This window comes from Sinohyriopsis cumingii, chromosome 16 (assembly GCF_028554795.1).
Source record: "Sinohyriopsis cumingii isolate HCF-2022 chromosome 16, ASM2855479v2, whole genome shotgun sequence".
Taxonomy (NCBI): domain Eukaryota; kingdom Metazoa; phylum Mollusca; class Bivalvia; order Unionida; family Unionidae; genus Sinohyriopsis; species Sinohyriopsis cumingii.
Genome location: NC_142976.1, coordinates 53,939,913 through 54,012,001, shown reverse-complemented (window position 1 = coordinate 54,012,001; position 72,089 = coordinate 53,939,913). Strand labels below are relative to the sequence as shown.

Sequence of the window (72,089 nt, the reverse complement as noted above, 5' to 3'; positions counted from 1 at the left end):
AATTTTATTTAGAAACAGAAAAACAATACCAGAAGACGTTTCATATTTTGTTGAAGTTGACCTCGATTATACATGATTTACATAACGATTATCCGTTTTGTGCTGAATCAATGATAATAGACTATAGTTTGTTATCTCGAAAACAACAAGCAATGGTATCATCTAAACAAAATTATATGGTGAATAAACTAGTACCAAATTTGCTTAACAAGCGAAATTATGTTTTGCATTATAAAGTTCTTAAACAAGCAATAAATGCTGGTCTTGTGCTGAGAAAAGTTAATCGTGTGCTAAAATTTAGTGATTCGCCGTGGATGAGATATTTCATTAACTCAAACACTTCAAGAAGATCTATAGCGAAAACTGATTTTGAAAAAAATTCTTTAAGCTTATGAATAACTCTGTCTTTGGAAAAGCAATAGAAAATATTAGAAAGCGGGTAAATATTGAGCTAGTTAATGATATCAAACGCCGAAACAATCTTGTGTCAGACGACGAACTAGCACCATGAAAACATTTCATGAGAATCTTGTCGCGATATAATGAAGAAAAACAAATTAGAAACTGAATAAGCCGATTTATGTTGGAGCTGCTGTATTAGATTTATCAAAATGTCTCATGTACGATTTTCATTATAAGTTTTTGTAAGAAGCAGTGGCCGTCAAATAGATTATTATTTACCAATACTGACTCCCTTGTTAATGAAATAGAATATGATGATACATATCAAGATATTTACAGTAACCGACATCTGTTCTTTCAGATTATCCGCGCGAAAGTAAATTTCAGGATGATACAAATTATAAGGTTATTGGCCACTTTAAGAATGAGATAAATTCTCTAACTATAAAATGCTTTATCGGAACGCGCAGTAAAATGTATTCTGTATTGTTTGACAATAATAAAGTAACAAAAAAAGCAAAAGTTTTGCCTCGTGATTTTGTTTAAAAAGTTATCGGATTCGAGGATTTCAAATATGCGCTTGATGGAGGTATTAATTTTATAAGAGCAAATCATCATAAACTTGAAACAGATGTTATAATAAAATGCGGTTTAAGTAATTTTGATGACAAACGTGATTGTGAAAATGGAATAGATACGTTTGCATTTGGTCATTATCTCGAGGTAAAAGCAACGCGTTTTTCGCAAAAGTTTGATAAAGATTTACCTGACATTATCTTTTCCGACTAGTGTATAACTATTTTCTTTAAATACATTTTTATCTAAACTTTATAAATAATGTTTAAAAATTTAGTTGTATCAGGTGGAAGCAGCAGTAGAATTAAATAATTAACAGTCAACGGTAAACCGTTAACAGTTGAAATTAATAATGAAATTTCATGTATTTGTTTCGAAATATTTGATAAACTAAAACTTTCGCTCATTCAATCAGACGAAAGTAAATATTTTAATTATATTGAGCAATTGAGTGACGAGTTAATGTCACGATACAATAACTTTCATGATCCGAGTAGCCAACAAAAATATAACACACGAGTTAATGTCACGATACAATAACTTTCATGATCCGAGTAGCCAACAAAAATATAACAAACTCCCTTTTGATCTTGATAAGTCAAAATTATTAGCTGTAGGTAGTAAGTGTCCTCTGGGTAAAACAGCAATGAAAGATATTATTTGAATGTCATCGTAAGGTAAGTGGACGAATAAAGTTTTCTTTATGTAATCGCGATAATGAGATATTTCTTATATATACAGCTGACATTTTAACAGTGAAGAATTATTATAAATTTCAGTTGTAGGCAAAAATTAGTATTTCATCAAATCAAATACAAAAATCACTTTAAGAAAGAATAGTATCTTTAAGGTTTTGACTCAAATATGACACATTTCTCATTTTGAGACAACAATCTAAGATAGAAACGTGGAAGATGTGATGTTTTCTTATCTAGGGATAACGAAAGAAAGTGATTTTTATTTAATTTGATGATGACTAGGTTCATGAGCCAAAAATCTCCTTTTTTTACCTGCTACTGCGGTTTCGTACTTTTTTCCATCTTTGATAATAAACCTTTATGATTTTTAAATAATTTATCACGTGTCCTTTATCATGGAGCAATGAAGCCTCATAGTGTTGCTGCACCATAAAATCCAAAAGTAACCAATTGATAAGTTTGGTATTTTAAAAAAAAAAATAGGCGAGAAGGCTAGACTCTTGGACAAAACAGTGACCAAAAAAGAAAGAAAAGTATCTGTATTTGTAAAACAATGCAGAACAAAAATGTAAAAAGTCTCAATAATTAAAAAATAAAGACATTATTCCCTCTATGGGAGTATTGCTCTGATACGGAGTAACCAGAATTTCCTGGAATTCAAATAAAACTATTTCTTCTTTTTAACTAGAGAGTGTTTAAACCATATGCGATATTATCCAAACACTACATTTCAAATTAGCTGCTATAGTGGACATAGTTGATGTCTGACTGGCACCATTTTGATTTGGACCAGGAATGGCTTAGCCGTCATTAAGATCTTTTATTACACAGCTTTTGGTGAAAATATGACCTTCCACTCAGAGGAAGCAGTATGAGCAGGAGTTTCAAGAGAGGCGTTGTGGCAGCCATATTGGAAGTATAACTAGCATTATTATCATTCAGGACAACTAAATACGACACGAAGTCTTTTGGTGAGACCCCATGTTAATATAGATATCCTTTTGGGAGGAGTAGAGATACTATTTTAAGTATGGCCAACTATACAGAGTCGGTTGCAATATTTTATTTTAGGACCAACTAGACAAAACCAGCAGAACGCACTCGATGAATCTCACATGTCAATTGAGTTTCCGTTTAAGAGTAACAATAGCAAGCTTTTCAAGATGGCCAATATGGTGGCTATATTAAGCGTCTGGTCACCACCATTTAATTATAGGACCAACAAGACATCATAAGTCTTTTGATGAAAATAATATGTTGATATGATTTTACGTTTTGGACATTAGATGGCACCATAGCCCATTTCATACCGAATTTAACCGAGTTGCTCCGTAATTATCCGAATAATCTCCCGAGTTACTTTATACTCCAGCCAATCAAACGCAGGTGGGTACATGTACATAATAAAATGGCGTCCATTGTTGTTTAGAAATATTTCAGAAATAAAATTAATTAAATTATTGAAATTTATATGTAAATTATCCACAGACTTTCAAAAACAAATCTGATAAACTCATATGAAACGCATTTTATTTTAGTGACGTTTCCGATGCACAGAAATAGTTTGAACAACTTGCTCTTTGATTGTCAGAATTAAATTTACTTCAACACCGTTTCCTTACTTACATGTACATATCCAGATGTAAACAGCTCAAAGCTACTCTCTCGTATGGGTTTGAAATCCGTCCTGGTTTCCAGAAAATAAGACAGGATAGTTCCAATATTAAATTTTGTCAATATCTGCGGCAGCATCGCTGTTGAATATGCATTTTTCAACTCGATAAACAATGGTGAGTAGTTACAGAAGTTGATGCTGATGCTGAAGCGTTAGCCATATTTTGCCCACCACCTATTAAGGTCAGCTGACCACCCGCCACGTGATCAAAAATCCGAGCAAATTACGAAGTTCACCGAAATCTGCATGAAATGGGCTATTTCCATTTGGATCAACTAGACATCATGAGAAGTCTTCTGATGATAGCACAAGGTTGATATGTCCAGCCTTCTAGAAGTGTTGATGACAAGATTTTTAAGATGACCATAATGGAAATCAGATTGGCACCATTTATATTTAGGACTAACTAGATATCACTGAAACTATTTCAGTGAGAACCATATGAAAGTATGACCATTTTCATTCGAGCGTAGTAATAACAAGATTTTGAAGTTGGCCACTAGTGGTTACACTCGATGGCTGGGCATCACCAATTTCATTTATGACCAATTAGACATACGGATGAATAAAAAGCCTTTCAAGAAAAAAAAACAATGTTGATACGATTTTAATTTAGAAGGTATGGTGATAAGATTAACAATATGGTTGCTTGGTCAGTAATACTAGAAGTGCAATTTGCAACATTTTCAGTTAGGACCAATTATACATCATAATTAGTCTCCTGATGTAAATGTCAATATGATTTTACTTCCAAGAGCTGTAGCGATAACAAAACCATATTCAACATCAGATCAGCTCCATTTTCACTAAGGACCAACTCGATATAGCAATCCAAGAGCTGTAGCGATAACAAAACCATATTGAACATCAGCTCAGCTCCATTGTCACTAAGGACCAACTCGATATAGCAAGAAGTTTTATACGGCTGGTTGTAGCATCCTTCATATTGCAATTACATAACAGATTGTACGACCACACAAGCAAAAATGCCTACAAAAGTAGTCAGATCCAAAAGTTAGCCAAAATCAATGGGCCATGAATTATACGTGAACGACTCAATGGTTTAATATTCCAAATGATACATCTAACTATAAAGTTAATCTACAAGCAATAATGTCTCAGAAAAATGGCTTCCCTCTTAAGATGAACACAAAAGTTATTTAAATTAGTTGACTGTGAACAATTGGCCATTTTTACTGATAGTTGCAGTACTTGTGGTGCAATTGCATACCAAGTTATATGACTCACAGGCATTAGTCCCGACAAAAACAAATCTCTGAATTTGTGTCTCTTGCATACCATGGTGTGGTAATGTAAGTTCACAATAATAAAACTTTAGTATCGCATCTGTAAACTTGCCCGGCAGATATCAAAGGCAACCAGGTTCCACTGTCCTATCTAAAAAGGTATTAGACAAAAAAATCGTTATTACCATGAAGAGTTCCAATGGGGTACAAAACGCATCTGCCAGTAATGGCACAATTCTTTAAGATCAATGTTTTAGTTTTGAGAAGTTTTCGGTTCACTGGGGTTCTGGTAGATGTGAAGAAAAACTTCGTTTTCTAAGTGCGTATGTGACAAGAGAGAGAGAGAGAGAGAGAGAGAGAGACAGACAGACAGACAGACAGACAACAGACAGACAGACAGACAGAGGGAGAATATTATTACAATAGCATCAGTGTCTGTGTTTGAAAGCGTGCACTAAAGTAAGAAAGCTGTTAAGTTTTAATTGAATTTAAATACAAGTTTTTATTTACGAATTAGTTGAACAAAACACATTCCTTCAGAAAATTACATAAATAAAATATATTTGTCATAGATACTTTCCACTTTACCACAAGTCCATTAGAATTATGATTAATGCTCTACAATGTTGAGTTCTCTCTTTCTCTAATCTATGCCATTGTACTAGCTAATATGGTGATCAATGTTTAGCCGGAAGGAGATGATGGTGGTAACACATTTCTGAAGAATAAAAGCCATTAGAATGCTCACACACGTTGATACAAATGAAAGCTGAATTGCTGTTCTCAAATCAAACTTAATTATTTAAACAAAACAAAACAATATTTGGAATTTGAACTTCACAAATAAACGCCTTAACAATAACTCCACGTTGTTCAAAAGCAGGGGCGCCTACGCAGTTTTGACATTGGAGCGGCAACGGACAAGGTGTGGGTGCGAGAGTGGGTTTCCCACTTCTGCTGGTGGGGAGGTCCGGATGTCCCCCCACCCCGCGGAAATTATTTTGTAATTTTGTAAAATTAAAACAGGCAATGGAGCAGCTTAGAGCATATATATATATATATATATATATATATATATATATATATATATATATATATATATATATATATATAACCCAGGTTCCATTGCTTGATCTCAGACAGTTCCGAAAGTATATAGTGGAAAGAGCCTGGTTTTGCAATATCCGAAATATTATGGGAGTCCTGGTTTTCAGAGACCGGGTTTGGTACCCCTCCCGCAATAATGAAATATCAAAAATCAAAGTGTTTATTTAAGGTTAAGAACAACGGTGGTACAATAAAGGGTGCGGTACCGATCCTGCCTGATGGGTAACGATTACATTTCCCAAAGGTCGAGCCCTACTGAAAAGATAATGATATCACATTACGATGTTTTGAGTCTAAATTCCCATATGTCAGATAGATTCAAACCTTATTGTAGATAACTATTTCTTTAAAAAATTTCTATTTTTATCTATATCCATGCAATCAAAATAAATTGCTCTATGATTCTGACACGCTTCATATAAATAAACACCTTCATAGGATGAATGCAGCGTGAACATGTGTCACTGCCCCAGAACATAGGATTAATTAAATACGGCTATATCAGCAGAAACATTAACAGCATGTGTTGCGTCACGTACATCGAGCGTTATTTTTTAACAGATAAAATGAGACGGTTGACTGTGCGTTCCAGAAATTTGCTTTTACCTCCACTCATGCTGATTAGCAGAAGAACGAACGTATCCAAATATGTAAACTTTCATGATAGTTTGCTTATATGAAAGAAAAGAAACGTGTATACTTAATCTGAGCAATTATTTCCAAAAGTGTTGTTATAGTTTAAAGATGGGGCCTATGGCTAACAGCTAGCTTACTAAATCATATCATCCTTCATTATAACGATATTACTCAGGCAAATATACCCAGTTTATAACTATTCGATAATGGTATTTCCACAAAAAGTTGTTTATTATTATTATTATTATTATTATAATTACTATTAACCGCTCCGGTGTCGTAGTGGCTAGAGTGTGTTCGCATCGGATGCTGGAGGTCGTGGGTTGGATCCATGGCCGAGTCATACCAAAGACTTACAAAAATGGTAGTTGTTGTTGTTGTAGGGTTTAACGCCATTTTTCAGCACACGATAGGGTATACATGGCGGCCAGTATTAATGGTGGAGGAAGAACCCAGAAAGAACCACCGACCCACGAGAAGCTACTGGCAAGATTTCTCACATACCCACATTAGCCGAATCTGAGACTCGAACCAACGCAGACAGAGGTGAGATGGCAGTGATCCGTAACGGAGAACGCTTTAGACCACTCGGCCACCCGGAACCCCCCAAAAATGGTACTAACAGCTGTCTCGCTTGGCGCTCAGCGTTAAGAGGTTAGTGTTAGAACTGATCGGCCTGGTGTCAGGATAATGCGACATGATACCCAAGAGTAGTAAAGTGGGGCACATTAGGGACAATGGGACTTAGCATTAAAAAGACCCCTGGGTCAGATTAGGGACAATGGAAATTTAACATGGAGAAAAATCGTGGGTCACTCTAGCGACAAGGGAAATTAACATGGGAATAAATCGTGGGTCAATATACGTACAAGGGGAATTTAACATGGGGAATAGATCGTGGGACTGTCTAGGGACAATGGGAAATTTAACATGGGGAATAGATCGTGGGACTGTCTAGGGACAATGGGAAATTTAACATTACGGAAACCCCTGGGGGATATAGCCTCAAGGGAATTTAACATATGGAAATTGAACATGGTGGATCTGTATAGCGTCAAGGGGAATTGAACATGGTGGGACTATCTAGGGACAATGATGGTAGAGGGTCAAACACAACAGAGACAGAAACATACATACACTAGTACAAGCGTGGGATTTATATATAAAGCATTACCAAGACCTGAAATCTTCCTGGGGTGTTCAAAAATTTGCATAATTGTAATGATGCTATAAATAGCTATAATCAAGGAAATGCTCAACGACAAAATGGATGTGACTAAAAGTAACGTTAAAATGACGAAATTGTCCCAGAATTTAAAGGAAAATAAACATATCCCCGAAAATTAAGTTACAATGGTTTAGACTAAAATGGATAAAATTAGTAACTACTTACAATATCAACTTCTGTGACGATCGTGGATAAATACCTATGTATCTATAATCAGCTGAAATTCCTATGAAATCCCACTTTCTATTTATAGCTCCAACTTGTGGGTTTTTCCTTTGGAAAATCCCATTATCTTTTTATAGCCTCAGCTTGAGTGACGTTCCTGTTTATGAATTCTAGTATATATGTATAGCTATAAAATGTGGAAATCCCCAAGTCGATATTTATAGTCTCAAAATTTCCAGCGTCAGTGACGTCACTGTACTGAACACTAGGGGGATAAATGGCAACAGTGTTGCAAGTGGCTGACCTGAATACGTGCTACTGTAGGTAGGTACGTAGAGTGTATCTGATAGGGATAAAGTGAGTTTTATAGGGACAAACAGAGACCAATACACACACACACACACACACACACACACACACACACACACACACAACATACGCGCGCAGACTCACACACACACACACACACACACACACACAGAGGGAAGAGGAAAAAACAAACCCCAAAATATACTATCCACACTCGGGAGGAAGAAAAAAAAACAACCAAATATACGATCTACACAACGTACGCGAACAAACACACACACACACACACAAACACACAACATACGCGCGCAGACTCACACACACACACACACACACACACACACACACAGGGAAGAGGAAAAAACAAACCCCAACTATACTATCCACACTCGGGAGGAAGAAAAAAAACAACCAAATATACGATCTACACAACGTACGCGAACAAACACACACACACACACACAAAACATACGCGCGCAGACTCACACACACACACACACACACACAGAGGGAAGAGGAAAAAACAAACCCCAAATATACTATCAACACAGAAGGGAGATAATACAAACCCCAAATACACTATCCACACAAACGTACGCGAACGCATACAAACCCGAAATATACTATCAACACAGAAGGGAGATAATACAAACCCCAAATAAACTATCCACACAAACGTACGCGAACGCATACAAACCCAAAATATACTATCCACACAACGTCGCTAACGCATACAAACTCCAAATATGCTATCCACACTCAGGAGGAAGAAGAAAAAACAACCAAATATACGATCTACACAACGTACGCGAACACACACACACAAACACACACAGAGGGAAGAGGAAAAACAAACCCCAAATATACTATCAACACAGAAGGGAGATAATACAAACCCCAAATAAACTATCCACACAAACGTACGCGAACGCATACAAACCCCAAATACACTATCAACACAGAAGGGAGATAATACAAACCCAAAATAAACTCTCCACACAAACGTACGCGAACGCATACAAACCCCAAATACACTATCAACACAGAAGGGAGATAATACAAACCCCAAATAAACTATCCACACAAACGTACGCGAACGCATACAAACCCCAAATATACTATTCACACAACGTCGCTAACGCATACAAACCGCAAATATACTATCCACACTCGGGAGGAAGAAGAAGAAAAACAACCAAATATGCGATCTACACAACGTACGCGAACACACACACACACACACACACGCACACCACAGAGGGAAGAAGAAGAAAACCATTATACACTATCCACACGCAGTGAAGAAATAACCCTTTATATATATACTATCAACAGAGAGTGAAGAAAATAACCCATTATATTTCATCAACACAGAGTGAAGAAGAAAAAGTTTTTTGAAAGCACCTAAGCCCTCACCTGCAATGACCAACTCTGCCAAACACCTACACCCCACCCCCACTCCCAACACTACAAAACCCATTTAACCCGTTATTTTATGGCATCAGTGTGTGATTTAGGAAACATCAAGACACAAAATGATGGATGAATAGACTGACTATTGTTTACCGACTTGCATGCCTAAAGAGCGTGCGTGAAGGAAAACATCCTTCCATTTCAATTCTAACTAAAACATGATCCAGAGGGATAGAGAGAGGTGAAAGAGCACAACATCATTAAGTGTGAGTAAAAACAAAACACGCCATCCTTATTATACAATGTCAAGACCAAGAGGCACTTACGTTTTCTTTCTGGTCTATTCTCTTTTAGAAGGTAGTATGAAATTTCACATCAGGGCCAACGCATCGGCTCACATTGTCAATTTTTCCATTTCCATGTCTTTACTGGCACAAGTTCTTCATCATCTTCAATTTCTTCTTCTTCTGAATCCCTCTTCTCTGTTTCGTCTTGTTTTTGTTTCTTCTCTTTTCTCGTAGGGCACTCTGAATTCCAGTGTCCTTTCTCCTGACAACGATATTAGGTATCTTGACTTTTGTCTCTCTTTCTTAGACGAAACAGGTATTCTGGAGACAAATACCCATTTACCTTTGCAGATATAGCAAACTTCATTAGCACTTACACACTTTCGTATGACTCTCATCAAATCAACGATCAAAAGAGTAAGTTTTGTTGCCACTTTCGCATGTGAATTATGCTTTCGTATGACTTTTAGCAAATATTTGACCAGCAGGTCGATCTGTGCTGACTCTTCCATCTTCTTGATCGTTTGAGAGCGGAATGAATACTCTGACGCTAAGACACTCTCCTTATATACAGGGACCTGCTGCGTATGAAACCTAGTCAAATGTAATTTTGCAATAAGATGAAACGATTTCATTGAGGAAGTAAAAAGCAATGATGTACCGTATCGCCTCACACAAAACCTGAAGTGTTAGTTCAAATCCGTGTCAGCGATTTCGAAGACGACATAACTGAGCTTTAATCAATGCTCTCCAATTATGCCACAAAACCACGAGTCCTCATTCACGCCAAAAGAAATTTCGTTCGGTCCATAAAAAATAGTATCATATCTGAGAAACGCAAAAAGGAACTTCCAGAAAACTGAGAAAGACGGCTTACACCTACAACGTAAATGTATGAGTTCAAGTAGTGCGTAAAACTTAGTCAAATTAAATTTTTATAGTCAAGACGAAACGATCTCTTTTCGAAGAAGAAAGCAGACACCAAGCGACAATGGCGATCCGTGTCACACAACACTTTTCAAAATGTATATTATCAGAGGTTTGTTCTAGCGATCTGCACGGTTAAATTAAATGTTGATGTATTTTGCAATAAGACGGACACAATTTCCATGGGATCGCCCATGGTACGAATGTTCGTGCATTAGTTTAATTTTTAAAAATATTTTTTTATATAAATCGCCTATAGGATAGACCCAGTAAAGCATGGCCATTCTCGTCACTGTCTGAATAGCTACTCAAGTCAATTCGAAGCGAACGCGGTAAGAAAATAAGTATAGCCAATGAAATGGCTTACAACGGGTGATGCATTGTTTTGTTCTAGGACTGTGTGGCATAATAATCCCTATGTTCTTGCGTTGTTACCATTACAGTGCAGACAGACTGAAATGTGAACTTACAAGCCCTCTTTGTGTGTGTTGTACCATTTCCTCTTACCACATCGAAATACTGAGCGTCACAGTATTGGTTCGCGTTTTCAAACTGACCATTTTTTTTATATCTCACTTAAACATTTCGACATAAACACTCACACTCACATCGGTAGAGTCAGAACAGACGTGTTACAGTATTGAGGGGCATGTTATCTTTTCGTTTTCAAACTAATAAATTTGGGGCTTGTATGAAGTAAAGAACCGAAAGTACAGTGAAACTCAAAGATGATGACCCAATCTGTCTGTCTATTGATGCGTGTATTTACTTAAGAAGAAATATGACCTCTAAAACACAAAGAGATACGGCAAGCATGATTAGATCAAACACAACGATGTTTTCCTTCACGTCCGTGTAATTTAGAGTTTCAATCGTCTTTGAAGACAAACTTGGTCTCCTTTTGTAGGACTTGAAATAATAAAAGAAACTGAAAAATCTTAAGCACTTTGCTATAGATAATTTCATCAACAGACTAAACAACATAAATACCGTTACAACAATAGAAAGCCTTAAATCTTCTATCAAAAAGAAATGCATGAAAAAAATTAAAGATTAACGATAACTAACCAATGAAACCGAATTTAACAAAGGCAATGACATGTGAAGAAATGCCTCTCACTTTGGAAAGGTAGGCGAATGTACTCTGTCATGCACCATCAACTTGAAAAAAATTATAAACAGAGAGAAACCTGAATTCAAAATTCAGTTGTTTCTTTTTCTTCAAAATTGTTTCGTTTGTTTTTTCTTTTTTTTTGGAACAAATCTAAGCACTAATATAGAGTGGAAAAGGGAAAATGCACATACAAGCTTTGATATTTCTGAAAAAATGAGGGGATATTCCTAACGTTCATAACCACCTATATATGCTTGGACTTGTCTGTGACTTATCCACAAAACAAAATGTACATATTTCTGGTCAAGCTGCAAGTGTGTGCGTGTTTTTGAAAATGGTAAAAATTGGATATACAATTTTCTCGTGACACTTATAAAGTGAAGAGTCTGTGCAAGTGTCAAAAGCCAAAGTCATATAAGTTTTGTATTTTGTACGGCTTGTAAAGATTTCCACTTTAGAAAATGTGAAGTATCACAAGTTATTATCACAAACAGAAGTGGAACATAGGGGCTTGCAAGAAAGAAAATAACCCAGACAGTTGGTGTCATCAAGAGTGCTAGAGACGGTACCCGAACTTGCTTGCTTGCTTACTTGAATTAAAGTGATTTTCGCTCTAATGGAGCATGTATCACTGGTTTAATAACGCACCGCGTGATTTTTAATTACTCCTAGGGAAGGAAAGAGAGCCTCATCCCCCCCAGGCTTTTATGTACTCACAGACTACTTTTAAATTTAGCCAATCAGGTGTAGGACTAACTAGTCCTTAACAACCTGACTGAAAGGCTTTAAACATGAGTGGGAATTGTCTCACCACACACTCATTTTTCTGTCCGAGCGTGGTAAAGGAGGAAAAAGGTGCTCAGCAAGACAGCCATGGATGTTAAGTACTCACCAAAACGCTAGCCCGTACTTATTTCAAATCAAGTCGTGTCACCAAAAAAGACGACGTGTACGACATCAAAGGCATTGTCAAACGCAGAATGCCTCAGTGCTAACTGGCTAGGTCTGCATTTCTTGCTCCCGCTGCTGTTGCGTATATTTCTTCCCTCCACACCGAGTTCTGGACCTAATTCTTTAAATTTCGTTGTACCCGAACTTACATTATCCATATTATCACCAACAAAAAAAAACAAAAAAAAAAAAAAACGCACAGACCTAAAAGAAACACTCACTCACTTTTTACAGAACATTACTATTTTTAAAATTTTGATAAGCGATGGAAACGAACAACTTAGAGTCACACTTTCTAACCAAGATAAAGAAATCATGTGCTGATAGACTCACTTCTGTATTTTTTCTTCTAAATGACTAACATATCATAGGCAATGGAATGTTATTTCTTTTCGAGAGTATGGGGTAGCCCTAAAAATTTTTTGGGGAACTTGAAGCTATGGCGATCGCGATCGCTTATATGACTTATATGACTTTGGCTTCTGACACTTGCACAGACTCTTCACTTTATAAGTGTCACGAGAAAATTGTATATCCCATTTTTACCATTTTCAAAAACACGCACACACTTGCAGCTTGACCAGAAATATGTACATCTTGTTTTGTGGATAAGTCACAGACAAGTCCAAGCATATATAGGTGGTTATGAACGTTAGGAATATCCCCTCATTTTTTCAGAAATATCAAAGCTTGTATGTGCATTTTCCCTTTTCCACTCTATGTTAGTGCTTAGATTTGTTCCACAAAAAAGAAAAAAGAAACGAAACAATTTTGAAGAAAAAGAAACAACTGAATTTTGAATTCAGGTTTCTCTCTGTTTATAATTTTTTTCAAGTTGATGGTGCATGACAGAGTACATTCGCCTACCTTTCCAAAGTGAGAAGCATTTCTTCACATGTCATTGCCTTTGTTAAATTCGGTTTCATTGGTTAGTTATCGTTAATCTTTAATTTTTTCATGCATTTCTTTTTGATAGAAGATTTAAGGCTTTCTATTGTTGTAACGGTATTTATGTTGTTTAGTCTGTTGATGAAATTATCTATAGCAAAGTGCTTAAGATTTTTCAGTTTCTTTTATTATTTCAAGTCCTACAAAAGGAGACCAAGTTTGTCTTCAAAGACGATTGAAACTCTAAATTACACGGGCGTGAAGGAAAACATCGTTGTGTTTGATCTAATCATGCTTGCCGTATCTCTTTGTGTTTTAGAGGTCATATTTCTTCTTAAGTAAATACACGCATCAATAGACAGACAGATTGGGTCATCATCTTTGAGTTTCACTGTACTTTCGGTTCTTTACTTCATACAAGCCCCAAATTTATTAGTTTGAAAACGAAAAGATAACATGCCCCTCAATACTGTAACACGTCTGTTCTGACTCTACCGATGTGAGTGTGAGTGTTTATGTCGAAATGTTTAAGTGAGATATAAAAAAATTGGTCAGTTTGAAAACGCGAACCAATACTGTGACGCTCAGTATTTTGATGTGGTAAGAGGAAATGGTACAACACACACAAAGAGGGATTTTAAGTTCACATTTCAGTCTGTCTGCACTGTAATGGTAACAACGCAAGAACATAGGGATTATTATGCCACACGGTCCTAGAACAAAACAATGCATCACCCGTTGTAAGCCATTTCATTGGCTATACTTATTTTCTTACCGCGTTCGCTTCGAATTGGCTTGAGTAGTTATTCAGACAGTGACGAGAATGGCCATGCTTTACTGGGTCTATCCTATAGGCGATTTATATAAAAAAATATTTTTAAAAATTAAACTAATGCACGAACATTCGTACCATGGGCGATCCCATGGAAATTGTGTCCGTCTTATTGCAAAATACATCAACATTTAATTTAACCGTGCAGATCGCTAGAACAAACCTCTGATAATATACATTTTGAAAAGTGTTGTGTGACACGGATCGCCATTGTCGCTTGGTGTCTGCTTTCTTCTTCGAAAAGAGATCGTTTCGTCTTGACTATAAAAATTTAATTTGACTAAGTTTTACGCACTACTTGAACTCATACATTTACGTTGTAGGTGTAAGCCGTCTTTCTCAGTTTTCTGGAAGTTCCTTTTTGCGTTTCTCAGATATGATACTATTTTTTATGGACCGAACGAAATTTCTTTTGGCGTGAATGAGGACTCGTGGTTTTGTGGCATAATTGGAGAGCATTGATTAAAGCTCAGTTATGTCGTCTTCGAAATCGCTGACACGGATTTGAACTAACACTTCAGGTTTTGTGTGAGGCGATACGGTACATCATTGCTTTTTACTTCCTCAATGAAATCGTTTCATCTTATTGCAAAATTACATTTGACTAGGTTTCATACGCAGCAGGTCCCTGTATATAAGGAGAGTGTCTTAGCGTCAGAGTATTCATTCCGCTCTCAAACGATCAAGAAGATGGAAGAGTCAGCACAGATCGACCTGCTGGTCAAATATTTGCTAAAAGTCATACGAAAGCATAATTCACATGCGAAAGTGGCAACAAAACTTACTCTTTTGATCGTTGATTTGATGAGAGTCATACGAAAGTGTGTAAGTGCTAATGAAGTTTGCTATATCTGCAAAGGTAAATGGGTATTTGTCTCCAGAATACCTGTTTCGTCTAAGAAAGAGAGACAAAAGTCAAGATACCTAATATCGTTGTCAGGAGAAAGGACACTGGAATTCAGAGTGCCCTACGAGAAAAGAGAAGAAACAAAAACAAGACGAAACAGAGAAGAGGGATTCAGAAGAAGAAGAAATTGAAGATGATGAAGAACTTGTGCCAGTAAAGACATGGAAATGGAAAAATTGACAATGTGAGCCGATGCGTTGGCCCTGATGTGAAATTTCATACTACCTTCTAAAAGAGAATAGACCAGAAAGAAAACGTAAGTGCCTCTTGGTCTTGACATTGTATAATAAGGATGGCGTGTTTTGTTTTTACTCACACTTAATGATGTTGTGCTCTTTCACCTCTCTCTATCCCTCTGGATCATGTTTTAGTTAGAATTGAAATGGAAGGATGTTTTCCTTCACGCACGCTCTTTAGGCATGCAAGTCGGTAAACAATAGTCAGTCTATTCATCCATCATTTTGTGTCTTGATGTTTCCTAAATCACACACTGATGCCATAAAATAACGGGTTAAATGGGTTTTGTAGTGTTGGGAGTGGGGGTGGGGTGTAGGTGTTTGGCAGAGTTGGTCATTGCAGGTGAGGGCTTAGGTGCTTTCAAAAAACTTTTTCTTCTTCACTCTGTGTTGATAGTATATTTCGGGTTTGTATGCGTTCGCGTACGTTTGTGTGGATAGTTTATTTGGGGTTTGTATTATCTCCCTTCTGTATTGATAGTATATTTGGGGTTTGTTTTTTCCTGTTCCCTCTGTGTGTATATATGTGTGTGTGTGTGTGTGTTCGCGTACGTTGTGTAGATCGTATATTTGGTTGTTTTTTTCTTCTTCCTCCCGAGTGTGGATAGCATATTTGGGGTTTGTATTCGTTCGCGTACGTTTGTGTGGATAGTTTATTTGGGGTTTGTATTATCTCCCTTCTGTGTTGATAGTATATTTGGGGTTTGTATGCGTTCGCGTACGTTTACGTGGATAGTTTATTTGGGGTTTGTATTATCTCCCTTCTGTGTTGATAGTATATTTGGGATTTGTTTTTTCCTCTTCCCTCTGTGTGTGTGTGTGTGTGTGTGTGTGTGTGTGTGTGTGTATGTTCGCGTACGTTGTGTAGATCGTATATTTGGTTGTTTTTTCTTCTTCCTCCCGAGTGTGGATAGCATATTTGGGGTTTGTATGCGTTAGCGACGTTGTGTGAATAGTATATTTGGGGTTTGTATGCGTTCACGTACGTTTGTGTGGATAGTTTATTTGGGGTTTGTTTTATCTCCCTTCTGTGTTGATAGTATATTTGGGGTTTGTATGTGTTCGCGTACGTATGTGTGGATAGTTTATTTAGGGTTTGTATTATCTCCCTTCTGTATTGATAGTATATTTGGGGTTTGTTTTTTCCTCTTCCCTCTGTGTGTGTGTATGTGTGTGTGTGTGTGTGTGTTCGCGTACGTTGTGTAGATCGTATATTTGGTTGTTTTTTTCTTCTTCCTCCCGAGTGTGAATAGCATATTTGGGGTTTGTATGCGTTCGCGTACGTTTGTGTGGATAGTTTATTTGGGGTTTGTATTATCTCCCTTCTGTATTGATAGTATATTTGGGGTTTGTTTTTTCCTCTTCCCTCTGTGTGTGCGTGTGTGTGTGTGTGTGTGTGTGTGTGTATGTCTGCGCGCGCACGTTGTGTGTGTGTGTTTGTGTGTGTGTGTGTGTGTGTGTGTATTGGTCTCTGTTTGTCCCTATAAAAACTTACTTTATCCCTATCAGATACACTCTACCTACCTACCTACAGTAGCGCGTATTCAGGTCAGCCACTTGCAACACTGTTGTCATTTATCCCCCTAGTGTTCAGTACAGTGACGTCACTGACGCTGGAAATTTTGAGACTATAAATATCGACTTGGGGATTTCCACATTTTATAGCTATACATATATACTAGAATTCATAAACAGGAACGTCACTCAAGCTGAGGCTATAAAAAGATAGTGGGATTTTCCAAAGGAAAAACCCACAAGTTGGAGCTATAAATGGAAAGTGGGATTTCATAGGAATTTCAGCTGATTATAGATACATAGGTATTTATCCACGATCGTCACAGAAGTTGATATTGTAAGTAGTTACTAATTTTATCCATTTTAGTCTAAACCATTGTAACTTAATTTTCGGGGATATGTTTATTTTCCTTTAAATTCTGGGACAATTTCGTCATTTTAACGTTACTTTTAGTCACATCCGTTTTGTCGTTGAGCATTTCCTTGATTATAGCTATTTATAGCATCATTACAATTATGCAAATTTTTGAACACCCCAGCAAGATTTCAGGTCTTCGTAATGCTTTATATATAAGTCCAACGCTTGTACTAGTGTATGTATGTTTCTGTCTCTGTTGTGTTTGACCCTCTACCATCATTGTCCCTAGATAGTCCCACCATGTTCAATTCCCCTTGACGCTATACAGATCCACCATGTTCAATTTCCATATGTTAAATTCCCTTGAGGCTATATCCCCCAGGGGTTTCCCTAATGTTAAATTTCCCATTGTCCCTAGACAGTCCCACGATCTATTCCCCATGTTAAATTCCCATTGTCCCTAGACAGACCCACACTATAGTCCCCTGTTCCATTCCCCTTGTCCCCAGACAAGCCCAAACTCTATTCCTCATGTTAATTTCCCTTGTCCCTAGACAAGCCCAAACTCTATGTTAAATTCCCATTGTCCCTAGAGTGACCCACGATTTTTCCCCATGTTAAATTTCCATTGTCCCTAATCTGACCCAGGGGTCTTTTTAATGCTAAGTCCCATTGTCCCTAATGTGCCCCACTTTACTACTCCCAAGTGCTAGACATCACCATAAACTGCCACACTGCAGACATCGTAGCGATATGACTGAAAAATTATTAAAGCTACGTAAAAAAAAGTCCAAATTACACACACACTATTAGTAGTAGTAGTAGTAGTAGTTGTTGTTGTTGTAGTTGTAGTAGTATTTGAGATAAGTCAACCGGTGAATTAATCGTTTCGCGAGATGCCCATCTGTGGTTTCACGTGTGCGTTAGGTCTTATTTGTGTGTTTGGAGAGGGAAGTAGAGGAAGAAATAAAAAAAGAGAGAAGAATATAAATAAGTACATTTTCATCTTGTGCTCGCACGAGCGAGAGCGTGTGTGTGTGTGTGTGTTTACACGACAACATTATAAGATCGTATTGTGTGACTTGCTTACATACCAACGTTGAGATGACTGTAGTAAATTATATGTTACGGGGAGTAGGAGCAGGGGCAGTGGTTGCCGCTTCAATATTTCGTCAAGATAAAAAATCTATGCTTAAAATCTACTATTTATCTGGTAGGAATAAACAGAAAATATGCATAAATATGACATGTCATGTGTCACCTTGGCGATGATGGTCAATATTGGAAAACGGCCAGTACTACGGGACATGTTAAACAAAGCATGACCAGTTATTGTATAATTGGAAGTGATTAACACACGCGAATAGATAACACTGACCGCCGATAGGTAAGGGGCCATCTATTTAGTACGTACTCGAAAATCCGGTAAAGATTGACCCCCCTCCCTTTTTACACCGCCCACACCTGCATACGTACGTATTAGACAAATTATTATCGAGGTTTCACCCCACCCCTTTTCCTATGCGTACGTATATTATGAATAGACACCCCACCCGCCGCAAGCGTATGCATTCGTGCTACCCCCCCCCCCACTTCTCTTTCCATGCGTACGTTCTAAATGGACGGCCCCTAAGATGAGTAAAACATCATTGTTCTGGTAAACGGGCGAACACCTGCTCTTTGCTTTCCAGTAACAAATGAACAGAAAACATGCATAAATATGACATGTTATGTGTCACCTTGGCGATGATGGTCAATATTGGAAAACGGCCAGTACTGGGGGGCGTGTTAAACAAAGCATGACCAGTTATTGCATAATTGGAAGTGATTAACACACGCGAATAGACAACACTGACCGTCGATAGGTTAAGGGGCCATCCATTCAGTTCGTACTCGAAAATCCGGTAAAGATTAACCCCACTCCCTTTTTACACCACCAACACATGCATACGTACGTATTAGACAAATTATTATCGAGGTTTCACCCCACCCCTTTTCCTATGCGTACGTACATTATAAGTAGACCCCTCTCATGCAAGCGTATGCATTCGGGTTAACCGCCCCCCTCCCCCTTCTCTCTCCATGCGTACGTTCTAAATAGACGGCCCATAAGATAAATAAAACATCATTGTTCTGGTAAACGGGCGAACACCTGCTCTTTGCTTTCGAGTAAAAAAGAAAGCACGCGCGCGGGCGCGTGTGTGTGTGTGTGTGTGTTTTGAATTTTTAACGTAGCTTTAAACATTTATCAGTTATATCCCACCATGTCGGCAGTGTGGCAGTTTGAAATGTCAGAGTAATGTGTAATATTGAAGGAACATAGCTCTAATACTGCATAAAAAGTTGTTATGGGTTCGCATGAGGATATTTGTCACACAAGTTAAAATAAAATTTTCTTTCATGCAAGCATCTATAACAAGAAAAGTGGCAGATGGTCCGTCTTTCCTTGCAGGGAGAAGAACACATTCCCACATCAGAGAATGTACAAATAAAAGCCTTATCTATCGGCTTGGGAACAAGCATGGTATGAGACGGACGAAATAGCTCCTGAAGAATAATCCCTGGAGAATTAGTTGAAACCTGGCGCCTGAAGAATTGACATCAGCTTAAGGATTTATGAAGATCTTTTGATCCTGACATGACCTACGTATAATAGGAAATCGTGCTTTCTATGGCAGGTTATGCTTTACACAATATGCTGTAAATATTATACTTTACACAATATGCTGTAAATATTATACTTTACAGAATATGATGTAAATATTATACTTCACACAATATGCTGTAAATATTATACTTTACACAGCATGCTGTAAGTATTATACTTTACACAATATGCTGTAAATATCATACTTTACACAATATGCTGTAAACATTATACTTTACACAATATGATGTAAATATTATACTTTACACAATATGTTGTAAGTATTATACTTTACACAATATGCTGTAAGTATTATACTTTACACAATATGCTGTAAATATTATACTTTACACAGCATGCTGTAAGTATTATACTTTACACAATATGCTGTAAATATCATACTTTACACAATATGCTGTAAACATTATACTTTACACAATATGATGTAAATATTATACTTTACACAATATGTTGTAAGTATTATACTTTACACAATATGCTGTAAGTATTATACTTTACACAACATGCTGTAAGTATTATACTTTACACAATATGCTGTAAGTATTATACTTTACACAACATGCTGTAAGTATTATACTTTACACAATATGCTGTAAGTATTATACTTTACACAACATGCTGTAAGTATTATACTTTACACAATATGCTGTAAATATTATACTTTACACAATATGCTGTAAACATTATACTTTACACAATATGCTGTAAGTATTATACTTTACACAACATGCTGTAAGTATTATACTTTACACAATATGCTGTAAATATTATACTTTACACAATATGCTGTAAACATTATACTTTACACAATATGCTGTAAGTATTATACTTTACACAACATGCTGTAAGTATTATACTTTACACAATATGCTGTAAACATTATACTTTACACAATATGTTGTAAATATTATACTTTACACAACATGCTGTAAGTATTATACTTTACACAATATGATGTAAATATTATACTTTACACAATATGCTGTAAATAACGGCAGCTGAAAACAAAGTATTACATAGTATCAGCAATCACTGAAAACTTTGTATTGTGAGTATTTCTGATCCGGTTGCCCACATTGTTTATGGAGCAGAAATCAACTAGCATTTTAGAAAATCTTAATAAAAGCATTATTGTATGATGTAATAAAGAGGTCATATGTGTATTTATAAGAAAACAAAGAAAAGTCACTTGTGTTCATTAATATCCAGATTCTTAAACACAAGAAAGTGGCAATGGTTATGTGAGCCCATAGGGGAAGATGCCAGTATACTGTCCAAGGGGAAAAAGCCAGTATACTATCCAAGGGGAAGAAGCCAGTGTACTGTCCAAAGGGAAGATGCCAGTATACTGTCCAAGGGGAAGAAGCCATGATACTATCTAAGGGGAAGAAACTAGTATACTGTCCAAAAGGAAGAAGCCAGTATACTGTCCAAGGGGAAAAAGCCAGTATACTGTCCAAGGGGAAGAAGCCAGTATACTGTCCAAAGGGAAGAAGCCAGTATACTGTCCAAAGGGAAGAAGCCAGTGTACTGTCCAAGGGGAAGAAGCCAGTATACTGTCCGAAGGGAAGAAGCCAGTGTACTGTCCAAGGAGGAGAAGCCAGTGTTCTGTCCAAGAGGAAGAAGCCAGTGTACTGTCCAAGGGGAAGAAGCCAGTGTACTGTCCAAAAACATCAGGCTATTTGTCATATATCTACACGGCATGAGGGAATTATAAAGATCTCAGTCCAGAACCCAACCTACCATGCTGTCACCATGCCTATAGGAATCATGTCTATTGTCACCCATTAGATCAACCTTATCTTCAAGGACTGGAATATCCCTTCTATACATGCTGGATATGGCAGGGACAGTCCTATTCAGGATTAGATGTTGAAAATCCTGAAAATGTATTCCAATTTAATATGCTATTTCTAAATTGTAAAAGAATATAAATATAAACAAAAATAGAAATATGCACTTATTCAAATTTTCTTCATGTTAAGTCACCAGTGTCCACTTTAAAATAAACATGGATCAATATGGGATTCAAATTGCAGTTATTATTTGGAATACTCTCTACTTTTGGACTTGTGATAGAACATTTTGGAATATCTGTGATTTAATTGACAATACTGTAATTTATTTCTACATTTTCACTTTCTATGTTAAGCAAATAAATTATTTGTTGAATTTTACAAAACTCGTTGGCTTTTTGCTTAATTTAAGCCCATAGAGTCATAACAGTACTCTTTGGGAATTTCACAGATTCCTGCATTTAGACCAAATAAGAAACTCTGATTGCAAATGAAGATATTTACACAACAAATAAGCCTCTCGTTGTATTATCATCAGCTTAATTCAAGACCTACATAGAAATCTGGTAATTAAAAGAATCTACTAGATGAGGATCAGTTGTTGAAAAACAGTCCCCATCATTTGCAACTGTTGGTTTGAATGATTGTATGATAATTTTATAATTCATGTACAGGGGTTGCAAAGAAATAACCAAATCATATGTCTCGTTTTGGTCTCTGTAAAAGTGCTTGAAACTTCTCACGTTAAATATGCTCTTTCGCATATTATGAATAACCCAATACAAGACATAACAAATTCCACACAAACGTTGATATATTCATTACTGACAAAAGTTATATGCAATGCTGTCTCTCACAACACCCTATATTTTAGGTCTGGGGCAACCTACATTTTCCAGACATGATATGCCTAGTGCTGGATGATAACAACTACACTGCCTTGGACCTAGCTCCAAAACATATAAGATCAGGTTGGGGTGTAACTGCAAAATCTGTAGAAAAGAATCACTCTGCCTCTCTGTCTCCACACTTTGGTATGGTCTGTAACGTATGTGGTACAAAAAGCTTCATAGCTCAAATCACACCACCGTGGAAATTCCAACGTCCAAAACGTCATATTAATTACATCAGGTATCAATCATTGCAGCTCCATCTTGGCAATAGATGCCCTAAAGGTTATAAATGATGTATTGTAAAATAAGTTACCACAGTTGTGTAATTTCGCATGTAAATGTATACATTAATTTGCTTTTATCTTTACAGAGGTAAAGTTTCACTTTCATATGCAGCTGTTACATGTGTGCAATGTGCGGCTGTGTACTGTGGCTCATATATCTTCAAGTTACTCAATACCTTTTGTGATATTGTGAACATGAAGGACACACGGTACTAATGATATGGAAAAATGGGAACCAGCCTGGAAATGGGTGAACATAAAATAAAATAGCGTATATATGGGTTTGGCTGACCAGGATTGGTTTATAAAGTAAATTATGCTTCAGGAAAAAGAATCTTTTGAGAGATTATCCTAGTTGTAAGTGAAAAAATAGAGACATTGTTTTGTTGATAGAATTTCGGTCCTTTAACAGTCTTGAGTTTGGAACATTCATTACTAAAATTAACACATGACTCTTCGGTGCGGAATTGAAAGTACATGTTTCAAACACACGCAGGGCCAGAAAATGCCGCGGCTCATATCCTTTCCTCTACACAGAAGCTGACATTCAGGTTTCATCTATACTGATAAATATAGGTTTGATCATGAGCGCTCAAACACTTTAAGTTATTGAATTTTAATATCGTGACGTTTGCATAGATTTACTATGGGAACTGAATTAGTACCGTGAGACCTGCAAGCTGTACGCTTAGTCACTCACATGAACAAGGAATACGTACAAATTCTTGAGAGAATTAAAGGAATTTCAAACCTTTTATTGCATCAGGAAAGGTTCTTATTACGGAAATAATTTGGAGTGATCACCTGTTCAAAAGTAGAAAAATGAATGTCCGGCGGCTTGGTTAACTACAATTATTACACAAATTGTTATAGAAAATATGAAGGAATATTTTTTACGCTTTCATGTATACTAAATTCTGGGCAAGTGCGACCTTTTGGATCCCCTAAGTAATGAAGTTTATCAAGATCTTACGTATAGAGTAATATCTTAACATATTTTAGGGTTTTCGAAATACCCCGTAAGGCAGGACGGACGAATAAAAGTATAACCAGTACTCTGCAAGACGTACATAGATATATGAATTCGGTGCTGTTGTAACTTTTGCTCTCGTTATTTTAACTGTAATCAACCTACTTAAGCCTGGTCCAATCGCTAAACTCCAAAGACAGACGGTACAGCATTATTTATTACCATTTTGATTTCTTTTATAAAACTTATATTTTTTTTACTTATGTTGTAATAAAGGTAAGTCGACCGTAACAATGTTAAATATTTGTGTGCCACATGTGTGGAACATGTCTTACCTATATAACTTTATCAAGTTTATATCCAGATGGTCACATGAATTAAAGTTCCAGCATAAGCATTTATTTACATCACTGTATTTATTTTGATAAGTATGGTTGCTTGAATTGCTAAACCAATAGTCCTAGATTATCAAGTACATTGATCGTTATGTACAGCTAGTCCCAGCTTTAAAGGATACAATTTTTACACCTTATAAAAAAAGGTATCCTTTCATGATGAAGACAAAATAGATGACCTGTATTATATTTGGTGTCAGAAAAGGTTGCCATATAATTGAGGTGCCCTCTGTGTTTTCTATGGTATTTGTGTGCATGGTCTTCCCTTATCACATGATATGAGGGGGGTGAGTGGCTACAAAAAGTAAAGCAGTTTTAAAATGCACTTATTGATAAAATATATAGTCCTTGAACTAAAACCAAAACCGACATAAAGATATTAGAATCTATGCAAATTATCAAATACATTTCACTTTATATATATATATATATATATATATATATATATATATATATATATATATATATATATATATATATATATATATATACTTGTTTTTTGCAAGACATAAATAAACAAATTACCATCATCCTTGCCTGCCTTGTTTCAAGTATGTGCATAGTTTAGTCAGCTATGATGTTTTCAGGCTCCATGGCATGTGTTCCTCCTCTTCCTCATCTGGTTCTTGCTTCATAACTTGTCCTTCCTCTCCCTCTCCTCCTAAAGGTCACTCGGAGCTCGAAAGCCAATTGACTTCTTCTGTCTGGGCAATAGCAAAGATTTTTGTTTATTATAGGTCGTGTATCTTTTATGTTACAAGTTATAATTGCTAATATGGGCCAGTTATCTCGGTGATGAATTTTGAAACTTGAAAGTATTACATATTTTTACAACTGGTGTATTTGTGAGTACTTTTCAAACTTTTATAAATATAGTACTAATGGACAATAACACATTAACACACCCGAGCTTGTGAGTTGATGGCAGTTTGGACCTGGATTCCCAACTCCAGTCGCAGATATTATTAATACCTCAACTCCTTTCATACTCACAGATAAACTGTACTTGACTAAAATGTGTTTGTAAGGTATTAACTTGGGGAAGCAAAACGCAATAAATAGATGAACTAAGTGCCAAGTATTTACTTCATTTGGATTCTGATAGATCTTCATTTCTTTCGAATGTCATTATCTAGAAGCGTAGATAAGTTTGCACGAAATGAACCTAAAGGTGTGATATAGTAGAACCCGGATTGAATGTGGCGCGCTATGATGTCACAATGAAAGCTACACATATTTATGAACAAATTAGTAATACCCTATATTGTGACGATTTCACTCGACGTGCTCTTTTCTTGACCCAAGTTTAGTGCACGGCCACCACTGTAAGATACCACAGTGATACATAATTTTCGTCTGGAAGTTTCTTGGTGACAATTAAGGTGCAGATCATTCAATAATCTGGATTAGCTAGACCTTGGTTATAGAAGAGTAGTGTTATATTTTAAGAGAACAATTTATACTTAATTTAAATTGAGTAAATTCGCATGCAACACCTTTACTATATGCCTACAAGAAATCAATTATCAATGAACTAAAATACGTCAATTTAATCATTCTCCTACAACAAAACTATTAAAATATAAAAATATGAAAAGAAGTTCTAAATACTTTTAATGCTTCCTCTAAAAATAGAAAGTAAATATGAACGGGATGGAAAACAAAAGAAAGTCGTACTTACCATTGTTGACATGTTGCGCAGTTTGCTATCACGGTCACCAACATCGATGTAAACAACATAGCATATAATTATGCAAATTTAGGTAACCTTAATTCTTCTCAGGTCTGCCAATCACTGCCGCGCGCGAATTTAAAAATGGATGGAGTATATTCGTTACGCTACGTACGAAGAGATCTAAGCGCTCGTATTTCATAACGAGAAACTCTTCGTACTTGATGTTGTCCAAACATTGCCTTTAACGTAGAATTTAACCAATTCGTATACATAAGTGTTAAGATATGAGTACAATTGTTAAAGCTAAGTTAACAATCTAAATCGCACACACACACACACACACACACACACACACACACACTATAAGAGTACTTGGTATATAATTTCACAAAACAGTCTGACAGTATACTTTAAAACCGGTCATTGTCATACGTAGCAATTTGTTTGGTGTTTTTGATGGGAGTGGCACTTCTATTATTCGATATTTTACAGGTATTAGGAAACGTGATTTGTGTCTTCTCCACGGCTAAAGCTACAGTCGTTGAAAATTCACGGGTAACTGAAGTTTAATTTTCTTACCATTTTGGGGATTTTCTACAGGGGAGGGTTTGGTATATCACTGTGTAGTTTGCCAGTTGTATTTCTTTTGGAAATGAGGGATCTTTTGGCAATCAAATATCGGAGTTCTAGGATACGTTGCACTTTGAGCATGAGAATATTTGATAATTTTAAGGTCTGGAAATAATTACAAAAATTTCCTAATTTTTTCCTCTAAAGTTGAAATTTTGCTTTTTCGCGCTCGTGGTATTTCTGCGAATACTGTGATTTTTGTTAAGGTAGATATAATAGAATGAACGAGTAATGACGTTTTACTTTTAAACTTGCTCGACGTGTGGTAATTTTATTCATGAAATATTAGTCGAGAAATTCCTAAATTCTGAACATGTCGCGTTATCTAATTTGGGTATGTGGCAATTATATTAGGGACCAACACTTTAATCTTTTTAAAGGGTTAGGCACTTTTATTTTCTATTTTCAATTTGTCAAAAGCTGGACAAAAGATCATGCCCTGATATACAGCTAAATAACACCATGTCATATCCGTTATATTGTCCGAATTTTTTATTATATATCTTGAAATGTAAGAAAAGCTTATCTCAGCTCAATCAAAACACGCAACAGACACCCCGAAAATTAAATTACAGAACTTTAAGTGTATGTTAATTGTTGTAGAAATTGTAATCTAAAAATTATAACTAAAGTGGGACGATTGCACTGTGGTTGAACCATATGAAAGACATTGTGCTGACCTTAGAAAGCTTGTTGATAAAAATAGGAAGTGTTAAAACAGCAGTCTCCAATCTACTAGCTACACTACTGATATTACAGGCAGTGAAAATTTAGTGGGATGCTTACACTGGGCAAAATATTTAACAGAGATGGTCAGTAAACATCCAGTCAAAATAAAACACGCGTACTCTACAGACTAGCAAATACTTATGGAATTAAGAAATTACGTAGCATTCAAAACAGAAAAATACATTAACATACATAAAAATAAATAATGAAAAGAAATTTAAAACTTTTTATTCCTAATATTTTTCAAACCTTAGATTTCGCCCAAATGTTTTTCATAACAACCCATTCGGCCACTACGCTGGCATATATGACATGTTTAAAATAGTCTAGTAAGGGATCATAAATATCATTATATTTGCAAGTATTCAAATTTAATATGTGACAAATGTAACTGTTTTGTAAAACAAATTACTTTTTAAAATTCTTTCTTTCATGAAAACTGAAATCATGCTGTTATTATCGAAACATTTTTATCAAAATTGCTCGTGAAGCAACCAACGTACTGGTTCAGTGAAAAAGGTACCGTGGTACGTACCACCGGAAAAAATACCTCAAATTGGTATACCGGTAATACCACGAACCTCTTTTGCCTATAGATGAAATGAGCGTCGTTCGGTTTTCTTTCTTTCTTTCTTTTACACGTGCAACAATCTATAAAACAATAAACAAGTACACATCCTCTTTGGCATATCAACTGTCGACTGGTGGTGGGGGGAGTAATTTAATTTCCATATCTGCTGAAAGCAAATGTGACAACGGCTGGAGGCAGATTATACATATTAATTTCTCGATTACAGACGAAATCGATGAACACAGCCAGATCTGACACATGCAAAGCAAAAACAAAATTGTTTCAATTATTGTATCATCAAAAATAAAAATGTGCTGTTAATATCATTAAATTCGTAATGGTTCAATGTCCTTCACAATTTGGCCATCAAGTTGCATCCATGCCATGTGACAAATATGTGAGTAAAGGATCATAATTTTTATTCACAAAAGCCCAACATTGTCAACATACTTATTATGAGAGCAGCTACGAAAAACCTAGCGCTATTGCAACAAGCTGGAGGAAGACATATTCGTCAAGCAGAGAGCGCATGTCAATGCGGAAGTCACGTGATATAAAAATATCTCTGTCGCACTGTAACTGCATGATCTTGACGGGTGTTTTATTTATGTTCAATGAGGCGGCAGTATTGTTGCATTGGCTTCCATATATGTGATTGACTTGGAAGAATATATAATGTAAGTATTGAACTGGTCAGGTCTTTGATTTGTACTGATGCATTTGTAGTATTATTTGAAACATTTAAGAAACCGTCTTTTTCATCGCCATAACTATATTCTTTGTCCTCTTTAATTTGGGTACTTGTGGAAGTTGAGCTATAAAATTAAATACCTATTCAAATGAAAACAGTGACGAGCAAACCCATGAATTTTAGTACCCAAAAAAGGTATATTTCTTACAATCCACGAAAATTGATTCCCATGTTGCACTAGCTTATACTGGAAATGATCTATTAAATCGAATGTTATAAACCAGATACGTTTCGAGCTAAGTTATAAAAAGAATAAAGCGATATACCACGGAAAACTATTTTTTGTAGTTCAGAACTATTATAGGAAAGGTTCTCAAGACAAAGTCTTAGTTTCACTATCTCAAAATATTTCTCTCGCAGACAGTTTTATGAACATCAATGTTATTTCGTAATGGCAACACAGAATTTTGCACTGAGCATTCAGCTGTCAACAGGAATTACAATAGGTCATTATTTTTTAATTTCTTTTTTATTTATAAGAGAACCTGATGATTTCTAAGACATCAGGAATTGCACAATTGTTTCTTTTCAAGAATAAGACATTCATCTATGTACACTTTTAACATTGAATTTAACAGTTATTTTTAATATTAGTTACTGTCCTACCCATGATGAAATGCCAAAGTTGTCCAAAGGGTAGCAGAAAGATGACATAAAATAATAATTGGTGGATAAATTTAGAAACGTTCGTTACACTATGTCGAGGATCTGTCTCGCTAAAGGTCTAAATCTCCTTTCACTGATTTACATATTTCAGTATCTGTCTTTATTGATTAGTTTTGACTTATTTCTTTTTCCTGAACGTTAATAAGGCATGAAGGATTAAAATGCAGTCATTATATTTTCAAAAAGTTACTCTTGTTTTATCTCAGAGGAGAAAATGCGGATTTCCTGAAATTTTCGGAATTTCTCGAGTTCTTTTTCAATATAAAAATACCACAAGGCGAACAAGTTTGAAACTAAACGTCATTTCTAATCCATTGTACCTGAGCAATTTTAAAAGTGATGTCATGATACGAGATGAAAATGTAACGACATTATCCAAAACAAAATTAATTTGGTCGTGATATTTTATTGGCTTGAAAAACAGAAAAATCCGACAGGAGAAGAACTTATAAAACATTCTATGGACGACCTCACTTACAATGTAATCGATATTTGATTGGGGCTAACGCCCACTGGGGCTAACGCCCACTGGGTTGCCTAAAATTGAGTGAATACTCGCCCGTAGAAGCAAGAAATGGAATAAGGGGCAAAATTTGCACCGCTGTAATGAGTTGCGTCATCGCCTCCTGTGCGTTTGTTTTGACGAGGACTGAGCCCTTCCTGTACCCTTTCCGTCCCGTGAAGTAGCTGTGTCCTTGGGTTGCACCCGACAAGCCCTCGAGGGAGCGACCCTAGCGTCCCCTACAAGGCTTGTCACGGAAGTGGATTTGGGATGAAAGCTGTCCTTTCTTGATTTCAACATCTTTTTTTTTTCCCCTGGCAGCTTTTTGGAGCACTGCTGTCCAGGTGTTCTCCAACCACGTGCTGAAAGTATCAGGGGTGGGGGACGACATGGCGACAATTGGAATTTTACAGCAACGAGAAGCAGCCTCCTTGTTTAAAAATAGCTCGGTCCGTTCACGATAGCGACTTCAAGCGAAGAAATTTATAGTAATTCTCGACTTATGAATGGTAACTTTCAAACTGTAAATGCATGAAATGTAATGAAGCCTCAAAATTGAATACACGAATGATGTATCTTAATACTCGATTTTATTTTGAATTGTTAGAGTGGACATTGTGTAACGTTAATTTTAACACCAACACATTATTTCGCAATATAAAAATAACAATTCTGACAAGCACAATACAATGTCTAATCACCGCTGTGTAATTCAACAGATACAATCTAAAATCTCAACATACGAAATTGAACTTTCAGCACACTCAATGTGATTCAACATGTTAAATTGAAAGTCTCGACATATGACATTAAAATTCCAACATCTGTCGTGTAATTCAGAAGATACAATATAAAAACTCGACATTGGACATCGAATTTTCAACCAGCGCTGTGTAATTCAACAGATGAAATATAAATACTCATCGTATGAAATGGAACTTTCAACATAAACTCTTTGAACCAATACGTTAATTAAGAATTCTCAACGTATGATATTGAAATTTCATCCACCGCCGTGTAATTCAAACGACACAATCTAAAACCTCGACATAGAAAATATAACTTTCAATTACTACTGTTTAATTAAACAGATACAATCTAAAATCTCGAAAATGGAACTTTAAGGACAGTCATTTTTGAGGCAACACGTGAAATTCGAATTCTGGACATATGACATGAAAATTTCAACGGCTAGGTTCTGATTGAACCAGTTTTTGTCCGCTACGGCGCCTCACAGTAGGCAACAAAAAAATGCTTCTAACGACTGACGCATCGTTTTGTCTAGGCTCTTGTGTTTTTACCATTGCGGTACAGACTGCCTGGAGTGTAAACTTATAATCCTGTGTTGTGTACCGTAACATTTCTTCTTGCCACATTAAATACTTAGCTGTTTAATTTATTGTTCGCGTTTTGAAACTTACAACAAAAATTTTTTTCTCCCTTAGGCGTTTTGACACGCATTCACGGAGGTAGAGAGAAAAATCATATAGTACTGAGTGGTAGTTTTTTCTAAACTAGTGAATTTGGGGTTTGTATGAAGTAAAGAAGCTAAAGTAGAGTGAACCTGAATGATGATAACCCAAGCTCTCTGTCCATTGATGCATGCATTTACCTCAAAAGAAATATGATCTCTAAGACACAAAGATATAAGGCAAGCATGATTAGAATGAACACAAAAACAGCAAACTGTAGTAACATATGTATGTTTTCCTTCACTTCTGCGTAACTTAGAATTTCAACCCCTTTACAAAACAAACTTGGTTCCTTTTGTAGAACTTTAAATAAGAAAACTGAACAAACTTAAGCACTTTGTTATATATATTTTCTTTCGCAGCAATAGACTAAACAAAATAAATATCATTACAACAATAAAAAAAACTTTCATTTTCTATGAAAAAGAAATACATCAAAAAATAGAATTAAAGATTAACGATGACTAACCAACAAAACCGAATTTACCAAAGGCAATGACATGTGTAGAAATGCCTCTCACTTTGAGAAAGTATGCTAATGCCAAAAAAGAATATAAACAGAGAGAAACTTCAATTCGAAATTCAGATTTTTTCAAAATTGTTTGTGGTTTTAGGGGATATACCTAAGCACTAATAAAAGTTGGAACAGGGATAATACACATAAAAGCTTTGATATTTCTGAAAAAATGAGGGGATATTCCTAAAGTTCTTAACCAGCTATATATGTTTGGATCAGTCTGTGGGATATCCACAAATACAGAAGTACAGATTTCTGGTCACGTTGCAAGTGTGTGCGTGTTTTGGAAAATGATAAAATTTGGTTTGATATTTTACTCATGACACTTATAGAAGTGAAAAGTCTGGGCAAGTGTCAAAAGCTGATGTCACATAATCTTTGTACGCTTGTAAACATTTCTACTTTAGAAAATGTGAAGTATCACAAGTTATTATCACAAACAGAAGTGAAACATAGCGGCTTGACAGTTGTTGTTTAGACATATCCACTCAACTGCACAACTGACTTGCTGTGTCTCATACTTTGGTCTAAGGAAAAATCACCTTTGTATGTGCAGCAACAGTGTTAAGAGCAGGAGGAGATGTAGTCTCAGCTGTCGAATAAGAGTAGTTCTTTTAAAAATGGGTTTAGTATTTCTTGCAAATATCAAATGAAGAAACACGGGTGTTAAATCAGGGTCGGTAGACATCGTGGTCAACGACAAAGTAGAAGTGAAAGAGAGAAAGAGACATCGTTGCCGAGTAACGTGGTTTTCAGGAGTACGTGCGTGTCCTAACGGCACAATGCTGTCTCTAGTCTTTATGACTCCAACTGTCTGTTTTTTTTATTCTTGCAAATATGTCTTTCTTGGTAGGGTTTGTGTAAGACGCACTGTTGTCATTGGCATACGTCACCCAGGGTTCCTATATGCTTGGTTTTCACTTGCCCTTGTGAAACATTCAAAGTCATTGTCACAACAAGAGGTAGAGAGGGTATATATATAGATAGAAAAAATTTGGTTAAATCATTTCTGAATCAGTAATCGAGATGAAACAATCGCACCATTTCAGTAAAAGAGAAGGTAAGAGGCAGCGACGTGACGTATCTCCTCATACAAGAAAAAAAAGTGTTCGCTCAAATTGAAGACATGAGCGAACCTGAACCAACACATTCCACGACTGCGTCCACACCAAGAGACCCTACTCCAAACCAAAAGTCACCACTAGCACCCGAAAAGTATTACCACATTCGATAGACGGAAAAGCGCTCCTCTAGAAAATTTAAAACTACGGCTTACACTTGCACTGTGAAGTTTAAGATTTCAAGTCAGACGTACCACTGAAGAAAGCAGAAGAGTTCATCCCCGATTGTGAGATTCTTTGTTAACTACACTGAACGACAAAGTCAAGCCAAAGAGGACGATGTCTCGAGACTTTCCATGTATCACGACAGTTTGAAGTCACCTCTTCGGATCGAGTTTAGCAGCCCCGCATAATTAGCACCTTCCAGAGTCATAGACAAGATTCATCACGTGCAACAATATAACGACAAGTTTCACATCACCGATAGAAAAGCGACATTGTACATGATCCAAGTTCCTCTTACCAAAACGACCCGACAACGCAGAAAAGTGTTTTTGGTGGACGAACTTCTCAGTAACAAGCGCAGCCATGTCCAAATTAACAGCACTCAAGACAAGATTTGTTTATCCCATGCCATCGTCGTGGGACTAATGTATGCCAAGAAGAACGACACGGCAAGATGGAAAAAAGCCTGGTAAACTATTCAACGATTGCACCAAGCCAATCAACAAAGTGAAGCAGAACACCTGTTACAGCGAGCCGGTCTATCCAAAGCCATCACTGCTGAAATGCAAAAATTGAAAGACGTCTTGGCTCCACGCTACGTATTGAAACTGTGCCCTCAACAAGTACGTGGACCTCTGTTGTTTCAAGGCAAAAGTTTCAAAGATTCACGTCTATCATCACGATGAACATTTTGATACCATTGCCAGTAAAACCACAATCCTCGGATACAGCTATTACTATAAGAAATGTGACTATGGGTATAACAATCGAGAGCAACACAAGCACTGTGGATCGAAATGCCAGGGATATTCAACCTCTCTTGACGAAGGACAAACACGAGTGCATTGTCCGACTTGTCAGCGAACTTTTGGCAGCCCAACATGTTGCCAACAGCATCTCATGACGCAAGATTCACAGAAGAAAAGTGCATGTAAACTCCTGAGATTGTGTCCTACATGTGGACAAGTTATAAGTAGCAATAATGCCAAGGCACACATTTGTCCAGGAAAGAAACAATGTCACATTTTTTACCAAATTGTGGACTTGGAACACGAATGCTACATTCAACAATACCATTCCAAACAAGAGGAGGAGGAAGATGACAAGAAGAAAGGGAATTCGTATTTCTCGATTTCGAATGTATGCAAACTGGCATTCAAATTCCTAGTTTCTGCGTGGCTTATCGTGCGTGCGAGAAGTGCATCCAAGAACCTATCTTTTTCCATTGCCCCTACTGTAGCAAGATTCCTGGAGGACATGAAAATAATCTTTCGAAGACCTAACACGCTGAAAAATTTCGACCGATCAGTCTTAGACCCTATCGACGAGACATGGAGCCAAGATGACATCAAACATAATGGAGATACGGAACAAGGCACCGAACACCCTAAAGTCACCGTGAATGGAGCCAAAGTCATTTCCATGCAAGCGGGACAAGTTCAGTGTTAAGATTCGATGAGTTACTTGGCCATGCCATTGACCTGAATGCATAAAACGTTTGGAATGATAGAAATGGCCAAAGGCTATTATTCGCACTTTTTCAATACCGACAGCAATCAACACCCCGTTCTGTCACATTTGCCCGATGCTCATTACTATGACCCCGACTACATGTGCACCGAGCACCGAGAAACTTTCTATGTTTGGTACCACACTCACGCCTCGGACCCCTTTGACATTCAAGAAGAAATGTTTGAGTATTGTAGATCCGACGTGGACATATTATGCCGTTGCTGTGGAAAATATCGCAAATTGTTCATAAAGCACGGAGGGATCGATGCTTTGAAAAGAGCCCGCACCATCGCCAAAGCGTGTTCCTTAGTGTACCGCAAATGATTCATGACCGAGATTACCCTGGCTGTCATCCGCCCTCAAATGACGAACTTTGTTAATCGTTGATACTCGGTCAAAGCTCTGCGTTGGATACATTACTTGTGTGACAACGCAAACAAATGGATACAACATGCCAAAACGGAGGAGGCAAATATACCATTGGAAATTATTTGGTGGATGGCTGGAACTTAAAAAACACTAAGACCGTGTACGAGTTTAACGGGTGCTTATTTCACTGATGTCCGATCTGCTACCCTCAACGTGACACCAAACCTTTTTACAACGTACCAGGGAAGACATGTACGAGGACACTTGTCAACGCCGCTTGAAGTTAGAACAGCCAGGATACCAAGTCTTTAAAATGTGGGAACACGAGTACAACCACCGTTTTAAAACCGATCCCAAATTTCAGCACATCGTGGAAAATTACATGCTGGTGGACCCTCTCGACCTTCGGGACAGTTTATATGGAAAACGGACGAATGTTGCCTGTTTGCTGTAAACGCCGACGAGGAAAAAGGAGAAGAAATCAAATACCTGGACATGTGTTCGATGTGTCCTTACGTGTGTAAATATTATCACTTTTCTGCAGGTCACTCGCAATAGATAAATGAAACACATCGACCTGGAAAACATTCGACAATACGAATGATAAATTAAGTGCAAAGTCTTGCCTTTCACGGACTTACCATTGCCAAGGAAAACTGATGTTTCATTTGTGTCTTACCTGTGCCGAAACATGCAAACGAGATCAACCTTGTCATCATACTCAAGAAGAACGAGCACTGACGGGGACTTTTGTCAGCGTAGTATTGTTTAAAGATCTGGACCTGGGATAACAATTGTTAGAAGTGTACGAAATTTAACACTTTCCAAAGTTAGAACAGTACCACAAAGGTGACGAGACTCATAAAAACATTTTCGCGGACTGCTTGGATGCTTTTTTAAAACTGAAACAAGAAGCAATCAGTTATCCTTTCTGGCGTCAAAACCTCAAAGACCAAAGGAAATTCAAAGAGAAGTACTTTGACCAGGAAGACATAACCTTAGACCACGTAGAGAAAAACGAGGGACGACGATCGTTTGCCACAGTGATGTTGAATTGTTTGTGGGCGAAAATGGCACAACGACCGCGTTTACCCAAGACGGAGTATTTAACAGAACCTTCCCGTTACTTTCAGATGATTCACAGTAAAAACTAAATACGTGAAACACGTAGACGTCTTTTGTAATGGCTTGATCCTGGTCAATTACGAAGAAGAACTTGAGTTTGTAGAGGCTGACGAATTTGGAAATGACATCATTGCGGCCTACGTGACAGCCCATGCTCGCTTAAAATTGTACGAAGCCTTACACCAATTAGGAGATCGTATGCTGTATTTTGACACGGACAGTTGCATCTACATCGATCGACTTTGGCACCTTCACCCTAAAATCGAAGGAGATCTTTTAGGAGCCTTGACAGACGAGCACTCCGACGTCAAGATTCTAAGTTTTGCTAGTGGCGGTCCTAAAAATTACGATTATGAATACCGGGACCAACGAAAAGAAGTGCACACAGAGTGCAATGTCACAGGATTGACTCTAAATCATCGCACCAGTCAAATGGTGCACTTTGTGACTTTGAATCCGAAGAGGATCAACACCAGAAAGGGACCACCTACGACCCGCACAAGATTGCACGTTTTATCCACCCACCAAATTGGCAGTCGACCTTTGGAAAAAATGTATCGAATCGTGTACCAGAAGCCAGTACGACTTCCCAATCACTTCACTTTACCGTACAAACACGCCGCTATTGGTCAGCATATAAAGGGGAAACTTTCCAAGACCGATACTTCATTACGAGAAGAAAAGCCAAGCTAAAAAGAGGAATATATTCACACAACAAGTAACAAATAAAATGAGAGAAGGAACAAACATGGCCTCTTCATCACCATATCATCACAGCAAAGTGCGTCCAAGTATTCAGTAGACGTAAATGAGTATGTTAGCATCCAAATGACTCTGACAGCGACTTCGAGCAAATTTAGGATGACAACTTACACCTAAACGGTGAAATTTAAAGACTTCGAGTCTGACATTCCACCCGAGGAAGCAGCAGGTTTCATTACGGACTTATCTGACTCACTGATAGAAGGACTGAAACGTCAGTGCCAAGTCAAAGATCGAAGTCGTTTGAACCTATCTATGTATCACGACAGTTTTAACTCTCCTGTATGTATCGGGCTTAGTACACAGAATTAACTTCTTCCAAACGTTTGAGGGCCATTGAAAACGTGCAGATGATGAGAGAAAAAGTTGACATCGACGATGGAAAAATGACCATTCATATGGCATACGTTGTACCTCTGTGGGAAGACAATGACTGCACTTGATCTGCTTATCGATAAGTGTACCTAGTACGATGGACATACCAACAGATCTACGAATGAAAGGGAGTACGTGATGGAAATCGTCTACGCTGGGACACAAGTAGTAGCTTACCAGATTTAAACAACGTGTGAGACGGATAAAAAGAGAAGCATGAACCTTGTCCTATTTGATAGTTTGTTTCTGATTTTGTTTTAGCTTCATCTTAAAAATAGACATTAATTGTAGTGTGAAAAATGTCATTATTTTATGAAATGTAAATATGTTGTATATGAAGTGAGTTTTTTGTTAAGGCATGAACTTTATTTTTTAAAAGTAATTTTCGAGAACCAAGAAATAAATAACTTTTAAATAGGTTTTTCCATATCCAAAGTTGTATGCATTGCTAGGATAGTGCTTAAACCAAAGCATAGGCCAGTGAGCCCATGTATATACTTGAATAAATGTTTTGTACCCATAAAAAAGACTTTTCTTTTTGGAATCTCTAGTCCATTTGTGAGTCTTTCTTTGGAACATATCTGTCCTCTTTTATGCGTGTTTCCATCTTCTTTGTTTGGACGTGTATTTGTTTGTTTCTGTATGGCTATGTTTGTCCCTATCAACCTTTGTCCCTATACATGCATTTCACCCTATAAATAGTTTTGACCCTATAAACACCATGACGTAACCCATATTCAATTCCCATTGACCCCCAGGTGTCATTCCCATGTTAAATTCCCACTGTCGCAATATTAATTTTCAAGTAATTTCAAAATTTCAAATGGTAAGTCCCACTGTCGCCATATCGCACCCCCCCCCCCACTATTGCTGCAAATTTGACAAGGTGACATATGATGCAGGAGTCACGAGTATCATCCCTTGCACTGAATTTCTTGCATTTCAGACATTTTGCTAACTATCCACTGAAACAACACAAAAATAAATATTAAAGCTAAGACTTGCAATGTATTTGAAATTACTAAGTCGCTAAAACACCTTCGTAACTGACAGAGTAGTGAAAGTGTCGAAGCAGAAACCTATGGCCCTAGTATATACTTATGTACAAATGCTAAGTTAATAAGTATACCATCCGTCTATCAAAACAGCGTGAAATATAAATAAACTAAGCGTACTATCAAACAACACTATATATTTATGTTAAAAAGAGCCCCGTAACGCACGGGGTAAGCGAAGAAAGGAAACATCTTGGTTTCTTTAATATGAAAGGAAACTAGGTATGATAATACGCTGTTTTCTGTTTTCTTTTGAATCATTATAATATCTGTCCCCAACAAACACAAAATTTGAACAAGGTATCGGTTGATCGTTTCTACTGTCAATTATCTAAAATATAACTGTCTATCCAATAGGCCACTAACCACTGTAATTATTCAATTGTATGTGTTTACTGAAACGACACGTGTTTGGGTTGATCACGCGACCAAGTGGAGTTAAGCAGGTCAACAATGCAGTTTGCACTACATAAAATACCACGTTTGTAACAGTTCTAACAGCAATACCTTTATTGTCTTATTTGTTGTTGGTCATGGAATGTTCTCCATATATCGAAAAGTCCCATCGCAATCTTAGAGGCTTTAAAACTAAATAAATAGCCCATCTCATGGATTCTATACATGTAGCCATATGATTGGAGCATTGCTACATAGTAATTAGGCATGGCGGTTTTTTCTTTTTCTTTTTCTTTTTTTCTTTTTTTTTTCTTTCTGGAGCATCGTTAAAGAGTGTGTTCCATCGCTATGATGTTTAAATAAATGTATTCTAGATGTGAGGGACACACACACACACACACACACACACACACACACACTCACACACACATCACTATTCTACTTTGACGTTCCGAATAGCATGCACGGTGACGTTCCCTATTACACTGCATATTGTGGCTTGTTTTTGTTTTTACGTACCCGCAACACTTGAATAGCAGTAATACAAACAGTTTCCTTGCTGTCTAAAGGAAAACAAGCCATATTAGTCACGATGTGAAATTCCTAACTCTCGCCCACCAGTTTATAAACATTTTAATTGGTATTTTATGGTAATTAATTGCTCTGATTCAATGCTAGTTGTATTGTTAAGTATTTAGTACGATCTGAGTGGCTTGTTCTGTAAGCTGTGTACCGTTGCTTTGCACATTTTCCTTTAAACGTTAAATGCTAATAAAATAATATATAATAAAAACAAAATCCATAAGCTCGATTTGTACATGTACGTATGAAACAGCAAGGAAACGGTTCCCACACTGTGAATTGATACTAGAACCACACAATATAGAATTTTATCACTGTGTTCAGAAACAATATGTGCATGTTCTATTCGATGTATGTATATACGACTTCGGATATGTTGAAATGTGTATAACTGTGCATAGTATATTGTTCATATATATACCTGTTGACCAGTATAGGTACACATATTAATTAATTTTAAATCTGTGAGAAGACGTGTGCTAGTACGTATGTATGTATGTATGTATGTATGTATGTATGTATCTGTATGCATGTATGTATGTATGTATGTATGTATGAATGTATATGTATGAATGCATGCATGCATGTATGTATGTATGTATGTATGTATGTATGTATGTCTCCCGCCCCTATAGAAGTTAAACAGTATGACCTAGAGGTTGAACATTTTACTAACTTAATATTTATTTATTGATTTATTGATTTATTTAAAAGAATGACATTTTTCATACTACAGTATCTGGGGAGAGTGGAAACAATGTTTAATGAAGTTCAAGTATATAATTCCTTATTCAGTTAGCAGTTCACGTAAAGTACTAAAGACTAATTGCTCTAGGAATCGATCTGGAAATCAGGTCCGTTAGTATTCGCTATCACGTAAACGTTTGTTCGCTGAACTCTCAGCATGACCAATCCCAATAACCCGCGATACGAAACACACACACACATAAAGACAAACGCACACGCGCGCACACACACACACACACACACACACACACACACATATATATATATATATATATATATATATATATATATATATATATATATATATATATATAATCAATGATACTAAGTTACAACAACCTGAGAGAGAGAGAGAATTGTATGGTCGATATTAACGTTAATTAAATCAAAATAATGATTTAGATCAACTGTAAATATACTAAAATATTTTAATTACATCTTGTTGGTTTGGCATTAGGCCTAGTTTATATTCCACTCTAATTTCCATACGCCGGTACGTTAATGGCTGAGCATTCAGTGTTCAAGAAGTTAACCATGTGTTGTAGTGCTCAACTTTCTTCATTAAAACCATCTTTCATGTTTAAATCATAAAATTGATTTAGTCAATGTGAATAAAAAATAGAAACTCAAAAACGAAAACAATGAACTTATCAATATGCAAAGATGATGGTGATAACCACAAATGGCACAGAACTGTATTTTGCAGCAGACACACTCCGTAGGAATGTGAGGAATTCAATACACAGCTGCCTGTTGTCCATATTAACTCCGTTTAAAGGGCAAATATGTTTATTTCAAAGAAATATTTATACATCTTCATATATCAATGCTTCTGAAGCGAAGGATAGGAACGAGTTTGATATGATGTAGGAATACAATGATGCTATCAGGCTGGTGCATTTTCATAACCCATATCAAATGAGTTCTTTCCCCGACAAGGAACAAAGCACCAATGGGGTTTTATATTTATTACAAATGCTCTCTTTAATGCTTTTTTAAAAAAAATTAGTTCACGGATTGAATGAAATGCTAATTAAATAAACGTTCGATTACCTCGACAAAAGATAGAATGCACAAAAGTAGTTCCAGTCTGGATATGTGATAAGGAAATATAGATTTAATATATGTATCGAATATGGATCAGTCATGTAAGATTAAATTGGCATGTAAATAGCAAAAATGTATTTGTTCGAGATGTATGAAGAAGAATGCATAATGTAACTGAATAGTATCACCTATGACCGAAACTTCCTTTTGATAACGGCACTACGCTACCATTTACTCGGCATCATGTTGCCAGTATGGCGTTAAAAGTGCCGTTAATAGCACAAAAACACCAAACAAAAATATAAGCAAGGCAGATAAACACCAGTGAAAAAACATGAAAAGCGCAGGAACCTTTGATAACTAGTTTCCATCATTGATCCAGCAATCTGATGCAAGTGTGACCGTTCGTCTAGCAAACATGACCCGAAGGTAATGATTAAGAGTCATATTCATACGCAGACGGGTTATAAATAGCCCATTTCTTATTGCAGTAGGAGCGGTGGTGGTTTGCAAAATACGAATTGGATCTCTTTTTTTGCGTTAACCTTGATTAATCTGTAATCTGGTAGAAAGGAAACATTGATCAAGTTTCATCAGGACATCTATCGCCAAATTCTCATGATTGATTGATTGTGTGGAGTTTACTAGGGTTGGTTTGATCATATGGGGTTTCTTATTCACAACATTCCACAATGCCAGCCATTTATAAATAAGGACATTTTCGTGCTTGGTTTAAATCAGGCTGTGGTATTTTAAAATCAGATGGTTGTAGAAAAAGTTATATTTTAGCAGCTCTGTCTGCCTTCTATTACCGTAAATACCGACATGGCTGGGCAACCAACAGTATACTATATCGCGAGAGGATCGGTATGCTTAATGAGAATTTCGGTCAGGAGCGGGTTTTCCAGCTTCCTGTTGTCGGCTTTTCCAGCTTCCTGTTGTGTAGTGACTAAAGTACTGATTGTGAATCGGAGAAGATGATGGAGTTTAAACTATTTTGGGATTATATATTTGATGATAGAATTTTAAATATTTTGGGATTTGATGAGAGAGTTCAAACTATTTTGAGATTCGATATAGTTGACGATCGAGTTTAAAATATGTTCGGATTCGATATATTTCAGGCATTGTCTATTGCCCTGATATCGGCTGAAAGTATCGATGCACCATCTGGCAAGCACAATTGTGTAGTTTGATTTCCCATAATGCATCATCCTTTGATTCGTCATTGTAAATGCTTGTCTAGTTCTTTAATGTGGAGACATGTTCCTTATAAGAGTTATCCAATATGGAAGGATTTGTCTGAGATTTTTTTCAATCATGTAGCTTCAAAAGTAGTTTTGGTTATTTAAGAAGCAATGGATGTATTTCAGAAAGACAAGACTTTTGGATTTTGATAAGTCATTTTTTTGTTGTTGTCAAGGCTGGATACTATTCTAATTTCAAAGGTATGTATATCATTTTGGTTGTTATGGTATAATGTTTATATTTGGGCTGAAATACAGTAGTAAAAGCAGAGCTCGAAGGGTTGGATCTTTATCTCAAGGCATCATCTCTAGATAACATTTTTCTACGATGGGATAGATGTGGCTCGTTCGCTTCAGTTCGAAAAGCTCCCAGCGCGAATCCTATTGCTTGGTGGTAAATTGTGACAAGCATATTTAATTCTGACTTTCATGCTGAACCATAAACAACACAACCACAGTCCATTTTAGGTCAACAGCAACTTATACAAGGGTTCATAACAACATTTCTAACAACACCCCAGTCTTTTTGAGCTACTATTCATAACAACATTTCTAACAACACCCCAGTCTTTGTGAGCTACTATTCATAACAACATTTCTAACAACACCCCAGTCTTTGTGAGCTACTATTCATAACAACATTTCTAAAATACCCCAGTCTTTGTGAGCTAATATTCATAACAACATTTCTAACAACACCCCAGTCTTTGTGAGCTAATATTCATAACAACATTTCTAACAACACCCCAGTCTTTGTGAGCTAATATTCATAACAACATTTCTAACAACACCAAAGTCTTTGTGAGCTACTATTCATAACAACATTTCTAACAACACCCCAGTCTTTGTGAGCTACTATTCATAACAACATTTCTAACAACACCCCAGTCTTTGTGAGCTACTATTCATAACAACATTTCTAACAACACCCCAGTCTTTGTGAGCTACTACTTTAGGTAAATCGAGTGCTTTCAATTATTTAGCTTTCAAGTTCCTTATATGTGGAAAAAGGTGAGTCTTCTATAGAAGACTATACCTAGAATGCTTGTTTCCTCAATAAATGTCTTAGGCGTTGCGTCTAGCGTGAGTTTAGGATCATCATGATGTCTTCGTAACTGAGAGAAATGCATGCAAACTGGTTTCGACTTTGAGAGTTTGAAACAGTTGGCATTGGCCTAAAAGTTGAGTCTTGTTTATATTGTGTTGCAATTGTCTTTCACTTCTATGCACGTGTTTCGGTTGATAACATATTAGCAAATCATCAACATATAGGGAGCTATTGACAACAGGAGCCAAACACAGTACTGCTATTAATTTTGATGTTGGAAAGCGTTGTAGATACAATACTGCCTGAAGCACACCCATCTATTGCTGCCCATATCGGAGACGGTGGAGCCCACTCGTACCTTTAATTCTCTGTTTGATGGAAAGTTTCATATAAAAGTGGGTAAACGGCCTTTTAGACCCAGATCGTGAAGGTCATTCATTATTCGATACTTCCCTGTTGTATCAATCGCCTTTTTCAAATCCAGTGTCTCAAAATGATCCCTGCTTCATACAACTTACCATATATATATTTTTTTTTTTGCTTTATGCAACATTTTTACACGGTCCAATACATGCATATATTGGAATAATTTAACAGCTTAGCCCAAATTTGCGTCCACGCGAGTCCGAAGGCCTGTGTTATTAATTATTCATCCTTATCAAGGGAACTTATTCAATATTTATATTTCTATTTCTAGAATCAGTTCTTTTTCTCCATAGTTATTAAGTACATAGTGCTCAATTTGAAGTAGTTTGATCAAACGTAAAGTTTCTTTCTGCTCTGTAATATATCTTGAATAAATCTATATTCCTCTCTCAGGATAGCACTACATCGTCAACAAACACAAATCCTTGATATTTAAGAGCCTTGCCTCAGCTGCTTTTATTTGTAATACCTTTTTGTAAAAATAGCCCTTCATAATAATTGACTCCACATGATGTGGGTGTTGGTTCAAATATATTTTATTTATTAAAGATAACGGTTCAGAGAGGAAAAAGATAAATCCAAGGCAAGTAAAGAACCGTATTACAAAACGTAGGAAATATTAAATGACCGTTGTTCTGTCTGAGAAATAAAACCCTTTCTGATTAGAATAAAAGTAAGAAACGTTAAAATGCGATGGCCCTTTAATACACGTTTAAAAACAAATTAAAGATAATTACGCTTTTTAGTTTCGAGCTCACGTGAGCGAAAAAGAAGTGTGTTTGCAAAGATGGGAACGAAATTTTCATTACGACTAAGTATTAGATTTTGCCTTGTAACTATGTATCGAGTGCCAATGAATATATACAGATGGGCACTTTTAGCTTCTACCACACAACTACATAAGTGACTTTCTGTCAAATAATTGTCATACTGGTCATACTGGTCCTATTGGACTGGTCCTATTCAAGAGGGCTACATTGGTGTCAGGATCTATTATGAATACTATAGCATTTGGGTGTTAGGCGTGATGTTCCTAGGAAAGTGATAGATTGTTTTACCTTATTATTGAAGAAAGTTTGCGTTCTCGTAAGATTGTACCTTTCTGAGAAACTGGGGGTACTGGTACCATAATAACTTGGTCATTGCCATTTATTTCTTATAATGCAAAATGATATAAGGAAATTTTAGCCGGAAATCTTTCTTTGAGAATTGGAACTAAAAATGACAAGTGATTGGGCCATTTTCTTCGCCACTAGCTTATGCAAGAATTAATGTTCAAGGTCCGCCACTCTGGATCGTTGTTACGCAATGGACGGAATATAACGTACAGTACAACCATTGTTAAGGCGGACACCATTGTCGCAATCGACAGGTAAACATCGGTACTCTCCACCTTAATCAGGAATTTGTGCACCTGGAATTGGACAAACACGTGCGGACATGCCACCATGGTCAGGAAGTGTACCCAGTCGGTCGACTTCCGCAACATCCATCAGGGATCGGACCACTTATTCATTCACCATTGAACATAATACATGTATATTAAAGTATAAACCTCAGACTGGCATACATGACAATTGGTGAAATGCTTTTGACCGTAACAAATATATGTATATTAAAGTATAAACCTCGTTTGTGCATCAGACTGGCATACAAACGACACATGATTGCATTCATGACAATTGGTGAAATGCTTTTGACCGTATCAAATATTTCTCCGCTGCATTTAACATCTCAGCAACCCATATGATATTATATCAATAGTAATTGAAATATAATATCTAAAAACAAGAGCAAATTCTTGTTGTCATCACTGTAAATAGATTTAAGTTTGTGCAAGTATCAATTGAAAAAAATTAATCCATTTACGAGTCAATTTGCGCATATAAAGCCTTTTAGTAGGCAATTTTGTATTCCATCACCAGGAGGCCGGATCTCCAGCAGCACAATAAGTGTTGATTCCATATCTCCACCCAATATGCATGACGAAATAGTACGTTTGAAGTTGGTGTTTTAGGGCACAACACCACAATCCGATGGTAGTTATAGATAACCATCACGAACTCAATAACTGTATGATTATATAGGTATTTTTCATAGGTCATATCCTAACGATTTCTTCGCAACATTCTTTATTTTCAGGTTTCGGAAACAACCATGAAGTCAAACAAAAACAAAACGAGATGCTTCTTTTGGCGTCCCCGTAGGATTTTAATTCTTTTAACTGCAGTACTGGCTGGTTCTTGTTGCCTTTTGATGGCGTACACAGCGAAATCATTCACAATATCACATTCACTCAGAAATGTTGAGCCAGAAAATTTAATCAGCCTTTTCCGAAACTTCGTCCATGATTTTCGGTTCCAGCAGGACCCATTACTTGATTATATCCCTGCTTCCAAATGGACCGAGTACAGGAGACTGAATCTGACTGAAAAACTTAATCTCCTGGTCAAGGAGAAAGCATCCATGAAAGATCCGCGGCTGATAGACTTGATAAGAATGTACATCCAACCACCTTCGGACAAACCGTATGCTCTTAAGAACCCAAATAAAACAGACTACTCATGTGGCCAGTCAACCTACATCAACAGCTTAATCATGAATTCAAAGGTAAGGCTATATTTTACCAATGAGGTTGCATTTCTTCTATAGTATATTCTGATGATATTTAACCGATTGTCCGATAAAATTCCCCGTGTAGAATTTAGTTGATGTTGTGTATGTATGTGTGTGTGTGCGTTTGTATTTGGTGTAAACCGAGGACATTAATGAGATTACACACCAACGTAACGAGGACACACCTCCTACCGAGGACGTCCTCGGTTGGAAAAATGGTAAAATCTTGCTTCTCCCAACTATTTTAGCAAAGAATAACGTAAAATCATGATTTGTAGGAAGGTCCCCCTTTACACGCTTGGTACTTGTTCGCGATTTTGGAGTGTATCTTTCCTCCTAAGTTGGTGATACACACGCCCGAAACCATGTCCTCGATTGCCCGGTGGAAAACTTGTAGAGAGATCTCCACTATCAAATTACACGTTGCAAAAACGTATTATCTCCCTTTAGATCCAAGCATCAGACACCAACTACTAAGCTAAACTACAAGAAGATAAGCTGGTGCATATAACAGTCACATCATCTCCCCCATTCAGGCAGTGGACAGCGACGGTGCAGGACCGGTGACCAGCAGCGGTGAGCGGGCGGGCAGAGCAAGTAGCACGTGCATGTAGGATCACAGAACAAAGAATATGGCCATAGCACTTTTATCAGTTGAGCAACGTACTCTACACTGTAGATACCTAAAGCCGAAAACAGAGGCGTAGCTGGGGGGGGGTGGCAGGTGGGTACATATGTCCCCGGGCGCCAAGGTACAGGGGCGCCAAAATGAGGCTTACAACGTTACATTATAATAAGTAAACAAGGGTAATATTCAAAAATGTGATTAAACGGGGAGGGGGCTGGGGCGCCAATTTTATAGTTCGTCCCCGGGCGCAAAATATCATAGCTACGCCTCTGGCCGAAAACAACGTTCACTAAACCAAACGTTGCTGAATTAATTTCGACCGAAACAGACAGAGAACAGAGGAGGGAAGCAGCTAATACTGTGGTTTTTGTGATTTCCTACAGTGAAGCCACCACCTCAGCCATGTCTATAAGTAGGCGAATTTAAAGTTATAGCTGGAACGATGGAAGACTGGAGCGGCAGCAAAAACCTGGAAATGTCTACTAGCCCAGGCACTGGGGAAAAAGGCTGCTAGACTACCTTTCTAGACCGGACAGCTACCGCAACGCCGGAAATACCTGCAGCTCAGCATAGCAGTCTAAGAAGAAAGAATAACAAGATTGCTACCATTGCCTTAATGATACACGGCTTTCATTTGGTAGAAAGCCGTATTTGATAATACTTTATTTAAACCAGATTTGACCTTATTGGTACCGCCGAAAACAAATTTTTACACTGATTATTTACTTATGCGTGATTCTAACTTTCACAAGTCACTTTGACTAAACTGATTGGTTTATTTTTTAGAAATTTAAAAGTACACTACGTACACAAAAATTTTTAACTTGTTCGATCAAAATTTATTCAAAATTGATATAACTCAAAAAATTTGACTAATTGCAGAGGTGGCTTACACATTATTGGTATTTTTATTGTCCACTAGTACAACTGGACTCGATTTGAAATAAGTACGGGCTGGCGTTTCGAGAAGTACACAACATCCATGGCTGGCTTGCTGAGCACCTCGTCCTCCTTTACCACGCTCGGATTTCGTACAAAAGTGGCAAGATGTGGAACGATTTCCACTTGCCACAAGCCCAGGTGTCCTAAATGTGACGTAATACCTGACCAATGGCTGCTGACGTTGCATACTGCTTGGGTTGACACCTGGGGCAACTAAAAGCAAACTGAATATATGAGTGTGGGTTTGCACTATTCCTACTCATATCTTAGGCCTTACATTTAGTATCGTTTGGGCACGCCACTACTGTCTACGAACTAACGGCCCAATCAATTAGTACTCTGTGAGTACATAAATGCCTGAGGGGTGTGGCACCATTCCTCCCCTCAGGAGTAATTAATTATTGCACCGTGTGCAAATAAACCAGAGGTACATGTCTATTGCAGACAAACATTTTTTAATAATTCAATTAAACAAACAAACAGAAATATGACAGTCCCTGGTATTTTTTATTAATATTTCATGCATGTGAGACAATAGTGTTAGGGAACTCATGATACATTCATACCATACACGTCCAATCTACGACATGTACGAAAAAAGTGCATCAAAATGCGATTGGAAATACGCATGAATTCATTGCAGAGTTGGAATGAAATTGCTAATTATCCGACCCATCTGTAAAGTTAAAACGTCCTGTTTGCGGCGGGATTCTACACACGTTAAGATATTGAAAAGGCATCCTTGATATGCAAAATTTATTTTATGATTATTAAATGAGATATATCCTCCCCTATTTCATAATTTGCCTATTTAGTATTCAAACAGGATCGAACAGATGTGATTCAAGTAAAAAATCCCGTCACGGTGAGATCGAATTATCACTAACCGAATTTGGAAGTTACATGCACAGAACTTCAGTAAATATATAGAAAGATAAATATATTATACAGAGGTCAAACATTTATCATCAAGATGATCAGTCCCAAAATGAAACATTTAATTACAGGAATATGTTTTTCATTATCACGCTCTTAAGACCTGCGACTAAACGTGCAAGCAATCATACACTGTTGAATGCATTAAACGTTCTTTTAAATGTATATACATGCTTCCGTTGGTGATTGGATGACTTTGCTGAACATATCATGAATTATATTTGTATCATAGTTCTGTTGTAAACGAAGTCTCATTAAAACAACACACATGTAAATACAAGACGTCAATCTATATTGCTTTCCCAAATTTAAAGAGGTTTATAAAAATAGCCAAAACGCTCAGGATTTTCTACTGGACCAACTTGTATTTATAACTTAACAGAACATTTACTTAGAGCTGCATTAGACTGTAATATTCTTACTCGTTTAGTCTTTTTCAGTATATTTTAATACAGAAGGCGACGCTGGAGAAAAACTGTTTAAAACTTCCAATCAGCGATACAAAACACATTTACGTGGTACCTTGAATTAGCAGATGTATAAACTAAATGATTCTGAAGGTGAACCAAGAGAGTGTTGTACCATTAAAGTATATTCTTGTTCATTCATGGCTCCAAAAACAATAAAGCAGAATAAACTGTTTGTAAAAAGGTATTAGACAAGTATCCCCATCCACTAAATCTATGCATACATCTACTCTCATAGAACTCTGTTCTTCGCCTCTGAAATTACTGAACTTTAAAGCATTTTAAGAGGTTTCGATTCAGTTAACATAGATAAGTTGTTGTTGTTGTTGTCGATGTTTTAGTCTATCATTATTCTTTGTCTTGAGGTTGAGATAAAACATTATACAGATTACAGCAGAAATAATGTTGTATGCATCATCGATTTATTCAACCAAAGTTACTTGAAAAATAAAATGTCTCCGTGAAATACACAATATGGCTAACACAAACATTCGTTCATATTTTCAACTTTACATCTGCACATGCCTGAGAGAGAGAGACAGAGAGAGAGAGAGAGAGAGAGAAGATTCGTACGCGTATTATGCAACAAAGATATTACTATATTTTGTCAAAGAGCGAATAGTCTTTGCCAATAAGGCGAGTTTCTTGCCATAAATGATCTAATCCAGCCAGATAGTATTGCTATAATCCAAGGGTATTCGCTTGACCGAGCAGTATCAATCCCTGGCACGATTCCACTAGAAGTCATAAGTTTACCCCCAATTTCCAAAGACTTCTCTACAACTTCGGTTATAAATTAGAAAGCCCGACGTGTCCATTATATACATAAATTTTTCGCTAATCAATGCAAGACCACAGATCTCAAAATTTGCCAAATATCTATCAACTACATATCTGCATGGTTTCTCTTCATCAACTTTCCGTACCGTCAGCAGTTCACGCCGTACAAACTATACAGCTATCCTCTAACGCAGGGAACTATTTTACCTGCACCACCTTAGGCCAGTCAATTCATGGTTTCAAGGCACATTTCGCCAGTACAACTGCGTCACATTTGCCGCCATGGCGACATAAACGGCATCTGCCGAGTCCCTTCTTGTTTATTCTTTTGTGTAATTTACCGGTCTCCTGCCGTAAGTACTGCCACTGCAGTCACACAACCAATGTACACCATTAGGTTTTAATAGGGACTACATTACGACAGGGTCACACATGCGGTTTTGACCTGAATTCACTAAAAGTCAACCATGGCATCATGGAAACTCACTAACACTCCACTCCTTGACATTTGCTCCTACTCAATGGCTAATAATTTAGGCTCAGGAATGTTTCAATTGCATCGAGTTCCAATAATCAAACAAGTAATCACACAAATCTAAGAAGTCCTTAAAACGGGGCGCTTTAACCGAATGCGCATACTCCAAATTTATTACGATATGATCTCCAAAACGATGGATTAGTCCGAAGCGTGTTATGTCGTACCAAGGTCTAATTGCAGGACAATCAGTCAATAAATTTATCAGTCCGTCAATAACAACAAGATATATATTCAAACAATAATGTAATTGCCCTAAAGAAACCCTGATTGAGGTTACAGTTACTTAATAATAATATGTGATTTAGATTTGATTTTAACGTAGCTTTAACGATCTTTCAGTCATATCGCTACGGTGTCTGCAGTGTGGCACTTTATAGTGATGTCTATCATTGGAGCATTACGCCACATACATGTAGCATGATGTCACACGCAGTCACATTATTTTTACACCAGGCCGACTAAGTCATAACACTAACCTCCTAATGCTGAGCGACTAGCGAGGCAGCTGTTAGTACCATTATCATGTCTTTGTTATGGCTCTGCCTGGGTTCTAACCCGCAACCTCCCGAATCCGAGGCGTACTGATTGTTAAGACTGGATTAGATGTGCAAATATGTCCTTGTTGGTCATAATGTACGAATGTCCACGGTCTCTGTGATTTTGTCAAATAGCGTGCGTGCTTAGTTTGTATGGATTATACAGAAAATTTGTGTAAACGTGTGCGTCCTCGCTTGCATTGCTAAATTTCATATTCCTTAGAACTGATAATACAGTACCCTCCTTGATACATCACCATTTCCTGTTATTGTACTGCCTCAAACAGTATTTGATTTTGCTCTAACATCGCCAGAAGAAATGTCATCGGTACGCGGTTCCACACACAAGTCCTCTATATCCACCAAATACAAGAATGTGTGTGTGTGTGTGTGTGTGTGTGTGTGATTTGGATTTTTAATGTAGCTTTAATAATTTTTCAGTCATACCGCTACGATGTCTGCAGTGTAACAGTTTATAGTGATGTCTAGCACCAGGGCATCATGCCGCAGACATGTAGCATGATATCCCACCCAGTCCCATTATCCTGACACCAGGCCGACCAGTCCTAACACTAACCTCTTAATGCTGAGCGCCAAGCGAGGCAGTTGTTAGTACCATTTTTAAAAGTCTTTGGTATGTCTCGGCCAGGGATCGAACCCACAACCTTCCGCATCGAAGGTGGACGCTCTAACCACTAGGCACCGGAGCGGTCAGTTGCTATTTTCATTTCGGAAAATAATTAAGGAGTTAGAATATTGAGGACGAAAGAACAAAGCGGTTACCGTAGCAACACTCAGCGAGACCAAAGAGAACGTACGTGTTCTTATTAAGACAAGCTTCTATAATTCATTTGCAAATATAATGTTTAACTAATTTTATTAAAATGTGCTTTTTATTATCCGTATCTTATCTCAGAAATAATTTGAGATTAGATGCACAAATAATTTTGTCCAAAATACGACCACGGGAATATAGCCGTCATTGGATCATCTGTAACTAAATTTTGTCAAAAATTATAAGAAAAGTCCAAAATCAAAAGCCTTTTTAAAAAAATAAACAAAAATAAATTAATACTAGGCGGGAACCTGATTTTCGCACGTGCAAGGACAGGTGCAGATCGATTGCCGTATGTAACATATATACAATGAGAATATAGTTCACTTCAAAATGCACTAGATTTAATCTCTAATAGTTATAGCATATATAATCTCAAACAGCAAGAGTACAGATAATCTCAGATAATATCGGTGCATCTAATCTCAAATAATAAGGGCGCATCTAATCTCAAATTATAAGAGTACAATTAATCTCAAACAGCAATGGTACAATTAATCTCAGATAAAAAGGGTACATCCAATATCAGACAATAAGAGTACGTCTAATCTCAAGGAATAATTGTACATTTAATCTCAAAGTATAAGGTTTCATTTAATCTCAGATAATAAAGATATATTTAATCTCAAACAATGATGATAATACATTTAAACTGAAACAGTTAAGAGTATATCTAATCTCAAACAATAAGAGTACATCTTGTCTCAAACAACAAGAGTATATCTAATCTCAAACAATAAGAGTATATCTAATCTCAAACAAGAAGAGTATATCTTGTCTGAAACAATAAGGGTACATCTTGTCTCAAAAAACAAGAGTATATCTAATCTCAAACAATAAGAGTACATCTTGTCTCAAACAAGAAGAGTACATTTAATCTCATTCATTAACAATATATTTAAATCCAAATAAAAGGACTGCATTAAGACATACACAGAAGAAAGACAAATTTCTCTTGCGTTATGTTTGGCGTAGATTAAGCTTTTGTACTTCGTTCAGTTTCTCTAACACTGTTGCATTTATATGTGTGACACTTGATGGGTATATTCATTTTGTAGAAGAGACATAACATTATGTTGTATCCTAGTAAATTGTAACATCTTATGGACAAGTGTGATAATGTTAATTATATGGGCGTACATTGGGTGGCGAATCGACTAACTGATTTTGTTAGAGTAGTGGAAAATTGACCCACTGGTATAAGCTGTTTCTGTTAGAGTAATGGAGAAATGACTGATTTGCATGGGATAGTTTTGTTAGAATAATGGAGAATAGACTTATTGATATGGGTTATTTGATTTTTAGTAGTGAAGAGTCTGACTGATAGGAGCTGTTTATGTTAGGAGAAGTAGCGACACGCTAAACTGACAGCAGAGATTGAGTTGTTCAGATATAAGAATATATTGTAACACAATATGGCGAAATAGCCACAATGGAACGTACTATGCTAAATAGGATAAAATGATTATAAAAACTGAAGAGAATTTAAAATTAAAACTGCCATGCTGAAACTGATAGCATCAAGAGAAAATGTTTGACGTGTGATGAATCTAAGAAATGTGATGTGTAACACATTGGATCTGTTGAAGGCACTGGAGCAATCCTGGCATCCTATGTTAGAAACAGTAAAATCGTATTTTTTATAGAGACAATGGAGATCTAACATGAATCATCCATGTTCAAATGTATACGGAGAAGGCCGCCATTTTGAAATTGATCGCGGCAAGATCAAATCGTTTCATAGGTTTCACATAATGAGTCTATGTGACCGTAACTATCCTATGTTAAACAAGGTTTCCAGTTCTGGAACGACAAGAATTTAACATGTGAAACTGATATCGTTGAGTGAAAATGAAACAAGTAATAATTCAGGTTATATATCGTCTTTCCTGTTGTTTTGCTGTTGCTTTATTTTAGTTGTCTCTCGCCAAGGTTACTGAGTACATAACAAATTAGGACACTGTTCAGCAGTTGCGCCGTTACCAGTTTTCTAAAGTCTCTCTCTCTCTCTTTATATATATATATATATATATATATATATATATATATATATATATATATATATATATATATATATATATATATATATATATAATTATTACTTTTTCATTTTCCCTCAACGATATCAATTTCACATGTTAAATTCCTTTAATTCCACATATATTGTCTTATTGTTTGCATGTTGCATACGGCAATCGATCTGCACCTGTCCTTGCATCTGCGGAAATCACGTTCCCGCCTAGTATTTTTTAAAAAGCATTTGATATCGGCCTTTACTTTTATATATATATATATATATATATATATATATATATATATATATATATATATATATATATATATATGTGTGTGTGTGTGTGTGTGTGTGTGTGTGTGTGTGTGTGTGTGTGTGATCAACACTATACATTTATACAACATTGTATTTAAAGGCAACTCTTTCTCCGCTTATGTTTAGGAAAAGGGTTTTTTCGTCGAAGCTGGAGCTTGGTCGGGCGAATATGCTTCCACATCCCTTTTCTTTGAGAAGTCACATGGATGGACTGGTTTACTGGTAGAACCAAATCCCAAGAACTTCGAAAAACTCAAAAGACTGAACCGGAAAGCATTCCACATAAAGGCCTGTCTCAGCACACATCCATTTCCAGCTCTGGTACATACAGACATACATACTATACTATACTGTACTGTACTGTACTGTACTGTACTGTACATACATACATACATACATACATACATATATATATATATATATATATATATATATATATATATATATATATATATATATATATATATATATATATATATATATATATATATATATATATATATATATGATTTAGAAGGAAAAACCGGTGCTTGCAAGATATGGGGTTATTTTGTAAATCAAAATCAGAAATCACTAAATGGTGTTTATATTTGTATATCATCATGCCGTAAAGAAACTCGAGTACGTTAAAGATGACGACAATGCAGACAATTACTTGACCAAAATGAATGGAGTACATATAATAAATAGAAAATCTCAACTGGATAATTATTTAATATCAAATTTATGAATCTCGTTGAAAATTGTTCAGTTCTGCGAACTTTCACGACCAAAAGCTGAACGTTTCTCAACGATGTTATACATTTAATATTAAATCATTACCCAACTGAGATTTCGTTTATCGCAAAGATATTTCATTTTAATAGAAATTATTTAGAGAGAAAGACATTGTACCTTTCGTTTGTTGCGCGTAAATACATTGTCTCAGATGCTAGTTGAATTAACAAAGTTCAATTATATAACTAGTAACATTTAATAAAACATTTACTTTTACAAATTACAATTTCGAAGAGCAATTGTACTTCCAAATCAATAGAACATTTTCCACATCATGAGACAGAAGGGGCCCCGAGTAGCTAAGTGGTCTAAAGCGCTCTCCGTCTGCGTGGGTTCGAGTCTCAGATTATATAGGTATGCGAGAAAGCTTGCCAGTAGCTTCTCTTGGGTCGGTGGTTCTTTCCGGGGTTTCCCCGGGTTCTTCCTCCATCATTAATACTGGCCACCATGTATAGCCTATCTAGTGCTGAAAAATGGCGTTAAACCCTACAACAAACAACAAATCAGACAGAAATTCCTATGATGTCATATAGTAGTTGACCCGGCTTATGTTACTTAAACCATATATAATATAGGCCATATATTTCGAGAATAGTTTTACAATGTTTCGACCAAAAGTGTGTCGTTTCCACTACAAAGAATTCCAGATGTTGGATATTCATGTGATGGCACAATTACTGCATACAGATTTTCCAGATGTACTGCAATGTATCTTTTACCGGAAATTGCATTACTTATTTGATTTGGAACAGTACAGTAGAGATCGACAATAATTAGCCATATTAGTTCATAGAAATTGTTTATCGCATGAAAATGATGTGGTTGGATAGTATTCTCTTGGAAGACCGGCATATGCCGACTGGTACGAGTCTATAGTCATAAAGTCAGTAGCAGAAAGAAGCAAAGCCAACAAGTTATGTAAACTTCAACAAATAATTTAATTCACAATTTATTCTCTAAATTAAAAAATAAAAATTTAAAGGAACTGAGAGTATCATGATATAAATCCGAAATAATCCTAACCATTTCTACGCAAGTCCAAAATAATGGAGCGATCTGAATGAAATCCAGATCCTCTAATGTACTGGTCTGCCAACAGTCCTGATGCATCACAAAGGCATTGTTCATGTTCAATATATATGTTGAATTTAACTTGTAAACACCTGTTTATAGCTTAATATCTTTAAAATAGAAGATACACCCATGTACAAAAAATTAGCTATGTAATATACTTTTATAGATGATCACAGCAATTTACAGTCATGAACAAAAATTACACGCAATTTACAGTCATGTACCAAAGGTTACACAAGAAATAGATATACATAATATCATATTTTTTCTAAACAGAGTTGAGTTTATTGACTATAAGTTAATATTTAAGCCACTCTTGTCATAGGGCGGGGTCCATGTTACAGGTTTACCCCCTCCAGCCCACCATCCATTGAATCCCTTAGTTTTATTTGTATCAAGCCCATGTGTAGTACATTTTGGCCATATTACGACAGTGGTAATCTTTTTTTCCAATGCCCATCTGGCAGTCGGTTTGCAAAAAATTGCTTATTTGAACCAACCAGAATCACATAAAGGTATATCTTACATATTGTCATATACCGACTATGTGGTTAAAAGTAGACTGAATTCATTGTTTGCATATACATTGCCTTTACATAGATGAACCGCATGTTGTAGGCATAAAACATAAGTATGCAGAGACTTAGCAGAGGTGCAAAATGTATTACTACATTATAGAGACCATGTCAGATATTTTCACAAATACGTCATTACGGTTCAATCATGACATGTGTCAGACAATTCTGGTAATATGACCACAAGTCAAAAAAATGGTCGTATCAAACTGAATCATAAGATGTGTTAGATATGAAATATACTACTATGTCTGAATGGTAATAGATCGACTAGAATATGTGCCAATATGTCTGAACGGTAATATGACAGATCGGAATTGCTTTACTATGTATGAATTGGAACATTTCAGATATAAAATACGTGATTAAGTCTAACTCGCAAGATATGTGTGATAGGAAATCTGACATTAAGTCTGACTCGTAAGATGTGCGTGATACGAAATATGTCATTAAGTTTGACTCGTAAGATGTGTGTGATAGGAAATCTCTCATTAAGACTGACTCGTAAGATGTGTGTGATAGGAAATCTCTCATTAAGACTGGCTCGTAAATGAATCAGGTTGGGCATACTTTATTAAGGGTAAATCAAAATATGTAACAGATAAGAAATACCTCCCTGCGTACGAATGTTACTGATTTTCAGATAGCAAATAAGACATTAAATCCTCATCATATGTTATGCCAGATAATAAATACGTCAGTATGTGTGAATCAATGGATGTGTCAGATAGGAAAGTTCGTCTTCGAGTCTGCATTGTACTATGTGTCAGATAAACAATGCGTCATCGAGTTTGCATTGAAAGATTTGTCAGATAGAAAACGCATCCTCGAGACTATATTCTAAGACGTGTCAGATAGGAAATGCGTCCTCGTGTCTGCATTGTAAGATTTGTCAGATAGGATATGCATAATCGAGTCCGCATTGCAACATTTGTCAGATAGGAAATGCGTCCTCGAGTCTGCATGTACGATGTGTCAGATAAAAAATGTGTTTATATGTCTAAATGATAATATACCATATATCAAATACATCCTTAGGTGTGAATCATAGGAAGGGTCAGACAAGAAATGCGTCAATAATTGTGAAATTCATAAGCTTTGTAAGATTGGAAATACGTAATTAAGCGTGAATTATGATATGTTGTCATATGCAAGATACGTCATTAAGTCCTATATATCATATATCAGATAATAGTCGACTATCATTAAAACTAATTCTCACAACAAGGTAGAGTAGAGAGGACATACAAAACTGAAACATTTTAACATGCAATAACTTTGGCTAAATAAATTAAAATAGTTGTTGTTGTTGTTGTTGTAGGGTTTAACGCCATTTTTCAGTACGCGATAGGCTATACATAGCTGTCAATAGTAACGGTGGAGGAAGAACCCGAGAAAACCCCATAAAGAACCACCGACCCACGAGAAGCTACTGGCAAGCTTTCAATCAAAATAGTAAAACATACGTTAAAATTTGTCTATTAAAATAAATAGCAATTAACTTCCATTCGTTTTATACCAATACCAAGTCAAGTGATAAAAAAATCATCCATCTTACTACCGTTTTCAACTAGAAAAGAATTAAAGCATATGAAGAGACATAAGTTAGTACCTCATTGAACATATAGGTTAATGAGTACGGACATTGCGGATGTAACAGTCAAGACTTACATGATTTTGTAAATCATACTGAACCTATTATGAAGAAAACCATCTTTCGAAAATTTTGATCATTTAGGACAACAGAAGAACTATTAGACTTAACATGAAGAGATCAACTCAAAATGGGGGTGAGTTAAGTATAAATTTATTTTACTTCAAAACAAAAAATTATAATCATATTATACTGGAATTGGATAATGTCTTTGGTCATTTATTGTATATTTACATATCCAAATTCGGAGAGAAATAATTGACATTGCAAGATGAATATTTGACAGGATGGAATAAGCTATATTGCACACAGACAGGTGTCAAATTGCGTGGATGTGAGTGTATTTGGAAGGGTAGCATTTGGTGAGGTAACAGTCGTGCTTCTTCGGATAAATTCGTTCATCCTTGGTCCACACATGCATCCAGCTCTCACATGTGGCTCCTAGAAGCTCTAACATGAGCAGCGGAAACGCCCCGGTAAACCGTTTTGACTGACGGGCTAAACCAGGTGAGGATAGCTAACAGGTCTTAAACCCTCGGTGAGCTGGGCTTGCCTACCCAAGCATGTGAAGACTGGATCTCAGAGGAGAACTGCTTTGATTGGTAGAGAGTTAGCTAGATAAAACAGCGACATTGCAGCCTTGAGTGAAACCTGGCTTGCAACAGAAAGCGAACTTTGTGAAAAGGGCGCTCTCTACACCTCCTTTTGGAATGGAATAGGAAACGTGAAGCGACGTCAAGCTGGAGTCGGCTTAGCTGTGAAGTTAGTGTTTGCTAGAAAACTAGATGGATTAAAAAGAATGTGTGAAAGACGGACTTACGACCATGAAATTCACCCTGCAAGATGAATTAGCTCGATATAAATATGCTGAAGCACACAACGGTTGTAGTTTGGAATTTAATTTGCAGGTACTCTTCAATGATTAGCAACAAATAAATCTGAGAAAAAAAGTTCTTTAAAATAATGAATAAAAGTGTAGTCGGTAAACATCTGGATAATCATAGAGAAACAACTGTTAACATACAGTAAAAAAATTAAACTATGTCTTTCAATTATCAGCAAGATCTCTCATTTTTCGCCAACTGTACGGACTACGAATTATAATGTATTGCTAATCAATAGGGATGCATTTTTCGCAAACTGTACAGACTATGAATTATAATGTATTGCTAATCAATAGGGATGCATTTTTCGCCAACTGTACAGACTACGAATTATAATGTATTGCTAATCAATAGGGATGCATTTTTCGCCAACTGTACAGACTACGAATTATAATGTATTGCTAATCAATAGGGATGCATTTTTCGCCAACTGTACAGACTACGAATTATAATGTATTGCTAATCAATAGGGATGCATTTATGTGTAACAATAATTGTATATATATATATATATATATATATATATATATATATATATATATATATATATATATATATATATCGATTTCTCCCGGAAAGCTACTTACTTTCCTCCTTGTATTTAGAATTTTGGTTCCAAACATATCTGGTTACATAATAAATATTTCTCTTTGCAAGCAACTTATATCTGGGTAATATTTCAGGACGCTATTTCCATTTATTAATCTATAATTGTGTCATTGAAGTTAGCGATGATATAAAGATAGGAGGATAATTACACATGGATGCCTTTCATCTGCCTCGTTAAATGTCTCTGTTGTGGCACGGGGACTAACTACATGTCCTTGAGATAACATCTTACATTAACCGACTCCTACACCGATTTGGGTATTTAGTATTTATTTATAATAATTATAGAAGGATCTTTATATTGAAAGTATATTAAAATGAGGTGATGTAATTTATTTTAGCTTTGTATGCTAGTTACAATGGACAATTCATCTATCATCCATATACCTTACAACAAACGAGTTTGGCTCGTTTCGCGCATATAGCAGAGGCGTAATATATACATTAGGGATGGTAATCCTATCTTTATTTCGGTACCTTGTCCTTTTTTACACCTTTCTCAAGATTTATCAAAGAAAGATCTTAGATTTAAGTATAATTTTGGTATCACTGACTTCATCTTGTCGTTTATTTTGTTTTGAACTTAAATTTGTAAAGTATGCACGAAAATGTACAGAAATAAATTTCCGTTCTGTAGATTCTATTTAAAGTTAATTTTCATCAGGTAAAATACCTCAAGGGAACCTTCCCTTTCATATATATATATATATATATATATATATATATATATATATATATATATATATATATATATATATATATATATGGCCACCGGTAAAAGGAAATGATGCACCCACTACAGACCTGATAAACAATAATGAAGGTTAAACTTTCATTAATGCCTCATGGTGATTTTATAATAAGATTTTTTGATCCGAAATTTAGCTTTGCATTCATCAATATTGTCCTTAGCAGCTAGTATAAAACATATGACTATAAGATATAGAGGCAACCAGTTTCATTCACGGATTCTTTTTCTGCAGCCAAAATATATCAACAAGTACACAACAACAACAAAATAATAATAATAATAATAACTAAATGATATTGGTGCAGGATCAATGCTGGTGTTTCCTTTCCGAAAATCAACGAAATTTTAAATCCAATGTGCAAGTGGGATTTATTTTCATGATATTTTATCAGTGGTTAATTTAGCCCTAAGTTCACGTTTTAGTATTTGCTTTTATGATGATTTTAGTTCTTCAAAATGTATGTCCTTTGATGTAATATCCAACGTTAAATACATGAGCTTATGCCTTACGTCTTAAAAAAAACAATAGGTTCAAGAACTAATCATGACATCTAATTCATATTTGTTTTTACATTTTCGGTCAGTTCCTTCACTTTTTTCACCAAACGGAACTAGGTTCGTTACCATGTCCAGCATCTTTCATTTATTCCAGGCATGTTAAGTAAACAATTTTAACTTTTCGAAGCGTGCATTTAATAATCATAACTATAACGTTGGTTGAGATCATCTGTGGAATTGATGCAGCATACTGAATCATGCCCTAACTTATCGAATTTGCTAATCAAACATCTTCTCTTGGACAGACACTGCTGCATACTGAGACAGAGAGAGAGAGAGAGAGAGAAAGAGAGTATTCAATCTGCGCAAAGCATGTTTGCTATTTCATTTTCACAAATGTGTCAGTCAGTATATCCATCCGACGTAGGTTTGAAATAGATTTTGGAGAATAGCACTGTATATTTTCAATTCTCAAACGCGCGCAGTTTATAATAGGATCCTTGTAACAGTTTGATATCATACGCAATCACCAATTTTTGAGGAACTTTACTCAGAAAACATTATACCAGCCCACATTTCTTCCCCAATTTCTCTTGCATTTGGCTATCAGGTACATGTCAGCTGATGTGTATTTATTATGCGTGAGGACGGTACTTATTTTAAAGATTTATTGTCGTTGCAGCTCAAGTTGAACAGTGCGAGAGATATGAGCAGAACTATCGAAAGGAAAGAAGACGAACAATGGGTCATGCATCATAAATTTGACAAAAATCCCTACTATGAAGTCCCCTGCTTTCCACTGTACTCCATAATGTTGGCGATTAACCAAACTTCCATCGACTATTTGGGACTAGACGTAGAGGGAAACGAACTTCCAATTTTGCAGACGATTCCTTTCGATGACCTTAACATTACAAGTTTGACAGCCGAGTGCTTGGAAATGAATAAGCGGGGAAGCAAGGACGCTGCGGCAGTAAGGACGTTTCTGGAAAACAAAGGTTACATATGTCATGGTATTATAGCAGCCAACTCTGGCCATGGTTGTTTCGCAGAAGACTTTGTCTTCCTCAAGAAAGGCCTAGTGCCCGAACAGTACAATTGTACACTAGTTTCAGACCCATTTAGACCCTTCCGGGCAAATCGTACTAAGCATAATGTCATGTAAAGACGAATAACAATGATACATCTTTCTCAGTTTAATAACTGAATATATATTGTTATTTAGAGTATATTTTCACAGTTCATATGATGTATTGTAACATGTTTGCCTCCAAAGGGCATATTTTATTCGTGCCTTGTATTTTACATGTAATTGGACATGATGCTTACAATCAGTGACTGGCGCTATCATAACATGAAAGTACAGGCTGGCAATTGATATATTCATTCAGCCTGCCCAGCATTTGTACCCACACTTAATGAATGGCAAGGATGGGAATTTACCGGTCGATCTAAGGAGAATTCTCCTCCGCCCTCCTTCCGCATCCTGCAACCCCACCCACTCCAGAGTCATATGTATTTATTAATACACCAGGAAATTGTCGATGTGACCTACTCGTTGTGACAAATTCCCGTCCAGCGACTAACCTTACGGTAATATACACGATGATGCATGCCTAGATGATTAAGTTGATGAGCTGACCATTGTTTGTTATGCGATAATATATTGAATATTGTTATATACCGAGTAAAGCATGCCCTTTGGTTATCTGACCACGCCAGTTGGGTGTCTGCCCATCATATCAGACAGCCTCGTGTCTGCCCTTTGTTATTTTGATTAATGTAACCATTTAATTGCTCGCACCATTACTCTTTAATTCTTCGCATAAGATGTTTTCGCTCCTGACATAAGGTGAAACATTCACATATTTGTACAATAGTTCTAGACAGTAATATTTCGTTACCTTAAGATAAAATACAGACAAAGAGAGAGAAAGAGTGTTCAGATCACATCAGTTGATCAGGCATGAAGTGACATTATATAGTACAAACACATGATACATTATATAGTACAAACACATGATACATTATATAGTACAAACACGATACATTATATAGCACAAACACGATACATTATATAGTACAAACACATGATACATTATATAGTACAAACACGATACATTATATAGCACAAACACGATACATTATATAGTACAAACACGATACATTATATAGTACAAACACATGATACATTATATAGTACAAACACATGATACATTATATAGTACAAACACATGATACATTATATAGTACAAACACGATACATTATATAGCACAAACACATGATATATTATATAGTACAAACACATGATATATTATATAGTACAAACACATGATACATTATATAGTACAAACACATGATATATTATATAGTACAAACACATGATACATTATATAGTACAAACACATTATACATTATATAGTACAAACACGATACATTATATAGCACAAACACGATACATTATATAGTACAAACACATGATATATTATATAGTACAAACACATGATACATTATATAGTACAAACACATGATACATTATATAGTACAAACACATGATACATTATAATGTACAACATGGTATAAAACGTGCATTTTATTTATAGCAAATTTTTCTTATCATCTGGTGGAACAATGGCTCCCACTGCTCCTAATCAACATAAACGTTTCTTTTATTTCGGATTTGATTGCAATATATGCTCACAAATTATAGTGGGGTTTGAGGAAATCTTTCGTCCTCTCTAATCCAGGCAAGTCCATTTTCATTGTACGTACGTAGCTGTAATATTTGATTAGAAGAAAACAAAATACAAAGGTTGCTCATGTATTCCATCTGTACTTGCATATCCCAATATGTCTTTCCACTTGATACAATAACTATGTTGACTTTGTTTCGAATCCATTGGGACACATCATTACACAGCCTCATGCAGAGTTCCCTGAGTTGTAAGAACATCAACAATATATATAACATTATTTTTAAACCATCTCTTATACAAAACTGGAACATTCTTTTCCCTTTTGAGTGAATTCATCTATGCATGTGTTTTTTAATTAGCCAGAACTCTGCTGTTATACCATTAAACCTATACATAAGAACGTTAAAAAACTAAATTTCATATTCCTTGATACGGTCTCAAAATGCAATAAAACCATATTGATCTGCATCCGAGCTTTCGTCTTATCTACTACTTCTCTAGGTAAGAGTGGGGTCTAGAGCACAGCACTCTAGGCCAGTGTTGGGTCTAGCACTAAGCGAGAGTGGGGTCTAGAGCACAGCACTCTAGGCCAGTGTTGGGTCTAGCACTAAGCGAGAGTGGGGTCTAGAGCACAGCACTCTAGGCCAGTGTTGGGTCTAGCACTAAACGAGAGTGGGGTCTAGAGCACAGCACTCTAGGCCAGTGTTGGGTCTAGCACTAAGCGAGAGTGGGGTCTAGAGCACAACACTCTAGGCCAGTGTTGGGTCTAGCGCACCGCACTCTAGGCGAGAGTGGGGTCTGGCCTAGTGGGGTCTAGTGGACATGTTAATTTGTTTATTTCCCCTAACACGTCCTGACGTGGGTATCTCTGTGCTTGTATGGCACTGATCAAACGATTTATTCTTCGAATTCTGTAAGTAGAAATAATAAATAACGTACCAAAACTATTCTTGTAAACAAAAATCTGCAACTTCTACCTTTGAGATGTATATTTGGAAATATAATTGATATTATAAGTCACAGATGTTATTATATCACATTGTATTCATAAATATGTCAACGAAACAGGATTAAATACGTTTACAACCTTACTGGCTTGAATCAACGTTCAGATAAATTACCTGAAATAATGAATGATGATCAAACTTAGAGATTTTTGTCTTTGACAAATTATATCGCAGTGAGAATAAACGCATCAAGAACTAAACTGGCTTGAATAAATGTTAGTCTATTCAGTGACAGTTAAGTTAATTGGATCAATGAATGATTAACGAACTTCACAATTTTTTTATACAAAAGTATTCAAGAACTTTTATCTCTATGAGAAATTTCGTTTGATAATAGATGTACGGACTTAAACTAATACATACTTAAATATACAAGCCGTGGCACGTGTCCTTTTCTAGAGTAAGGTGCTAAAATTTCCATTGATTCAAGTATCACTCCTATTTTATGCGTGGAAATCTGCAGCCCCGTCATGGATTTACTTCACACGGGACCATAGCGCACTACCCAGTTAGCTAACTCCTATTCGTTGTACTGAAAATGTTAGACCGGTCAAGGATTTGCAATACGCTTGGCCTTGGCAAACTATCCCTCTAGGGAAGACCAACTAGGATGGTCTGATTTATAATAATGTTTGATAATGACACTACGTTTTCTCTTATTTAACCAACCGTTGAAGTTATTCCACGTGCATCCATAAAACTCGGCGTGCTGTTCACCTCCATCTATTACAAAGCAACAGAGCGTACGGTCACGCTGACCCGCTCTAGACTAAAGAAAAACTCGAATCATTCGAAAGACCATTCACGTGTTTTATATTTTTGTCTTCGAATACCTTTAAAGTTTACTTCATATACAGGATATTGCCGCTTTTTAATTCATAATTGTCTATTGCCTGGCTGAACGACCAATCATCCAGGTCATCAAAACCTGCCAAAATATAAATTTCTCAGCCATTTAGTGTTTCCATCCCTTTCCTTTAGCAGTTTGCAAAATTGTCCAAAGTAATGTACTCTGAATACCGTGGGAAAATATATAAATAAATGGACCACTTAATTATGTGATTATGTTAATTGAGTCAGCTATGTACAAAAAATATTTGCGGCTAATTAAATACTCAACGTCTCTGCCCACAATAGTACTATGTTTTGGATAATATATTTTCTCCGGACTTCAAGATTTGTATGGTCACGAAATAGGGAAAAATATTTTATTTCTCCATAGTTTCAACTACATCAAACATTAGCTGTACATATTGCTCGTCACAGCAAATTAGTAGTGTCATATTCTCTGTATCTGTAATAAACTATACAACCTCGACATCTACTATCGCCTGGGGGGGGGGGGGAGTGTTAGTCAATTCATTGACCACGCCGTCTGATTTTAAATTCCACTGTAATATCGTGGAGATATCATTCGGGAAGTATTTATTGGTTCTTGGGAAAAATGATTGTCTCTATATACATCAAACTTGCAGAGAGTAATTAATTTCCAACTTTTGTTTTGACAGCTGCAGGTGTGATTACACGAGATGTATACATATGTGGGAACTGTTATCAGTCCCTGTGCCAAAGGATAACGACTTCCGCAAAATGGCAATGAGTGTGTTTGCCAATCCTGCTGACGATAACTACACAGTTTAAGCACTTTATTTAAAGCGTAACCAATGGCTAAACATGAAAATTAAATTAAAATTTTTAGACGTGGGTTAAATAAAAACGATTATTTGCTAAAGGACGTGAACTTGCTATTTTTTGCATGTTTTTATTTTATTTAGTTATGTCACATTTGTCACCATTAAAAGTGGCACAATGTTTCAGTAACTTGTACAACATTTTAAATTTATGGGCAGAATCAAAGGTCTAAATGTGACCAAATAATGTAGTCTTTGAAATAAATCTCGCCGCTTTTTTGCCGCAACTTTCAAATACACGCTAATTACTTTATCTTCTCAATGTTCTACCAACTCACGTCATATTTTTTATTTTTTAAAACGTAAATAATGTATGTACACTGCAAACATTTGTAGAAAGATAATTTAAATTTTAGGGTCCATAACCAGGGTCTAAAGATGAGCACAAATCAGGTCACCCAAATAACTTGACCATCTTTTATAAATAACAACTAAATAACAACATAGCAAAGAGTTAAAAATAAGAAACAAATAATATCACACAACATGTAAGAAACAGATAAAGCTTTCTGGTCCAAAGATGATAACTTCAATTAGGAACTAAACATTTCACACACACACACACACACACACACACACACACACACACACACTTTGTATGCACTTGCATAATTAGGAATACCAGGACCATAACGAAAAACAGGTCAATGTGATCTATAGTTCATAATTCAATGATTTTCCGGGTCAGTGTTTCCGTTTAGCTCATTTTCTTAGATTAAATCCACATGAACATGTGTGGATATCTAAAATATTAAAAATAAATCCCGAGATTTTAATAAAACCATCAAGTATTATGTAAAATAGAATCCGGGAATGCTTATACTGGCGTGAATGTGTCTTGTTTGATCATTGAATATCTACTAGATCTTGGCAATATCCAGCTCAGGATAGCTTATCATGATGCTCGAATGAGAAACTTTTCGCAAAGATTGATTACCCCGCTTGTAAAAAGCAAACATGTGTATCAACTTTTTCATTCTAAATTAAATCTTTACATAGAGAAATGCAAATTCAGGTACTTGGATTTCCATATTGCTTTTTAATTGCAGTAGAATTCAGTTGTCAGATCACTGGCCGTTCAAAAATTACCGAATATCAGCCGATTTCAATGCTTATTTTGTTCTTCTCCAAATAGATATAAATAAACCAAAAAATTGTAACTAAAATTGACAATAAAACCGTTAAATAGACAAACTTATTTTTTTATTACCTACACGAATTCATTTAAAAGTTTTTTTCTTTTATGTTTGTAGTAACATCCATATTTGACGACATATTGTCATCAACTGAATAAAGTTGAAATTCTTTTACATCAGGGGTCTGTCTTTGAGTTGGGTGTTTGTATAGGTTTTTATACTGTTCGTGATGGCACGTTCATTGGAGATCAGAATGAGATGGATTGAACAAATTTGAAAAACCTTGATGCCAGAATGCTCCTTGTACAGTCGTGTGCAAAACTATTAGTCAAAGAGTTATTTTAGATGTAAATCGTAATTGCGAACGGATGAAACACGATAGACAAACTACAAAACCAGAGCTCACTAAGTCTCAGATGAGCTAAAATTGAAATTTACTGAAAGAAGTGTCTAAAAAGTATGAAGAATAACAAATGCTTAGACGGACTCACAACAAAATTTGGAAGGACACTGTGAACTTTTTGGTCGTACCTATTAAGTTTAGCTTTGAAACTGGTAAACTCTGCAACACATAAATATAAGAAATTTTACGACTTATTTCCCTTTTTAATGTATACTATACATTAGTTGTCTTACACGTTATAGTGTGTATCCAAAAGAATGAAAAGTAGTCCCTTATCTCACTGATGTATATTGTAGATTTATCGTCTAGGTAGATTTATCGTCTAGGTAGATTTATCGTTATCGTCTAGGTAGATTTATCGTTATCGTCTAGGTAGATTTATCGTTTAGGTAGATTTATCGTCTAGGTAGATTTATCGTTTAGGTAGATTTATCGGCGAAAACATCATAATGCTTTATGATCGTATGCGTCATACGCAAAAAAAAAATTGATAAAAAGGATTTCTTGTCCTTCTTGGTTTTAATTCTGTAAATTGGAAATTTATTTTTTAAGACTCCTGACTTTTTAATTTGACGATTCCATTAAACGATGGGTGACACTGAGATCCAACATCGTACATATTAGTGAACGACAGCATACCCATGGTTTAAAATTCACGGTGGCAGTATATTCAGAATCTGTACATAGATATTAGCGATAATGATTAGGAAAAATAGTAATATTAAGCAGTTGGGCTGAGTTGGTACCTCAACACTTTAATTTCTATATCATACTGAGCAAATGGGACCCAAATGTGTTTTGAAGAATACACCGAGTCAATGGGTCAACAGAATGATAATATAATCGTCAGTGAAAATTGGTGGATAATTCTTAAATTTGGTGAGAAGTTCCTTATAAGAATTACAAAAATAAAGGATTTGTCTCAGATTTGTTTCCTCCATTCTGCGCAAAAATGTACATTGGTTGTTTTAAGAGACCACGGAAGTGTTACAGAAACAAACGAATTTGGGATTATTTAATGGTAAATCCCTGTGTTTTCAAGGCTGGAAGATATTATGAGGCCAATAGTAGAAATGACTGTTGTTTTATTTTGGTATGATGTTTTATAGTTGGGTTGGAAATCAAGCACAAAAGCAGGATTGAAAGGGTTGAACATTGATTTAAGGGCATTTTGAAAAGATGTTTATCTCTGTGTGTGTGTGTGTGTGTGTGTGTGTGTGTGTGTGATTTTGAGCTCTAACAATTTTTCAATCATATCGCTACGATGTCTGAAGTGTGGCAGTTTATAGTGATGTCTAGCCTTGGGGCATCATGCCTCAGACATATAACATCATGTCCCACCCAGTCACATTATCCCGACACCATACCGACCAGTCCTAACACTAACCTCTTAATGCTGAGCGCCAAGCGAGGCAGCTGTTAGTATCATTTTTATAAGTCTTTGGTATGACTCGGCCGGGGTTCGAACCCGCTACCTCTCCTTTCGCATCCGCTCAGTATGTGATAGAAGTGACTCATTTAACCAAAAAGCTTTATCATGTCCATGGCCCAAGCCAGTTAGGACCAACAAGACATAATAAGAAGTCTCCTGAAGAAACAATCATGTCTATGATTTTCCTTCCAAAAGGAGTAGCGATAACAATATTTTCAAGATGGCTGCCATGGTGGCCATAGTGAACATCAGATAAGCACCATTTTTCATTTATAACCACTGCACATCGCAAGAAGTAATTAAATAATGGTTATATCACTCTTCATGTTGCAGTTACATAACCAGTTCCACTACCTCACAGACAATGGTGTTTACAAAAATATCCAAATCTGAAAGTTAACCAAAATCAGTGGACAATTAAATATACGTCAGTGGCATAATGTTTCCCTAAAACGTGTAATTCTCTACACAATATATCTAAATATTAACTAACGTGACTCTACAAGCAATAATGTCTTTTAAAATGTCACAAATGCAATTCCAAACCTCCAAATATTAAGACCATCGCAAAGGATTAAAAAAAAAACATTATCTGGACAGTGCACAATAAGACGGTGGAACAATTTTCACCGATAACTGTAGTATTTATAAGACAATTACATACCATGTTATGTGACTTACCAGTAACAGTGTCAACAAAAGTGCGCAAATCGGGAATTTTGTCCCGTGTACACCCTGGTAGGTTCATAATCATTCAAAATGGTTTGGAAGATTATTCTGTAACGTTACTGAGCAGAGATCAGAGTAAGACAGTAAATTAGACAAAATGTGCCTTGACCATGTCAAAGTAAGACAGCAAATTAGACAAAATGTGCATTGACCATGTCAAAGTAAGACAGCAAATTAGACAAAATGTGCATTGACCATGTCAAAGTAAGACAGTAAATTAGACAAAATGTGCATTGACCATGTCAAAGTAAGACAGCAAATTAGACAAAATGTGCATTGACCATGTCAAAGTAAGACAGTAAATTAGACAAAATGTGCATTGACCATGTCAAAGTAAGACAGCAAATTAGACAAAATGTGCATTGACCATGTCAAAGTAAGACAGTAAATTAGACAAAATGTGCATTGACCATGTCAAAGTAAGACAGCAAATTAGACAAAATGTGCATTGACCATGTCAAAGTAAGACAGTAAATTAGACAAAATGTGCATTGATCATGTCGTACTCAACACAACTGCCAAAATGACGCCCACCCATATATAAAGCCATAGAACAGAATCTAAACAAACTGATATTTCATCCACACTGGAATAGATGTGAATTATTTATTTTCACTTATATAGTTATACTGCCTTTTTTTATTCCGGCGAGTACACAGAATGTAATCGGCCAAGTTCGTAATGCGCCAAATTGGGTAATCTGTTTCGTAATGGACCGAGCAGTCCCGGAATCATGGTGTCTTACAGCGTGTTCACAGATCGAATGGCCTAGGAACTAGAGTCAAAATTTGTTTCAATGTCACATATACTTGGCAGCCCATATTGCCACTGCTGCACAGATTAAAGTTTAATTGCTTGAGCATTACCTAATTCACGTGATCTTTTTCCTGACAGAATGATATCCTGGCACAAGCAAATGGGGGCGTTTTCAAGAGAAGTTAAGTAGACAATTTTTTACGACTTTGCTCTCTTACGAGCATAAGAGATTGAATGTTATATTTACGCGGGACGGTGGGGACTTAACTTTCATTTCCATCCGAGATATTTGTTTTTCTCTTAGCATACAATCTTTTTTCAACCAATATAATAGATAATACTAGTTTTCTTTGTTGCTATAAATAATTGTGACGACATACAACTTATGGTTTAGTCTGTGTCATACCTTATCTGACCTGTTATTTATAGCTTCACTAGGTTTGTAGCAATGATAATGTCGAAATATGCTGCGTAATGGATGTTGTAATGTGTGCATGTGCACGGTCCGTGCAGATTACATATGATCTAATGAGATAATTTGACCTTGCAATGCCTTCATTCATGAAGGACCATTACTAAGAAAACAGAATGTACAATTTCTTGGCTCTTAATGTTCTGTTGCAGATTTAATTTGTCACCTGACAATGCTCTCCAGGTAAACTTAGGTATATTCATACTCACAAATGCTATCATGCTCAGACTCGGGCTAAACTCAGATTTCTCATGTACAATAATAATAATAATAATTATTATTATTATTATTATTATTATTATTATTATTATAATAAGATTGATTGATTGATTAACTGATTTATTGATTGGTTGGCTGGTTGTTTGTTTGG

General features: G+C 36.2%; 1 protein-coding gene across 2 annotated transcripts; it reads left to right on the top strand.

The window, feature by feature from the left end:
• Positions 1 to 28,433: 28,433 nt before the first annotated feature.
• On the top strand, positions 28,434 to 65,184 carry LOC149780434 (protein Star-like). Of its 2 annotated transcripts, XM_089937375.1 has the most exons (4): positions 28,437 to 28,759; positions 46,110 to 46,577; positions 54,701 to 54,895; positions 62,079 to 65,184. In XM_089937375.1, exons 2-4 carry the CDS (start codon positions 46,125 to 46,127, stop codon positions 62,559 to 62,561), a joined length of 1,131 nt encoding a protein of 376 aa, XP_089793501.1. In that variant the 5' UTR covers positions 28,437 to 28,759; positions 46,110 to 46,124; the 3' UTR covers positions 62,562 to 65,184. The 2 variants fall into 2 exon arrangements, with proteins under 2 accessions (XP_089793502.1, XP_089793501.1); XM_089937376.1 differs by lacking the exon at positions 54,701 to 54,895 and having other exon boundaries at positions 28,434 to 28,759.
• The last annotated feature ends 6,905 nt before the right edge of the window (positions 65,185 to 72,089 follow it).

Excerpts from the sequence above, each read along its gene's own strand:
- LOC149780434 (XM_089937375.1), top strand. The coding sequence starts at position 46,125 with ATGAAGTCAAACAAAAACAAAACGAGATGCTTCTTTTGGCGTCCCCGT. Across the intron at positions 46,578-54,700 it reads GCTTAATCATGAATTCAAAG|GAAAAGGGTTTTTTCGTCGA; the intron begins GTAAGGCTATAT and ends GCTTATGTTTAG. Across the intron at positions 54,896-62,078 it reads CACATCCATTTCCAGCTCTG|CTCAAGTTGAACAGTGCGAG; the intron begins GTACATACAGAC and ends TTGTCGTTGCAG.